The sequence below is a fragment of the Homalodisca vitripennis genome, chromosome 7, assembly GCF_021130785.1.
Source record: "Homalodisca vitripennis isolate AUS2020 chromosome 7, UT_GWSS_2.1, whole genome shotgun sequence".
Taxonomy (NCBI): Eukaryota; Metazoa; Arthropoda; class Insecta; order Hemiptera; family Cicadellidae; genus Homalodisca; species Homalodisca vitripennis.
Genome location: NC_060213.1, coordinates 87,171,776 through 87,234,410, shown reverse-complemented (window position 1 = coordinate 87,234,410; position 62,635 = coordinate 87,171,776). Strand labels below are relative to the sequence as shown.

The 62,635-nt window shown below is 31.9% G+C and overlaps 1 protein-coding gene across 4 annotated transcripts; it reads right to left on the bottom strand.

The window, feature by feature from the left end:
* Positions 1 to 3,649: 3,649 nt before the first annotated feature.
* On the bottom strand, positions 3,650 to 58,971 carry LOC124366017 (keratin-associated protein 5-1-like). 4 transcript variants are annotated; one of them, XM_046822212.1, is made up of 3 exons: positions 58,864 to 58,971; positions 4,223 to 4,472; positions 3,650 to 4,165 (listed from the first exon to the last, which is right to left on the bottom strand). In XM_046822212.1, exons 1-3 carry the CDS (start codon positions 58,903 to 58,905, stop codon positions 3,765 to 3,767), a joined length of 693 nt encoding a protein of 230 aa, XP_046678168.1. In that variant the 5' UTR covers positions 58,906 to 58,971; the 3' UTR covers positions 3,650 to 3,764. The 4 variants fall into 4 exon arrangements, with proteins under 4 accessions (XP_046678168.1, XP_046678167.1, XP_046678166.1 ...); XM_046822211.1 differs by having other exon boundaries at positions 3,650 to 4,472; XM_046822210.1 differs by lacking the exons at positions 3,650 to 4,165; positions 4,223 to 4,472 and adding an exon at positions 11,351 to 12,253 and having other exon boundaries at positions 58,864 to 58,958.
* Positions 58,972 to 62,635: the final 3,664 nt, after the last annotated feature.

Here is a 62,635-nt window from a genome sequence, read left to right as displayed (position 1 = left end):
TGATCACAAAATAATTAATAGAGCAACAATAACGATAGTTATAGTACAATTTAGCTTTTATACTTATAAAATTGTTAACTTCTACTTAAAAATAATCATAACTTCCAGTTTTTATATCTTTTAACAACAACAAAATACCGGATTTTGGCGATTTTAGACCAAACTCCATCCAACTTTGAAATTTCATAACTCAGAAACTTGCGATCCGAATATGACAAAATAACTTAATATACGCGTGTAGGCCTGCTATATTGTAATAGGTTAGGCAAATTTAAAAATTGTATGAACAAAATGTATCAATATATTACCGTATACACTTTTATTCTCGACCGTGTGGTTTACAACATTTTGCATTGATCACATTATGAAGCTTGGTCTTACCTTGAGCTTGTAGTTTTGTAAATTAGTAATTTAAGGTTGTAAGGTTTTGCACAAGTTAATTTGAGCAAGTTTTGTTAATTCACCGTCATCGGTAACTGTCTGTTTTAATGTGCAATCGCAAGACAATGCAATACATAGGGCGGTGATGCCTCGTAATGATAACGAATGACAACAAACTAACATAGTAGAGAACTGCTTAGAGCTTGGCAAACTCACTACTGTGACAACTGATCAAGTTGGGACCACTGCAAAAGATACTTTTTGAACCGGTTACTCGTCTGTACAGAGAGTAAAAGTTACATCAAAGCGAAAGTGAAATTAAATAATGAAATACTGATTTATTCCAATATTCCAATAATTGTACATAAATGATTAACAAAAACTTAAAAAACTCTGGAATGACTGACCACTTTTACAAGTAATGTGGTCAGTTAAAACACAAATATGAAAAAAATTACTTCTTGAGTCCAGGTCTAATGTTCATGTTGCTTGTTGAGCCGCACTCTGTGGCGTCTGTCAGACTTAGCGGATTCTATTCCACTAGATGAGATGTGATACAAATCATAGTTGTTTGATAACTAAAACTACAGTATACAAATTATGTATTACTCAGAGTACAAAATATGAAGGCACAGCTAATTATGATAAAAACAAACAAGTTTTTAAAATATTTCATTTAACAATAAAAAGAAAAAAATATAATAGTTAAGCATATATAAAGTAATATAATATAGCATAATAAGCATATATAATTATGTTAAGCCTAAATCTGTTCTTAAACCTCTATATCGTAATGACCAAACAGCCAATATTTTATTTTCAGACAAAATTGCTTTATATTATTGTATTTAACATGAAATGAAATGAAATGAAAAATGTCGTTATAAGAGGCGAAGTTAGGACTATAAAGTCCTCTCTACCACTTAACCTCGTAAAAAATTAAACTAACATACATATACATGTATAACTAAAAATAAATCTATTTATTTACCTTATACATTAAAAGAATCTTAGCTTTAAAATAATAAAAAAACAACATCTATAATTAATGTAACTTTATAAATATTTACAAAACTATAATAAGACATACACGCATGCATTCATTCAACCTGCATTCAGTTGCCCTAAGTAACATGTTGAGGTAATCTATTAAAAAAGATGGTCTATTATATATACATACATATATATATATATATATATATATATATATATATAGTAGACGGAAAAAATTTCAGAATTCATAAAGTTAATAAATAATTGTTTTAAATTATTTTATATATATATATATATAATAATATAAAATATATAATTATTTTATATATATATATATATATATAATTATTTTGTGTATATATAATTATTTATATATATATATATAATTATTTTATATAAACATATGTATAAAATAATTTAAAACAATTATTTATTAACTTTATGAATTCTGAAATTTCTTCGTTCCAGTATTCCCAATCCGTAAAAAAACCTTAGAACCTTAAATACGCAAAGATGTTCATGTTGAGATTTTAAGTCTTTTACCAAGTCAAATCCCTTAAAGTCGAAATTGACATACTTTGTCTTATTAACATTAATGGATATTTTAATATTATTGGACACCATTTTATAAGTGACTTCAAATGTTCTGTCACATCATTAGATAAAGTTTCGATATTTTTATTAGAATAGAAAATAGCCACGTCGTCTGCAAAAACACTGGGGGTGCCCTTAAAATTTATCTCTTACATGTCATTTATAAAGATTAAAAACAGTTTAGCAGATATTACGGATTCTTCGGGGACTCCGGCTGTGACGGGTAGCGGCTCACTGAGACACTCGACTCGGACTCAGCCCGTGAGAAAACAAGGGAACCAGCTGAGAGCCACTCCCCTCACAACTGCGGCATCCATTTTGGTTAATAAGATTTCATGATTTACCAAATCAAAAGCTTTCCTAAAATCAATATATAAACTGGTTGATTTATTACTAGAATTTAAACTACTATAAATTAAATCCGTTACATTAACAAGAGCGTCTTCCGTTGATTTACCTTTTCTGTAACCGTATTGATTCGGGATAAAAACTGTTTTTAATTCTTGGTTTGGCTTCAGTTTCTACGTTTTTATTAATTCAGTGTGTTTCTGATGAAGGGTTGTGAGAACTCGAAAATTAAAACATGAGTACTGGATTAAACTACTTAGAAGAGTATATAACCAATGTATAGTACACAGGTAACTCTTTTTCTGGGAATCTAAAGTATAATATTAATACTTGTACATAAGAAGAGGAGAATAACTATGACAATTATAGATCTATCTCCATTTTGCCTACAGTATCAAAAATCTTGGAGAGTCTTGGCCATACCCAATCAGCTGATTACTTGGAAAATATTAATTTCTTGTCTAAGAAACAGTTTAGTTTTAGACCAACCTTAGTACTATTGAAGCAGCACTATCCTTGTTGAAAGATCTCTTACATTGTCTTGAATTGAAGAGCAGTGTTCTCTTTAGATCCTAAGTCATCTATAGAGCTTTTGGCACTGTGGCGTATAATTTAATACTGCAGAAATTGATATTTTACTTCTTTAAGAGCCTGGTTGTAAAGTTCCTTAGATATTACCTATGTAATCGATGGTAGTCTGTATTTTCCGATGGCTCATTTCCTACTGCTAAGCTGGTAAAACATGGTGTGCCCCAGGGCTCTATACTGGGACCAGCTCTATTTATTTTATACATAAATGATATGCCCTCTACCCTTAACTTATAGCAAATAGTTCAAGTGATGAATGTTGTTTTATTGTGGATGACTTTGGGCTTTTTATACAGTAAAACTCTTTGGTCTTGGAGTCGGATCTCTTATGTGAAAAACACAAATGGTAATTGATTGGTATAATGCTAATAAGGTAAAGTTAATAAAGTTAAGGATGCATCTTTTAGTATTATCCTACGCTCAGTTTATTATAATTACACACATGAATAATATTTTACTGTGAATAAACAACTTTAATTTTACACTAATTATCACAAAGAAAAATTTTCTATAATTTAGTGTTACACGAAAGGAAAATGGGAAACTATATGGGGGCACAGTGACTCGGGTGTTGCCGCAGCGGTTATTGTTTACCTTGTTATTTGTTTGTGCTCCTAATTTAAGTAAATAACTATATTTGGATCACAATAATATAAAATCATATCATGTGATATGGAAAATCAAATTCAACGAATAGTCCCAAAATTGTGAGACCGAGGTAAACAAACAAAAGAACTAAAACTAATTCATAAGTAAGTCATAGATTTATTGAATACACCATATTTTATAAATATACGAAAAGTTAATCCTACGACAACTTATGTGTAGAAGTGAAAGTTAAAGTTTCGATGCAGCAATATCTAGTGCAAGAATTTTCTACATCGACAGCATGTGTTCCCACAGGAGCATCCTCGCCTACATTTATTTTGACTCGCAATCGCTTTTATAATAGTGAACAAATTATTGATCACCGCGTCCTTATCACAATCCGCGTTTAGTGCATCAACTGTAACTCCTTTATCGTTATGTGATAACATATTAGTTAACGCCAGAAAATTATGGTTATTGATATTATTTTTTAATAATGCCGCCAAACCAGCGGCGTTTCCATTAATCATCTTCAACAGGTCCCAGTATGAGTATGGTGCACAGTTGTCCTCGCAGCTAGCGCATCCACAGGAACTGTCTGTGTTGGAGTTGCCACATCCGTCATTACACGAGCAAGAAGGTCTACAGGTACAGTCTGCGTAGGAGTCACCACATCCGTCATTACACGAGCAAGAAGGACTACCGGACTTGTCTTTGTTGTAGCCGCCACATCCGTCATTACACGAGCAAGAAGGACTACAGGTACAGTCTGCGTTGGAGTCACCACATCCGTCATTACACGAGCAAGAAGGACTACCGGACCTGTCTTTGTTGTAGCCGCCACATCCGTCATTACACGAGCAAGAAGGACTACAGGAACTGTCTGTGTCGTAGTCGTCATATTCTTCATTACAACGCGAGCAAGAAGAACTACAGGAACCGTATCCAGGAACTGGAATAGGGCCTGAGCGGCAGATACCCTGTAAAACGAAAAGTAATGTTAGAACTCTGCTCACTGAGGTATATTATCAAAAGTAGAGTACACTGTAGCAATGCTCCACAGTTATGACCTCCACCGTCGTGAAGGGGTAAGGGTTACAAACCGAGAGGTAACCGGTTCGATTTTCGGGCTGGTCAATAAAACTGGGTCTTTTTCTTAAAAAAACATAGAAGTTCATGCTTGATAAATACATGGAAAACGTGTAGCATGATGAAAACTTTCTAATTTCAAACATGAATTACTACAATAAACCCCAGGTTATAATGTTTTCCCCAAAGTTATAATGTTGTATACAAAATTATCTACAGCCATCATGTGTTGAACAATGAATTGGCTTGAGCGGAAATATGGAAATAGAGGAAACAATTAAAAATGTTTTATAGGTATTACTTACGGAAATTGAGAAACACTCAGGCACCTTTCATTACTTATCCTCATTTGTATACCACTTCTTCACATACATTCGATATTATTAACTACTATTATTGTTCTTAATTGGTATCCTGCACACAGTCGACTCCTTAAAATGTTAAAAATTTAACTTGAACGGGTTACGTTGGTCACTTGTTCAGAAGAACTTTCTTACTCTAGACGATAGTATTCAGCATTCAAGTATTTTATTTTTTCATGATTTTTATTTGTAACTACAATAATGTAAGTATAATAATAACAATAATGTAGTTATATAAATTAATACATTGCAGACATTGCATCTTACATCCTTAAAAATATTTAAACGATAAGTTTGCGGATGAAATTGTGTTTCTGTTTCTATTCTGGTGTTAATTTTGATTCTGAATATATGAGAAAAATTAAAAGTTTTCTGCTGTTTTTCATGTCCACTTTCAATAGGTCTTGGTAAAAAAACTTTGATCTCATAATTTATGGCAATAAACTTAATTTTTATATATATATATATATATATATATATAAAATACATATATATATATATATCAAGTATATATATATACACTGCAATAGAATTCGGAAGTAAAATTCAAACAAAAATTGGTTTAAACGTTACAAGATAGAATTACGCCAAACCTCGTGTCACTTTACAGGATTTGCTAAAATTTCATGTCTGTAGCAAATTTCAAGATGTTATTTGTCCAAATAGACAAACAATTAATAGAGGAAAGAAATATTTACATTCTATAGACAGATAAAAAACTACTGCTTGATAGGCTTCAATTACGCTCAGCCAAATTCCATGGCTGGTCATGCACTGTCATACAACTTATTCTTTATATAGAATTATATACTGACTCTTAGAATACTTACTTTGAATTGTATACTTACTCTATATAGAATTAAAATTCCAGTGAGTTAAGGAGGGTAATGCAATGTAAGAGTGCGGTAAAAATCAGATCTTGTCACTAACTTTTAACATTGACTTTCACTTCAATTTTATTTCGTTTTGCTGTATGAGTAATCTACATATGTTAATATGTCACATGTTAAAATCTCATCTCCTTATGCTCATCTTGTTTACAAATGCATTTATTCAGATATCTTCCGTTGCCATCATGGTAACCCTAAAGACCAATTTGGAAATATTAGCTGACGCTCAGCCAACCGTGGAGTGAAATGTACTTTATTAGCATCGAACTCAGTGTTGAAGCTTGATGCAAAATTTCAAATCTAATCTAAAGTTCGTCACATTTCGAGTGAGTTTCGAGATATCGTGCATGCAAACAGACAGACATAAATTCAATATCTTAGGTCCCACGAGTGCTTTGCCAACCCTCAGCAATTAAAACTGAATTTCTATTTAGAATATTTAAAGTTAAAGATTGAAAGTCTGATATTGCCTTACAAGACATACAAAAATATGGTGACTAAGAAGTTTATTTTTAAAAAGTGGTTGGGTAGGTTTCTAAATAATTTATTGTTTATAAAATTATTTAGAAAAAATAAAATATTTGAACTTTGAACCTTTTTACTCTTACTTTTTTATAGTCCATTAAATAGTTTATAAATGCGCATTTTAAATGCTTTCATTTTTCTATGAGATATTTATAAGAGTTTGCTCTATAAAATATACTAATTTTCAGGCTTTATGATGACTATAATTCGTAAAATTCCATCTACTTTAATTACTCAGTTCGTTTTGGCTTTCAAGACTAAGTTTTGTTTTATTACTTATTAACGCTGTATGATTTGTTTATGGAACACCATTTTAGCATTAATGTACTGTTTTATACTTATTGGTGAAGTTTTCAATCCTTTTTTGCATGCGCCTTTGTTAATGTAATTCATCATCATCATCATCATCCGACGTTTCCGTTATCACGGGTCTTAATGTAATTATTTAATTAAAATGCTACAATCAGAACAAAATACAAATTTGTATGTATGAATATATTTCAGAAACTAGAAAATAAGTCTTAGTGATTTATTTTTTACTTTGTTATTTACACTGCAATGAATAATCTATACCGGGGGATTTGCTAGTGTTGCTAGTGCACAGTGATAGCAAATTACATAATATTTAAAGTTACTAGTACATAAACTTCATGCCCAGACTCCATAAAGGGAAATGTACCGTTAACGAACACGGCTTTGGCACGACCAGACGAGTAACTTATGATTATGACTTACCTAAATGATGCTAGAGACTTGTTCACGCTGAAGTTCTTAGTAACTTCCCTGTTGGCGTTTAGTAGTCTGTACTAGAGGATATGATAGAGAGGAGGGATTGGATTTCCTTAGTAATTACTTATTACAAAGATGCTATGGGAAACTTGACAGGATTCTAGTTGGCTATTCTAGGAGGTATTTCAATCAAGTCATAAAGCAATGAAACAGAATAGATTATTGAGATTGAGGTTTATTGCAATATACATCACCTACCTTAGGATTTATGGCAACTATTTTGCGGTTTGTGCTCGAATGACGTTTTTGTGGATGCAATATGGAACTTGTCTTGCCGCAGAGTTCCTGAATAACGTTGACTTTCCGAAAATTAATTCTATAGCCTTTACTGACTTTAGGATACTTTTCGTCATTCGTGTACTTATTTCTTGATACAGCTTTTAGGAAACCGCATATAACCGATTGGAGTAAAGTAAGATAGAGTTTTATGAAAATACGGGCATTCTGGAATGGGTACTTGGAATGGTAGGTCAGGATAGAATTCATAAATGTAATTTCTTCAAATGACCTCAAATATTGGCCAAGAAGTTTTCAGGAGATGGCTCACTACGAAGAAAAATCTCTCCTAGAGTATCGATATGAATTGCAGATATTAATAAAATTACAATAGCAAATATCAATGATCCAACTTGTTTCGATTTGACTGAGCAAATTGAGTTTATTCAAAGCCGACACAACAAAAATATATGAATTGACAAAAAATATGAACCAAACTTAGAAGTAAGAGTATTAAACCCACAAAATGTGAAATAAAATTCAAAGGCAAATGGTTATTATATATAAGTGACAAAATTATACTCATAATATGGGAAGAATCAGTCCACCTTGGCCACTAACGGTAGCGTTATAGCAAATGAAGATACAAACTTCGATTTGATTAACCCCTCTTCCTTACTTTGAGGCAACAAATTGTGATAAAATTATCAATGGTGAAAAATTGTGGTGGCAAGATTTTTAAATATAGTATAGGTGGATCCTTATTTTAGAGGTTTCTTGGCACATTATAAAGAGTGTTTAATTTATATTGCTATGGAATATACAGGGTATTATACATTCTAAAAAAAAGTTTTTACGGTATTGTGAATTATTACTTTATCGGAAAACGTATATGGCTGCAATTTTTATACAAAACAGCTAAGATCATACTTTTCCAAAAAAGCCAAAAAGGTTCAGTTCAAAAAGACTTTGGCATTTAAAAATTATTTTAATCTTAACCATTTTATAAGTAAAAATATTAAATACAATAATATAGTTTCTTTACACCAAATTAAAGTAGAAAAAAGTTTTATTAAAATATTTTTGCTCTATCTCTACCACTTCCGATTCTATATTCGAAAAAACAGTTAAAATCGATTTTTACATTTTATTTTCGTATAATATAATATTAGAATAATCAAAATACTAGAATTAATTAAAAACCCTCATTAAATTTATTAATTACGAGTAGTTCAGGTAAAATTCTTATCATCGTTTAATTCAAAGTTTTCTCACCTATTTTTAACTTTTATCCAAATGAGCCAGGCAATTTTCTATATCTTGATCTTCTCACAATTTTAGTTTCTTTGGTATTTGACAGTCAACCTTTGAACCCTAACTAGTACTCAAGAAAGTCAGCTGATAAGATGTAAATTGTTCTTGTTGTAAATCATAACAATAATTTAGGTTTAGTCATGGTTATACAACTAAGCCTAGTTTATTAATTTTGAAGCTTAGCTGATAGTGTTTAAGAAACTAGTGTGCATTGTAATCATATCAAAGGTAAGAAGATTCTGAGACCAATTAGAAGCGAAAAAAAACTTGGTATAGTCAGTTTGGAGAACCCTCAAGATGCATATATCGTTAAACCAAGAGCTTATTAGCGAACTGCCTTTTGATTTTGAGCTCAAGAGTGAATGAATGAAGACCCTGGTTTTTAAAATTATATCCATTGATGGGATGAGAAGACATTTATAAGTAACGGGGAGGTCACTCGCCTAAAAATGTTATTGGCACATAGGGTGCGCGTGGTAAACAATTAAAGTTATGGACGTTGAACACGTGGAGAGCATAGTTGGGAACAGAATAATATTGCTCCTCACGTATTTGAAGGGAATTTAGTAATAGAGATATGTAAAATTGTTTCCTTATCAAATGCCTTACATAACCTACTGATAGGTCTTCCAAACGAAGTCAGGCTAAGAATGTGACTGCAGTCACATGGTAGGCCTCGAAATATGCTCGCTATTCATAACAGACTTAATGAACGGTTTTCTGAGAAATGGAATAAAAGGATGATATACAAATTTCGGTTATCCCACACGTTTTCCAGACCTATCATATTTCGAACATTATCTCTGGGGGAGGTTGAAGTATATGGTTTAAGCTAAAAGACCAACCAATAGATAGGTTATGATGGAAAGAATTTGAAACGCAGTAGCTTCGATACCCCCTGCGTTCATTACGAAACTTTAGTAGGTGGGTGAAGCTTTGTAATGCCAAGGATGGTAAACAGTTTGAGCAAATTTGATGTTTTTGTGATCCTGATGAGGAACATTTCAAGGTTGTAGTAGTGTTAGACTGCCCTATCCCAAATTTGTAAATGAATAATGTTTTAGATTTAATTAAATTGGTATTTTCTCTACAGAATCGTTACCGACAGATATAAAGCCAAAATTTAAATACGAATGATTTTATACCACCTTAAATTTGATGCAAACCAAACCATACTGTTTTATTTTGTACTCTGTAGTTATGAAATTTTCAAATTTTCCAATCAACTTCGCCTCTAATAAAGACATTTTTCATTTACTTGGTTTTTTTTTTGTAAAGTTTGGAATTGCTTACGTTTTTCAATACAGTAACATTTAAAAGAACCTGTAAAAACTCTTTTGTATATTTTTAACGCCCTGTAAATTACTCAGCAATATGAATTGAAAAATATTTGTTTAAAATCGTTTGTGTAAAGAGGCCCTTAAAATAAGGTACCGTACGTCCCATCTCTACACTTGAAAACAATCCGCCATACTCAACAACACTCTTTACAGTTTTGTTTGGGATAAAATGATTTTATCGTATTCTTTGGCCATATAGAAAGGATGGCTTAAAGTTGGGGAGGAGGTTTATGTCCACTTATTGTACCACTAGAATCATTGGCCCAGAGGGTTAGATGCACTCTGTATTTCAGATCTGGGATTATGTCTGCAGTACAGCCACAGACAATTCGCTTGTAAGGCAGATTAAATCTACTTATAATTCATAGCCTCAAAGAAAATTCAACCTTTTTTATATATAAAATTGAGGAATACATTCCACCTAGTGGTTAAACCACAATCAATTTCGTTATAACTATTTATGCAGGGTGTCTCAGACCATCCGTCCACTATTTATATAAAGAGAATGGGATAGAGAATAGGAGCTAGATCCACGAAATAAGTTGCAAACCCACTAAATGAGAGATCGGCTATGTGATAAAATTATTATTAACAGTTTCAATTTATATAATGTTCCTAAAAAGAAGGTCATGGGTTGGAATCTTGAACAATTCAAATACAAATAGGTCAAGAGATAAGAGATAGATAATTTTAAATCTGGTTTAAGCCAAAAATTCTATTAATAGTGTTGAGTCTTTATTTCCATCTGCTTACAACTTTCGGCCAATCATATAACAAATTAGGAATTAGTTTTTATTATATAATTTTTAGGTTTCATTTATTTATCTACATCAAAATCCTTTAAAAAGATCCCTCAAAAGGCAGGATTATTACGTTTTAATTATAATCCCTCGATATTTCAAAATTTGGATTCTTTAAACAATTTCAAATGAAAATTTTATCTGCTTGATATCGTATTTTCAAGCCAAGCAATTTTTACATTTAACGTTTTACATATAACCAATTATTTCAAAATTGCAACCTAACCTTGTTTTTAGGTTGTTTAAAGAATAAAAGTATCGTTTAGACTTGTTGCCACTGCAATAGCAACAAATAGTGTTAAAAAGTGGAAAACAAAATTCATTGTAAATTATGTACAGAAAATAATAAAATTACCATTATTAGCTGCCATTTTGTATAGTTCAGTATATTGATAATAATTTTTATTATAAAATTATTTACTGATGTACGCTGGAGTATTTGTGAATCCCAAAAAATAATTAATTATTTAAATTATACTTAAATATGATGTTTCCTTAACCAGATATACTCAGAATTACGTGAACGAAATGCGTAGATAGTTTAAATCCTTTAATGATTGCACAATACGAGTATGAGTTTACATGAACAATTAGTACAGACTACCGAAGGTTAATCTTAGAACACAATACATCTTGGCATAGCAGCAGCTGGGAGTGTTTTCGTTAGACGTGCTTCAATGCAGAAACTATTTGCAGGCTTTGCACGTGCAGTAATTTGCGCAGGGGGAGCATTTGCATCCACATGAGTTTTGTCCATCGGAGTCACTTCCGTCGGAGTCACTTCCGTCGGAGTCACTTCCGTCAGAGTTACTTCCGTCAGAGTCGTATCCCATTCCCCATATGTTAAATATATTACCCAAAATATTGAACACCTTATTTGTACTGTTACTTTCCACCGACAGATATTGTGTGAAATTGTTCATAATACTTATAATGTCTATAATGTTGATTTGATCAATTTCACTAATCGGCGTACCTTGGCCGTCCTTGGTGTTTTCTGGTACCAACGCATTGGGAAATCTAAGTACATCGAGTAAGAACTGATTAAAAAATTGAAGGTCACCGCTCAACGCTTTAACTGTATTCAGCGCTACCTCCACCACACTGAGGATAATTGTTTCTATTGTAATTTTCACTGTTTCACAAATTTCTGATCCCGTTATTACTGATATCAGCTTCACTATAGTGTTGATTAATTCACGTAACTCATCAATTATGTTTCTCAACAGGTTATCGTACAAGTTGGAGGTGCCTTCTACATTGTTCACTAGGCTATCCGTGTTTGAATTTATAGTTTGAGGCGTGGAGCTCTCGGGATTCCAAATACCGGATCCCAAGGTACCTATGCTCCTTGCGCCGGCTGCTGGACCTTGAACGCCGCCAATTCCTCCAACAGGTTGATTGAGATCTATGGTAGGCCTCGACTCGCTGATCCCCTGCAACACGTAACATTACAATAGAAAGTTGTTCAAAGAAATGTAGTCTCACTAGAGAATATTAGAAATGATTAATCAATGTGTTGTATACAGGCAAGAACATGTTCAATCTCGCAACATGACTTACTTATCAAGTTTTAGTCCAAATGTACATGAATAGTTTCAAAATTGTATACAATTAAATTGTAAAGAAAATGAAATTGCATGTGCGGAAAGCAACATTATAACTAAACATTAGTTGTGTATTTATAGTACCTATAAAATGATGAAGAGAAGTTTAGTAAATTAAGGGATCACACTGAGTCTATACGGTTCTTCCCGACATATAATTTATCATACCAATGACCTTTTAAGAAAAAGTTTTTTTCAATTAAGTATATTATGCAAAGTGAATTTCTTCATATTTTAAATTAGTTATATCATACTTTACAGAGTTTAAAATTAAGCGTTTGTTCATAGAGCGAAGTAAAGAGGTCTTATTTTGCCAAGACAGGAAAAATATTAAAACACGTTTTTTGCTTACTTCGGGAGTGGTGGTAGGGAATGGAAGCAAAATTTAGAGATGTTAATTTATGAGGCCCAAAGCAACATATCTGGATACTTATGAGTTTTGCAGCATTTATGTAAAAGATGATTGAAGAGATAATATATGTTTTTATTTGTAAAAAATAAATTTTTAAAACATACTTAATGTAAATATTTATCATTTTCCTAAATAATATTTTATTAAGAAATGTAGTTTCCTCAAGCCATAACAATACTGCAAACCGCTTCCATGTAACTAATGTGCATACTGTAAAAACTCAAATTTTTATTTTGTGCAACTTTATTGTGTTTGGTTTAATGTTCCATAACTCCCCTAATGTCAACAATTGTTTTCGTCTTTTTTATTTTCGGGACGTTATCTTAAAGGACCGGAACTAAAAAATTAAATCATTATCCAAACCAAAATAGTGCTTTAAACAAAAATTATATAATTATTTAGTCATTATTCTTGTAGGTGGCGTTGAAAAAAAAATGAAAATATTAAAATTTCTTACAGATTTTATATTTTGTTATTGACATTTTTAGGACACTTGTTTGGCTTGGATTTCCTTTTCTCGTATTTGAAATTAACTAAACAGTTTGGTGAGAAGTTGGTAAAGGATGACATTATTAAATTCGGAGGTAATTATTTCGCTTAATTGGTTCCAAATGTAGGATACAAACTATAGAGTAGATATTAACCCTTGATAGTTGATAGTGATAGTAGTGTTAACCCTTGATGTGGTTGTTTTATGGATTACTGCCAAAAGTACGTTTTCAATCAAATATAGCCAAAAGGCCTACGAAGAGAGCAGTGAACCAATTAATTAATCGTGACCTCTCATTTTCATACAGAACCAGTAAAATCTTGGCACATATTGATACTAAACATGTTTGAAACAAAACAATTAGAATTTTAACAATATTTTTATTTGTAACAACTTCTTACTTTTAGAGGGTATATTGATTGATTAGTCTGATACGGAATTGTTGTGATAAGTGTTGATATAACGTCAGTCTATGATGGTAAGTTTGAAAGTGAGTCCCTCCTTGTTTCTAGTTTAATATCGATAAATGTCACCAACGCAAATTATGGCACGTCTAGATCTATAGTACACGATTATCTTACGAATACACAGACAAAAAGCCATAAATCCCAACTGTCTGAATGATTCCTTACGATTGTTCTAACAACATTTTTCTGGAGCCTGTACACTCTCTCCTCTTTTAGGTAAAACTTCCTCAAATTTTCACTCCATACAAAATTTGAATGGATTACACCATAGCAGACCATTCATAAAACTCCTGTAGAACAGAACTTTGTTAGATGCCTGAGGTAACCTAATACGATCAGTATTAACGTGCTCGTTCCAGGTAAGCTTAGGTAAGATAAGAATAAGGCTATTCCTGGAATAGTTTCTAAATAGTTCCCGAAATTTTTGAAATTAGTCTCTTCTAAAAGAAATTCATCCACAAACAGTCGGTCGAATGGCTCAGTTCATGTTTACAAAGGCAAGCATTTGAAGCATTTGATTTAGAGGGATTCGTTTTCAAATCAATTTCGGTGAAGTATTAAATGCGTAAGTTTAGTTCCATCTATGAAGTAATTTACAGTGGTTGTGTTGATTTTCTTCTAAATAGAATCTTGAGCATAGTGAATTGATTGACCATCCTGAATTTCTGACTTTAATCAACTGACATAGATCAGAAATAATATAAGTCAAAGGATAAATATTCAGGGGAAACCGTGGGAAATTCAATTTTGTTTAAAACAACTGTCGATATTCCCACACACTGATGTCAATCCTTATTAACGGCAGGATTGTGCTATCAACCTGGCAGGCCTCGCTGTCAAACACCTTTCATTCACTAGAAACATTGTGTATACTAGACTATGAACAATTTTTAATAATCAGTTTGTTAATAAAATAATATTTTATATTTTAGTTGCAATTTAAATAAATTGTTATAATTTTACTATATCATTTCTTTCATTAGAACAATTTTGTATTTGAATGGTATTGATTAGTAAATATATTTGTTCGGTCATTGTTCTGGTTTTATTTTGGTCTACATGTATTATTCTATTTACATCGGTTAGTAACTCTAATATTTATAATTGTTTTAATATAATTGCAAAGTTGTTCAGTATTATGAATTGTATTGCTATCAATAAATTTCGATAATTCGTAAATTACGAGTACTGATTAAATAGTGAATTAATCAGATAACAACAACTAAAATGACACTCTAAGTTGAATAAGTCAAATAAATATACACAGTGCGGACATTATGGTGGGGTAGGCAGGCACTATGGTAGAGGATGGCATGTTTAAGGAATGGGTAGTTTGAGCAATTCGCTTGAATTTACCCCGCTCCCAACTTCCTATCGTTACACCACACGTGAGCTTCCTAAAGTACGACAGACTCCATACGCCGCATTTGACTAACTGGTGAAACATCTCATGGTGCCCACAGGCAAACATTTTGGACATTTCGAAAAATATCCTAAGAGCTTGTTCTTGTATTTTCCACTGACAAATTTTCTTAAAGCATCAGTTTGGATTGAGTTTTTTTTCTAAATAGAATTTTTTATAAATTCATAATTGTATTATTATTATTATTATTATAGAAGATTTTTGAAAGATTTGGAATCATTGGAAGAATTAAGATTGGGCGATAGTTGTTTGTGAGGCAAGGATTGTCATTTTGAAAACTGGGATTGGGATTGTAATTTTCCGTTTTGCTCTTGTCAGAAGAAACGCTAAATAGCATTTAAAAGTGATTCCTTTTAATATATGCTTGAAGTAGCTTTGCCTAGCCTCACTGAAATCGCATTGACATTTTAAAACCATTCATCTGTCCTCTACACAGACTTACAATTTACTCGGGAACTCGAGAAGTGGCTGTACTCATCTGCGCTCTCTAAGGATTCGCAAATCGCTTACCAGCCCACATCGGTGCCAAAGATTTGTCCAACGGCCTGATCATACAATTTTTTACCGTGCGAGGCTATAGAATATTGCTAATTTTCACATTACTAGTGCAAATGGATTAATCACACTAAACATTGCCATATATTTCCAGAATTAGTCAAAAATAGTTGGAATATATTTTCTAAAAAAATTAGAGTATGGTTGATAGGTCAAAATGATATTGAGTATATGTTTAAGATAACAAATTAGTGTATGGTTAGTCTTGTCTGATAAGTTATAAAACTATTTAAATAGACACGGTAGAGCATTATAAAATAATTATTTATAATATAATATTTAATGTTACATGTATAAAGCCTAACATTTAAATTGTAAATCATGCATAAATCCTTTTTATTTAATACAGCACAATAGTTATACTAAATTTAAACTTTGAAACATAATAGTACATTATTTACTACATAAGCTACAATAACTAATTTTTATAATTTCATTCTTGCTCGTTTCCGCTATTTTTATTTTTTTACCCTTTTTGTATATAGTATCCCCAACACAGGCACAGCCTTATGGGGTACCTAAATTTCCCTTATTGTATAAATTTATTGGCCTAATTATTAGTTTAAAAAAAGAAAGAAAAACCTAAAAGGATGTCACCTACTTTTTATATTTTACTACTGTAAGTACATAAATTAGAAATAAAATAAGTAGAAAACATTTTTTTTTATTTGTTATTTACTACTATTGTAAATACGTTATGTAATTGTATTATTCATTACTAAGCACTGGCAATAATGTTTGTTTGTAATATCCAGTTTGTTATTTTGGAGAAATAAATTATTTATTATTATTAGATTTGAATTTAACTTAATTGCACTCAAAGTGTTTAACTGTAGTATGTTTTGCTAACTTAGTGAATCTAGTTGCCAAATTTGAGTTAATAAATTCCTATAGAACATATAATTGGCGACAGTATTTATACCCTTTTAGTTTTTGTCGGAAGGACACCATGTTTCTCCATGTGGTGTTCCTCTCTAACAGATCCACGCTTTGGGCCTGACCTCATTCATCTGGGCTCACCTGTCCCTCGCGTGTTTCAGCTGTCAAGCGAGAGTACCATTTTAGAGCCAAGGTGATCCCTTTCAGTTAAGTGACCTCTTGAAATCAAAGAGAAGGACCAGGAACTTTTAGATTATGAACAAGGAAAGATAATTTTTTACTAATAACTCTGCCCTAGATTATTTTAGCACTGTAAGTTCTAATTAAAGCCCCTCCTCTAACCAGTCCGTCTAAACCTATCTCTAAAACTCCCGTAAACCCATGAAGTCCCACGAGTAGTGACCTGGTTATCTCCAAGAGGTTATCCGAGAAGATGGCCATCTAGCAGCAAGAATAGGACCAGTCCGTGACTGGCCAAATAATGTACAGGTGGACTTCGGTGAGAGATTTTGATGGAACTACTGGCTTGAACTATATCTTTTCATGGCTCCGTTGCTTTCGACTGACAGGGCTTTCGTACTCAAGCTCATGGATTTTGGTTTGATTCAGTTTTACCCTGTGGTGAAGCTAAGTATTCTCCTGGGCAAATTTTGTTTGAGTACTAATAATGAAGTCGTGAAGAGAACCGTATCCACTTTGTGCCCTTGACTGGCCGTGCCCTGTGACTCACATTCTATAATGGGTGCGAGTGTTCTAGGAACTTTTAAACAAAAGTTCATGTCGCGAAGGTGTATAAAGCCTCGAAGGTAGGAGGAATTCTAATGTTTTAACTCGAATCTGATGCTTAGGTAATACTGAGAGGCGTCGTTAGAATGGTAGTCGCCGAAACAGGATAAATCCCACGGTTTGTAACTGCTTCAACTGAGGCAGGTGTAAAAGGAACGCTTTTAGTTTATAAAAATGTATAGAAATTCATGATTAAATGTTTAAACACGTATAACCTAATAACATTACATGTGTTACTTAAAAGAAGAAATATTCTCTAGTGTTGGGTGCTAACTCGTATAAAATTTAACTGTATGTTAGTATAGTTTGTATTTTAATTCAAATCTAAATACAGTTATTGTCGTATGGCAACTAAAAACTGTACGACAATGGCAAAATCTTACAATTGCTGTAGCAAAGTTAATAGTTAAAAACAACAAGTGTCTTAGATTTGTCCAACAATTAAAAAAATAAGCCTAAACAGATGAATCCAAATTAAGACATTCAGCTTGTTATGTTTCAGATTCGCGTTAGGCAATCAGGAAGTCTCCAAAAACAACTGGTGACATTAAGAGGTAAACCTGTAGCAAAATCCGACCAATACGGTGTCTCGGAGCACTTGATCGGGTGTTGTACCTGTGTACAGCGGATCTGTCAATACCAGATGTACTATTAAAAACTGCAAAAATAACAGTTTTCGAAAATCTATAGTGGTGGTAGCGTTAACAAATTTAATCATTTGAAAGCATTATTACTCACGGACTTTCCCTTCGCGTGGCCAAAGCTATAGCTCGCTTTCACACACACTCAGACACAGTTTAGAAGATCACACACGGCAGTAGCATGTGTGAATTTAAATTAATTACTGACTGTATCAGTGTAAAGGCCAGGCCTAGCCACCCGCAACCATCTTACCCACTGCGAACCGGCAATTCAAACATGCAAACAACAGCTTCAAGCGTAATTTTAAGATATAGGTGAAATAAACTGAACAAAGAGACCCTGCCTCTTTCATTGAGCATATCAACAGCCTAATAATATAAAATCCCTCACGATCAGTTTCTAAAAGCATAATCGGAACTATTTAAGGGAAACGCTCTTTTCTGGTACCGAACTAATAAGTCAAACCATAATAATTCAACAAATAATAATTTTGAATAAACTATGAAGACTTTATAACCAAAAACTTTTGGGAGATCTACACAACTGATATTTTTCCCGTAGTGGACAGAGAGTAAAGCCCCATTTTGTTACTTAAAAAGTTATTGACTCGTTTCTTTGTTCAGAACGATCTTTAAGCAGTATAAGTCAGTAATATTGAATTAGTTAAATAATAATCGCTTACAAAGAAGTAATTGAACAAATTGTAAATTTAAGGGGGCTCCGGTCCTTTTGGAACCCTTCGCTGGCTACGTCCTTGAACGTAAGGAGGAGATAGGCGAGGAAATAACTCGAAGAACTGAGGGCGAGAGTAAGCAAATGCGGAAATTATTGTAGCCTTTACAATTTTAAATCGATGCCGTGGTGGCTTCTCTGTGAATCAAAAACTAAACCGAATATATTCAAACATGAGGCCAGAATACAAAATTAAGGCAAAGTTTTCGCTTGATTTGCTCGTCTTGCCAAGGGTAACGAAAGTTACTAGAGAAAAATAGCTACTGACCTCCAAATTCAGCTCAACCAGAAGTACCTGAGAAAGTATGCCTTTGAAAGTAAATGTTAGTTATAATATGTTAATAGCTCCAATAGTCGAATATCTCAAGCCTTCAAATGCAACTGCGAAATAGCCAATACGAGGACAAATATCCGAGCGCTTTGTCTTACAGGCTCAACTACTCCAATGATTTTGGGCATGGACGTCCTAACGCCTTTAAAACTGATCAATATCTCATCTCATGAAAGTACTGCGGAAAAAGCCACAAGATACGAAAATCCAAAGACTATTCTGATGCCATAACACTAACAAAAGGAGAAAGTAAAAAACTGAAAGAATGTATTATAATTATCTACTTTAACTGTCAGATAATTTTTTTCGATTGTATTATTGGTCACACGAAACTAATAAGACATCAAATTCGCCTTAAAACTGATACGCCCATTAAAACACGGTATTATTATCGCAAACCGGCAATGCAAACTGCTGGCTGGCATCAGTCATTATCGAACCCTCATCTAGTCCTTGGAGCTCTCCACTAGTACTGGCCAAGAAATCTAATGGAAAGATAAGTTGTTGCATTGAATTAAGGTGAGTAAAAGAGATCAGTGAGAAAGATATTTATGCTCTTACAAAAATATGTGTGATACTCGACAAACCGAGAAATGCATACAATATACTATATCCACGATCGTCTTAAAGGACGGCTATTGTCAGGTACCACTTGGACAGCAGACCAATTACGGCTTTTGCTGTTCCCGGAATAGAGTTATTTTAATTCAAGGTAAAACAAAACCTGTGACGATTTGGTTTTAACTTTTCCCCGCAATCTTTCAGAGATTGCTTGGCTGAGAGATAAAACCCGAGTTTAATTAATTAATTTAATTGCGTTTGTCAATTTAGACGATTTTGTGTTGGTATCCCGAACTTTCGAAGAACGTTTAAAACTACTCGAGGAAGTGTTTAAACGTTTTAGAAACGCAGAATTACTATCAAACATGGAAAAATAACCACGTAATAAACGAGGAAGGATTGAGCGGGAAATAAAACAGGTTGTAGGCTAAGCGCTAGTTATAGAAGAAAACAGTTTAGCAGCATAAGTACCTTGCGCTGGATATTCATTGAATTTGCTAAAAGCTGCAGCCGATTGTTGTCTTAATGCTTTCTAGATTTTTTGGAAGAGATGTTGGATGCTCGAAACTAGCGAGAATAGGATAAAAACGCTCTTGTACCAAAAATGACGACAACACGATGGTCATGTTGACCTGATGATACCAAAGCTCTTTTTCGGGGATGACATTAAACAGGTACTAGTGAAAATATCAGAAGACATGTGATATTCAGGAAAATCAAGAGCGGCTGCTCTGGGTTTCGTTCGAAAAATTAACATGTTGGAGTCAGGCCGTCTTTTAGGACGATATTTTGGATTAAGTAAACATAACTAGTGAAACGTTAAAAACCAGTAGAATTGAAGTGAACACAACCACATAATTGTTGAAATCTTTGAGAAGTCTGATTCAAGGAACGTTTCTAGGAATAGGAACAGAAAGCTAACAAATTGGAAAGCTAACATCTAGATTATGACGTTGAAGTTGAATTAAAACCCTAAACACAAAACAAATGTACGTTTAGCACTTCTTGACTGTTTATAAACTCCGAAAGTTGACCTAACCATATATGACAGATTTCGGACCCAAAGCTTTATTACAAACATAGATGAACTTGAAGGTGCATTGAAAAAGAGGCTTCAAGCATAACGGAGTTATCGATAAGAGGTTTGGGTTCCTTAACAGATTGGACATAATGAGGTGTTAGCAATATGAGAAAAAGGAAAAGCAAATTAGTAAAGAAAGGTGGGTTTAACAAATTGCGTTAGAAAACAACGTAAAAGATTGCTTTCCTGTTTAGCAGTGGCGGTAAGTATGTACCTTTCCTGGATATGGACTTATTCCTCTGCAGAAAGATCATTTTCCAAGCTGAAGCTGATCAAGAACAAGACTCCAGAGCTCTATGTCAGAAGACAGGATTATCGTTTGGCCTTTCTTAATATAGTCAACCATGAGGACATCATAAACCACTTAATTGCGGAGAACCTTAGACGGAAACCAATTATTAAGAGTGACTGTAGTGAACATTATTTACATTTGCATTCATAAGTATTTAATATTTACTTTTACTTTTCTTGTTGACTTACCATTTTACATTTAAGTATTAAAGATATGTTTATTTTTGTGGCTTATCTTTACCTAAAATAACCTGAGTTATGAATTAACGATATTACAGTTGTGTAATGTCTTACATTTTTCATCCATATGGGTACAATCATTATGTTATAACTGACGAAGCATGAATATTTTCAGGCCAGACAATACAACATATTTAGCGCAAGTTTCCTTAAAAAATACCATTTTGCAAATAATTTTTTAATTTTCCCGGGGGGAGGGCAACCAGATACCCCTTTTATTAGGATGTATTCTAAATGAACCCAGGGCTCACACCATAGGTGGAACCAAAGTATTTCAACCATAAATAATTTATTCAAATTTTTATTTGAAATAGACTTTAATATTTTATTTGAAATTTAAGAGAATTAAATGATTTGAAATATACTGTTAATATGTTGTTTGTTAATAATAATATTAACAGACTTAATAAGTTTAAATAAAATCAAGTTTAATTGTCTCAACTTAAGACTTTAATTACTCTATCTAACTTAGATAATGAACTCCAATTAAATATATTATTTTGCGTCGCTTCGATTAAATCTTAAATAAACCGTGTTCAAATTTTCCTTCTAAATTTTTCAAGACCATTTTTACTATTTTCTTTTTCCTTCCTGGCAATTGTCCTGACACCTCATCATTAAAGAGTTTTCTTTTACGAGTATCTATTTCCTGTCATATATCTCCTACCCGAAAAACGTCGTAAGTTTACAATTGGCTAAGTACATGGTTAGTATTTCATTTATAAGACTGCACATATCCTATTGGTGTCATTTAAATATTGCCTTTGTTTGTTCTAGTTACACTACTGCTATTTACTTTTTCTGCTCTGATTTTTTATTCTGCTTGTATTAACTATCATTATTTAACTTAATAGGCATTCCGACCTGAGATCTAACAATTATTACTGCACACGTCTCCTCGACCAGGATATTAGTGGAGACTACACTATCACGATTTGTGTACGATGTTATCTGTACACACACACACACACACACACACACACACACACACACACACACACACACACACACACACACACACACACACACACACACACACACACACACACACACACACACACACACACACACACACACACACACACACACACACACACACACACACACACACACACACACACACACACACACACACACACACACACACACACACACACACACACACACACACACACACACTGACCTACTTATTAAGAAATACTACAGTATACTGGTTAAATTGTGGAAATTATAAGATAAAATTTGTAATCTACATTCGAAATCACTGGACCAATAACTTTCCTGAACAAGATAATTTGTATTATTTCAACATTTTATTGGAGTTGGCGTGATGAAGTTGGAGTTATTTTTGGAAGTATCGGTTTCTTTCACAGGGCTATCTGATTCGACTCCTAACAATAATTCATAAATAATAGTTAGACTAAATTCTCGAACCCTAGCAGTTCTAACCCACCTCGAATAGTTATCTGGCAAATTACGAATATTTTCACTTGCCACCAAAATAACTTCGCACAATTAACGAGTATGCAGGACAAGGATAGCATATAGATTGCTAACAAAAATCGTAAAATTAAGTAGTCCCGGTTATGCCGAGACACGTATAATAGGTTAGTGAGTACACGAGCTGCAATTGTGCAAAGAGCACAAGTTACTGTGAGCCTATTGGCGATCTGCACGCTTCCACGTGTACAGGAGCTGTGATTGTGTGAAGAGGGAACAAGCCACCATTGTGCCTATTGTCGATTTGCATTTCCGCGTGTGCACGAGCTGCAGTTGTGCAAAGAGCACAAGTTACTGTGAGTTTATTGGCGACCTGCACGCTTCCACGTGTACAGGAGCTGTGATTATGTGAAGAGGGAAAAGGCCACCATTGTGCCTATTGTCGATTTCCATTTCCGCGTGTACACGAGCTGTAGTTGTACAAAGAGCATATGTTACTACGGGCCTATTTGCGATCTCATGTTTAAGCGTGCTAGTGAGTTACAATATTGTGTAAAATAACATCAAAACTAAAGTATAACATTTACATTAATCTCAATAAAATATATGGCAAAATTAATTTATGTGACAATTACCAATGTAATAAAATTTAAGTTATACGTAAATATATATGACCATCAGGAGAGATGCCACGGAGAACACGTATGCCGACTGTATATGTATACATTGATTTCTGCATATCTGTTAATAATTTCAGTGAGCTATTGTTGTTCAATAGTGGACATATTACGGCTAAATAATATAAATTGTGGTACGAAATTCCATAATTTATTGAATTATCTATATTCTCTAACACAACCTCACTTTCAGTTAGCATACAACCTATATACAACTTGAAATGTCTACATATTGTAGGAAATGCTTAGACTCTTAAAAACATTAAGCGAAAAATCGAATGCCATGATTGCAAGTAATTATTTCACAGTAAATTTGTAAATATGTCAGCCGATGACATTGTGTACTTAAATAATAAGGTCAAGTTTCTTGAGCTTAAAAAAAGCTTAAGAGTTGAAACTACTTAAAATGTCAAGCAGTAACGTTGCCAGGAAATCCTTTGGGGGTCCAGAGACTTGATATTTTCCTGTAGTGGACATAGAGTAAGGCCCCATTTTGTTCCTTTAAAAGTTCTTGATACGTTTATTTGTAGAGAACGATCTTTCAGCAGTGCATGTTAGCAATACTAAATTATTTAAATAATAATAATCATTGAAAATTGGGAGGGGGCCGGATCCGAACGACGTCCTTGTTGACTTTCTTGACGTCCTTGAATTCAAGAATATCAAGATAGTTGTAAGTGGTTCATCGAATTAAAAGGTAAATTTGATGAAGCTGAAAACAATTTGGGGCGTTCTCTAAATCTTTGCCATGAAATATGGAAAAAGACTAATATATATTTAGTTTGACAAAAAGATGAAACTGCATCCAAGCAGGCCTCTTTAGACAAAGCTTTAAAAAAATACTGTTCTGCGAAGTAATGTGAACAAACTGGAAACACATATTGTGGAATTATAACAATATTCCTGCAGAAATACATTTGAAGTATACGGTGTGCCTCAAAACGACAATGAAAATGTAGTTAATGTTGTGACAAAGGTTAGAGGGGCGCGAGAAGTACTTATTGAGGAGTATCAGATAGATGATTGTCACCGACTGAGAACGCCAGATTCACATATAGGTGCGAAACGGGAAGATCCTGCTCTGGAAGAACGACGGCCATAATGTTGGTATTCAAACTATGGCTGATATGAACTGTAGGATGTCTAATAATTTTAAAATAACTTCATCACCTATACCTTAAATATAAACTAGATTATTTTGAATTACTCACTATTATTAAGTATATAAATTATTACTGCTGTTATTTACTGTTATTATTAGGGATACTTTTAAATATTTGATTAGTCAGTTTGGTAAATGTTTACTTCATTCTTTATGTATAATGTGTGTGTATTTGCTTCTATGTAGAAACATCCTATTTCACATGCAGCGTATATTTTATGAATTTAATTATTACATTTGCTACAATTAAGTATCAAAATTATCACTGGAATTATTTACATGTATTTAATGGAGATACCCTCAAAGTATTTGAGTAATTAGCTTGTTGGATATTGAATTTATTTCTTTGTATTAAGTGGAAAACAACTAAATCTGTATATTTCATCTGTGATCTGTTGGTTTGATATGTAGGCGTGTCCTGTTTCATAAATAAATTAATGTATGCGCCATTCCTAATCATAGAAATTAGCGTGGAAATTATTTACTTTTACTCATTAGGGATACTTTCAAATATTTTATCAGTTTCTTCCTTTACACGACCTCACAATTTATTATATAGACTGACTAACAATTGCGCGCGGATTTTCACGCAATTTACAATTGAATACTAGGTAGACTACGTCATAGGCACGTCTTTTTTAAATGACATGATAAACACTCCAGAAAATGAATGATGATCACTGAAAGATATTCAAATCTACTAATCCACCTCAGAATAACTGCATTAAGAGCAATACAAAGATACAAAGAGCAATGTTTTGTGGCCTTAAGTCTGAGAGTTAAACATATTTTATGAGTACCCTTTTCTATTAAACATATAGTAAATATTTCAATGAATAGCTCCACAATTTCAGCAACAGTTGAATAATTTTGAGTGGGATGTAGATATGTTTAAGGTACATATTATTTAAGTATTCATCGTTGAGAGGTTCAAAAGTTAAACAAAATTGTTACTAGCTCTTATTTTGGGATTTGAGTCCAGTTCACCTTCCTTTTAGTGCAGTGCCCGAAATCTGACGATTTCACAGACATCTCTCCTGAAATATAGAGTTATGATCGTGTGAAATGATCCAAAAAGAGACAGCAGTGAAAAAAAATCAAAACGACTCGTGTAATAACCTTCAGAGGGATTGAGTGGGCGATTAACTCGTATAGTCATTTACAAGCTCCTGGTGGAGATGTATTAAGACCGTTTTGTTTGCACCGGGGTTTGGATTCCTCCTTCCCCAAGTATGAAGGCTGATTAGGGTCTCTGTGGCCCTCAGATATATTCTTCTTCCCTGAAGAGTATCCAGGGTAGCTTTTATACCGAAGCAGGAGTTGTCTAGCTTTGATGAGCCTAAGTCTTTCAGGCCAATATGTATATCCTCCTTTCCTTCCAAAATCATGTAAAAGATGATTACTAGGTTAGTTTAGGAGTGATCTCTCTTGGAACACACTCTACATTGAAACCAGCACTCCAGGAAGATCATGCGATTCAGACCGTCAATTGGTATGTAGGATTGAGAAGGTACTAGCAGCGAAAGAAATAGCCTTTCTGGATATCGAAGGAGTTATTGATAATACAGGCACTCAGGCGGTCTTGTCAATACAGTTTCGAGATGTGGTATTTTGATGGTTAAATACGTGACTGAAGGAAGGTCCTATCGCGGATAAGATGGTTACTATCCCTACCCAAGAAGTGTCAGTGCAAGGACTACTACGGGCTGTTCCCAGGGTTGCATCCTTTCCCCCATTTTCTTTGCTCACTTGTATGAAGATGGCGTTATGATTCTTGTGAGTGGCAAGTTCAACGCAGCAGCCACAGAACTGACCTATGCTGCTTTGAACATGATGGGAAACTGGTATGATGAGATGGACCTTAGCGTAAATCTCCAAAGGCTGCCTTGGTTGCCTTTACAAGAGGGCGTCAGTTGAAGGGTATTGGTCTTTTCTAATTGAGAGGCTCTTCCATTAAGATAAAGTCTAAGGTCAAGAACCTGGGCGTCATCCTTGATAGGGTCGCCAGACACTCTAGAAGGACCTGATCGGTTGTTTTCGGAGGTTTGTAGAACTGATCAACCCAAACCGTAAACTGGTTGGCCTCATGATATACTTCCGTGGTGTGCAAACGGCTCTTTAGGCTTAAGTGCATGTTAATAGACTGCCTTTAGAAATAGAAGAACCCAAAACGAACTCTTTACATTGGAGACACTTACACTCAATATAGAGTAATCGAGGTGAAGAGGTATTTTCATTCTCTCATCAGGTGTACAACTGAGTGAACCACGGTGTTTTAGTCAAAACCCCAAATCACGGACGGGCAATCAATATTTCTACAAATAATATAGCTATTGTGACAAGAATTGATTCAATTTCTAGTGGCATTTGCATAGTTGCCCTGATTGAGAAAATATATGAATACACAGGTTTTAAAAGTCTCCTTCGATGAAAAATCGTCTAATGCCGTTAATTGTCTTATACTTCTGGTCTAAGGAATTACTAGCGCGACAGTAACGTCCCTATCAAGAAAGTAAGTACATACGTTGAACTGAAAAGTCTACTTCGGTCAAAAAGTAACCACTTCCGAATATTGTAATCTACTTTCGGTTAAATTAATTATAGTGCCGGTAGTCTGCTCAGTGCGCAATAAACATGTATGTCAAATTTATCTCTTTAGGGCAGCGGGAAGTTAAAAAAAAAAAAAAAAAAAAAAAAAAAAAAAACTATAGTTCTTATAGGGTTGCCAATATATTTCAGTCTCTATGTGTAGTTGAGTTTATCTTCATAAACAAATTTTCTTTTTCTGTTGAGAGCGTGAGAATCGTGTAAGTAAATTTTGTCATTGTACGGCATTGGGAAGTTGAAAAACAAATATATAGTTCTTCTAGGGCTTCAACCCTTTTTCAACCCCAATAGGTGTTAAATATTCATGTAAATGCTTTAGTTGTTCAGTTTGTACTGTGTCGTAGGACACTAGACACCATAGTTTAATATCTACTTTCAACGAAATCTGTAATCACTTTTTATTGTGGTTGGTTCATAAATTAACTATTTAAACTATAAGCTCTTCTCGAGATTCCATAGAACCTTAGCTTATCAACAAGAATTATAAAATATACAGTATAAAACGCCCTAGGTAAGCCTGAAATCTTATATTTTAATTAATAACTTACAATTTAACGGTACTATAGGTGTATTTAATTAAATATAATATTATAATAAGAAGATGTAGTACTACGTACTATTATTTTTTTTACAAGCGTTTAAAATCTAGACAGATCGTTAGCCTATTTCAAAAACACAGTTTTTAGTGTCAGTTGTAATAATCACTTGTTAGGATTCCGTAATTATTGTCACATCTGGCGTTTCTTCTATCAATGAACATCTAAAATGTTAAACGTAGTTCATACAGATGCTACAATTAACTTTTAATCTAATAGTAAAGAACTAATTGCAACTTCAGTCCATCCAATTCGAGTTTACACTAAGATAATAGTTCAGAGAATAGGAGGTCTCAAAAATGGAGAGGGCAAGAAACAGGGGTAAGGAACAGAGAAATGAAAAAGAACTAGTACTGAAAACCCCATAGTAAAATATTGTGGAAGAGTCGTGGAAACCATGAAGTCAGAATGACCACAAGGTCAGACAAGTATTTTGGAATTGTTTCCATATTAATGTTATTACTCTTTCAAAACATTTGTTTAGTATTTATTCTTTGAAACATTTCTTTAATCATCACAAATATAAATTGCTCAACTACGAGCCCCGACTCTGATACTAAACTACATTTTCATGAATATATTGCCCTTTCATGTGTTTATTTATCCAATTTAATTTGACGAAAACTAATCTAAATTTGTAAATCCATCTTGGTCAAAAAAGGTCTACGTAAAACATGTTTCGTTATACACAAGTCTCATTTATATTCAAATGTATTGTAATACAATTTTTATTTATTTTATTATTTTAAAATGTGTATAAATTATATACGTTTGAAAACCAATTATACTCGTACGTTATAAAATTGTAACAAAGTATTTACAGTTTGAGAACACATTTGTTCTGTGCAAATAGATATTATGTTTTTTTGCATGTAAGGGTTGAATCTAATACATATTTATCCTTAATTTAGAGGATTTTAAATTTAAATTTACAATTACTTTTATGTTAGATTATATAGGTCTCTGTTGCAGACAGGATTGAATTTTTAGGCACAGGGAATCTGATTTTTTAGGTGAAGGGAATGTAATACCAACTGTAATTATACAGATTTATTTGATTACTTTAGTTGTTTCAGATAAACCAAAAAAAGTTTTCTTGGAAAACTATATTATAAACCAACTTGAGTTTTAAATAATAAATATCTTTTTAGCATTTTGCTACATAGGAAATTTTAAATTTATTTACTAAATGAAGCGTTCAGAGACCAAACTGACTAACTCAATTTTTTAAAGTTTTTGATTAATAACATGGTTCGACTGAAATACTTTTCAGTGTCCAAAACGATTATTTCCATAGTTCAGTGGTTTGCCAACAGAATGCGCTATTCACTCAGGCAACTGAGCATTTTACCAGTTGTGTCAGAGACCACAGTGATTACCTCCCTGGCTTCATGACAGCTGATATTTCTTGTTGAACTATCTTTTGTAAAAGGTTATGTTAGTGCTACAGTATCTGAAGTATCTCATATGTAGCCTATTACCTAATTTTATCCGAGAAATCGCTTAAATTGAGTGAGCTCAATAGTGAAAGTGACAATTTTGTTGAAGACATGGATTCAGATCCAGACTTTATAGCAGGTTCATGTGTATGTGCAAGTTCCAATAATACTTTATTCCAATCACGTAGAGGCCTGAATAGTAATAACAACTTTGGCTTTAATAAAAATGATAATGATGTCTTGTTCGAGGAAAACAGTGACTCCGCTCTTTCAGATAATAAGGTTACGGCTATACCTGAGCCTATTAGAGGCCGTAAACATTAGATAAGTCTATGTATTTGGAAGAGGGCCTATAATAAAAAAGGAGACTTTCTGGTAGAGACTATAAAACAAGATCAGAACACACAGTCGCTACAAAAGTCTTTCGTGGCAATCAGTGTAAATGTGCAAGAAAGTGCAATGAAAACATATCAGCAGATGAGAGAAAAACTTATTTGAAATCGTTGTAATGTTTAACTAATCAGACCCAGCAAAATATCTCAATGGTGTTATCACATCAAGTAGTATTATGAGACGTTACCCTACTGATCGTTCTAAACCTCCAAGAATGCACAGTTTTTAATTTTTGTTAGTCAAGAACAATGATACTCGGGTTTGTAAAACATATTTCAGATAAATCTTTCAAATATCTGATGGCCGAATTCATAATTGTTACAATCATTGAGGATGATGTAAGCTGTATTATAGATGGAAGGGAGAAGTCAACCCCGTGAAATAAAGTAGACATTACGTATGTTGTTAATTATATCAAATCATTTCCTACTTACTGAACTGGGTGAACCCACTACACAAGATCACACAATGCGAACTGAAATACTTAAACCCTGACTTAATCATTAGAAAAGTACGATTTATATGTCTTGTGGTGTGCCGAAAACCATAAATCTCCAGTTTAAGAAAATATTTACTATCACGTATTTTCAACTAACTTCAAGTTAGTTACTTGTACCAAGTCATAGCCAGGACCGTATTAAGCTTTGGTGGGACCGGGAAAAGATATTTGGCCGAGCCCCGTCTTGTCCCGCTACCGTTCGTTGACAGGGTCCCTTCAAATAGATGTGTGGCAAGGCCCGGTGGGCCCCGGTAAAATTGTTCGTAAAAACCAGTCTGAGTATGGGCCTGATCATAGCTACCTCCTGAACGATTCGGATTTTTCTTGTATTACAAAACAGCAAAATTAATATTAGTAGCACCATCTTTTCAGCAAGAGATTGGTATGATAATAACTTGGCTGCAGAAGAACAAAAAAATATATTCATCAGGAAAAAATGTCGGGGTAAACCGGTTAATTGATTAAACATTAGATGGATTAGTATTGACAAGGAAGAGCCATTTGATATTAAATATAAAACTACTTTCTTACCAGACATGCCATTATAACAAAACAGTCAAGAGATAGAAAATGGACATCCGTTGGAAAGCCTGGCTAATGTTCTGCAAAACCTCTTTATCGTTCATCTACTGCAATCACCATCGCTAAGAAGAAGGGCATGAAATTTATACCTTCAGGTTATCATCAGTGTTAAAACAACTTGCAAACTGAAACAAGTACCCTGCAGGGTGAACTTGAAAGTGATGACGACTGCATCACTTATGCAGGCAAGAGGTGTTTAACAGATCTTTATTTTTATTTCATGTGTAAGTTAAGTTTTTTGTTTCTATTTTTAATGAATAAATAAGTTTATTCCTTATATAAATAAGTTATAAGGTTCTTTCTGACCTTATGACTGGATATTCAAAGGCCAATCAAAGGCGTCAGTTTTAGTCAGCTAGGTAGGTGAAAGCGGTCGGTATAAAAACCTCCGGCGTCTTTTGACTATCTTTTTGTGGTTAATTGTTAGTGGTTACTTTTTACCCTACCAGTCTGCGCGGGAAATTGCGTAAGTAAAGTCTTCAACTTTAATTTTATTTGAAAGTTACATGTAATAATTATTTAGTATACTACAGTCAGAATATTTTTTGTAAGTCAAGATATACAGTTTTTAATACATATTTTTGGATGACGTCACCTACCTGCTGACATCAAACAATATGAAGAATATATATATATATATATATATAAATATATATATATATATATATATATATATATATATATATATATATATACAAATGTTTAAAAATCCAAATAATATTTCTGAAAAATTTTCCGTCAATATCACCCCACTTTGATGCTTAAGAGGACTTATAAAGCTTATTAAGATAACAATAAAGAAGTTACATTAAATATTAGTACCAAGCATTATAAAAATCTCTATCCAATCGTTACAGAAACAAATCATTCTAGGAGAAGAGGTAAAGGAGTAAGTGTTATGCCAAAACAGTAAATATTTATTTCCTGGCATAGCTTGAAATTGACAGACAGTTTGGGCAACCTAGTATTTTCACTGAAAGCACCAACGACAGGAAATGTGGATGAGGTACTGTTCTACATGTTTTTGTAAGGACATATCAAACCAAGTCGCATGTATCGTATCGAGAAACTCAAGTTGGACAGTAAGATGTCCCCACTGTTCATAATGAGTATATAAGACCAATTATGGGTATAAGCCACTGTACGGGTGGATGCAAATGTACTGCCCACTACCATAAAGTGTGGAGGAGGCGGAACGCGGAAGAATGTCGAATGTAGTGTGATGGATAACGGTAGTCGAGCATGTAAAATCAGGTGACATAAGATACGGGAGGAGAGAGAGAAGCGGTTGATGTGGAGAACAAAAGGAAATGGGACAAATATTATGGAATTTGTCCGTTACCTAAGTGTGCTCTTGGTGTTCTGATTTGGCCGTCGCATCTTTTAAGGGGAGAAAACGCAAGGCTGTTAGTTTTGGGATCAAATTATTAGATTAAGGATATGTGAGGAATTAATGTCTTAGCTAGATTAAGTTTAAGTAAGAGTCTGATTTGGCCGTCGCATCTTTTAAGGGGAGAAAACGCAAGGCTGTTAGTTTTGGAATCAAATTATTAGATTAAGGATATGTGAGGAATTAATGTCTTAGTTAGATTAAGTTTAAGTAAGAGTCAGAAACACCTTATTAGATAGCAGTTAATCGGGTTGCTTTAAAATTAAATTATACATTCCCTGCGAATATTCTTAATTAGGACTAATAAGAGCTGCGATACCACTGTGAAGATAGGCAAGTGATTCTGAAGTAAGTGATAATATCTTATAAATACAAATGTACAGCTAAATGTGTTGCTAAGCGCTTCCTTACACTTCAATTAATATTAATTGAATTCTAAGGAAGGTCTTGATGAATATTAATATTGAATTTTCATTGAACAAGTTTCCCGGAGTATTTAGGGATTTAGGAGGATTTTACGTAATGTCGTTTAAAGTCAACGGACACTAAACAGCTGCTAACACTTTCAGCTGAAGTTGAAACATTTATTTACATTTAAATTTAGAAAATATAATATATATATATATATTTATTTATTTATTTTTATTTAGAATATTATGTATCATATGTAAACGATTATCTCCAAAATTAATATTACATTAAATTAATTCGTTTGGTTCATAAAAACTCTCTTTGCTAACGTTTTTACTCCTGCTCTCTCAATATGATTTGAATGCGTTTAATGATCCACCATGTATTTACAAAAATAATTGAAAATTATTTGAAATGATTTTTACTTTTAAAAGTAGGCTTCGTATAAATTTTCTTTGATAAATAACAATTTAGAAAGGAAAGATATATTTTTTAATAATATAATACATACTGTTAAATTATAAATATTCCATTTATTATTGATCAGCTTAATCATATTCAGAAATTTATTGCATACACTAATAAACATTTAGCCTGTACAGAATATGTTCCATAAATTATTTTACTTCTTGACTGTTTGCATAATATTTTATGCTTACAATTTACAATTTTTTTGTTCAAATTTCACACGATATATAAAAGCCATTAATAAAAAAATTAATAGAGTCTTTATATATTAAGTCTATTATTCATATTTTCAAAACTTTTACTTAAACCGTCTTTAAATTTATTGAGATTTTCTTCTAGCTCATTTAAATTAAATTGCCATTAAATGTATAAAAATCTTGCTCAAACTAAATTTCTCCTTATTTCCATCATACTTAACTACTAATCTTATAATTACATCTTTATATATTTCTTACATTTCCTCAACTAATTCAGCAATGTGTAAGTTTATAAGAATTATAATTAAATTATAGTTCTCTTCAAATCTTTAAACTCTTCCAGAAAGTTTGGACTTTCAATTTATATAATATTACCTTCAGCAAAATCAGATAATAAATTTTGGTATTTTACAATGTTATACCAATTAAATTTATTAATGTATAATCTCATCACAACTTTAGATGATACATACTTTTATAATATTTCAGTGTTATGTTTTTAAAAGTGGAATTTTAAAAAGATTGAAATCGGTATAATATTTAGACATTTGATCAATTATGAAGAAATTTTAAATCAAGTTTTAATGTATCGACTATTACAAATATTACATTAATTAAGATTTCCAGAAATTCTTTAAACTCCAATTACTGTTTACATAATATTTTATATAAAGGGTTTCAGATTTGTGTTTACATCTTACACAATATATGAGAGCGCACATCAAAAGGTAATTGAAGAATAAGAGGATAAAAATAATCAAACGAACCAAAATATGTTTTAAAAAATTTAATTATTATTAGTATACACAAATGACTTACATTTATATAAAAATGCTCAAAAGGGTTACAGTCTTCAGTAATGCATGCATGAGGTCCTTTTTTCATTTTTGCTGTAATTAATGCTCACAGATTTATTTAATTTAAACTAAACATTTTCTTCAATACCTATTCCTATTTTTCTTTTTAAAAATATTGCTCCTGCAGTTGGAGATACAAAGAATATTTCCCTTAATTTAGCATATTTTATACAAACATACCCATTGTTTGATCTTGTACAATTTTACCTGCAATGTGACTAGTATTTATGACCCTTTACCTTTGTATGTCATATTAAAAATAACGTGTTTCATTGTATATTTATATAAAATCTTTTATACCAGGATCTCTTCTTTTCATTCTTTTTCGAGCATTTTTCCAGGTTTCTAATAAATACGTACAATTCCAATGGTAAATTTTTAAAATAATATTATTTAAAATTCCAATCCCTTCCATAAAAATTAGCGAACTTATTGCAAGTGCAATTACCTTTAAATACGTTGAATTCCGTTTGTACATTCAATAAGTTCATCAAGTTTATTCAAAATAATATCCTTCATTAAATTCTTTTGGTTTGAAAAGTTGTTGTTTCTAACCTTTTCTTGAGCATAAATATAATTATAATACTATCAAGTTTTGTTAAATAATCAATGAATCTTTATTGAATTTTATAATTCAAATGTTTTCTTTATCGAGATCCTTCGATTTAATCTTAATTATCCCAGATATGTTTCATTAAGTTCGTATATTTTGTACCTCTGCTTGATTTTGGTTTTCTAGCTGTTAGATCATTATTTGTATAGGTTTAATCAGATTTCCATGAAATTTAAATATATAATTTCTTAAATGTACTTGAAAATATAAATGATCTTTTGGTACATCGTTGTCTGTTAATCGACACAAACATTTCCTTCATAACTTATATATTTAAAATTCATTGATAAATATTCAATCAGAAAAAAATCACCTATTATTATATCTATTGTTTCAGGGATTGTTTTTCGAATTATATATTAAAACATGTATTCCTATACCTACCATTTTTAGGTTTCAAGCTTGAATTAATAATAAAATATTGATAATCCTTTTTCCAAATCTTATCACACAATTCATTAAATTGATCAAATACAATATCACAACCAGTCTAATTATTATGTTTTTCTTAATTAGTGGTCATATTGCTTTACAATACGTGACATTAAAATTATTTCTTGTAACACGTTTCACAATTTTAGATCAACATTTTGAAAGAAAAATATATGATATATGTTTGTTTAGGCATTACGCAATATTCTTTAACAAAAATCTTGATTTTCCTAACACGATTTCCTTTGAAAACAATTAGGAGTTTGGTGTACAGTCATTCAAAGTAACACTATCTTTTGAAGAATTATAGAAATGTGATACCTTATTGCTCAAATGTTTCTAAATATTTTAAAATATTTCTGAAGATCATTCTAAAAATGTAAAAAAATGTCAATTTTTAAAATACATAAATCTGTTGGAGGCAAATTTAATAATACATTTGTTTCTCCACATCTACTTGAAGAAACAATTAACAATATAACTTTTTTTAAATTCGCTCTTTTCTTTTTTTAAGTCTGTAGTTTTATTTCATATTTTGTTTTAAAAGTTTCTCCAGTTAAATAGAAAGATTTTCATTTTTGAGGATCGCTTAGTAAAAGTAACATTTCCCAAATTAACTTTTGAAAATTCAAAGTTAGTTTTAAATTTAGAAAATCATATTCTTGCTAAAGAAAAGAAATTATCTAATCTGATCTAGAGGTTTTTATACTGATAATTTTTTAATGAATTTTGTTAAAGTTACATTTAGTAGATTTTTAAATAATAATAAAAATATCATACATTTTTTATATTAAAAAAGAATATTACAAATTTGATAAACTTCAATATACGGTTTCAAGATATTAAAATAGTTAGACAAAACTTTAATATTTAATGAAAATAGCTTTGAGATAACAACAGGTTTTAATAATATTCAACTAAAAATACCCAAGTTGTACTTAATTGTTCATTGATTTTGATTGATTCGGTTTGCAAGGAAATTTTAGAACCGAGCAAAATACATTTAGAAATGTTAAAACTTAGACTTGTTGGTGTTATTAAAATTCATTGTAATCTTATAGATACTATTTTTTAAATCATTTTAAATATTATCATTCACATAAAGCATCTAATGAATCTGAATGTTGCTTTTGGTTTAAAAATTAGAGAAAATGAAATAGATTTAATTCCGGAAAAAATGTTCAAGAATATCAAAATATTGTTGTAAATATTCTAAACATTATTTTCAATGAAGTTTTTAAATAACAAAAGTGAACAACTGTTAATTTAAGATTATATAAGGATGAAAGTAACTGTGGGTCATTAAATTAAAATTTATCCATTAAAACTTGCCCAAAGATAGTATCTTTATCAAAGAATTTAAATCATATTGTTCTCTCAATTTAAGATCGAGTGGTTGATGATGATGATAAGTCATGTATTTTATGAAATTATCAGGATGTCTATAAATAAATAATTTTCAAATATCCCTGAATACGCTGTTTTTATCCATCAATCTGGAACTTATAATATGGTTTAAAGATCAAATAAAAAGCAATCAAAAGTGGTTCAGAATAATAAAACGTGTTAATATTTTAATAAAAATAATTGTGGGTCATTAAATTGTACAGAAAATATATTTATATAGTCACTATATTTATCAATGAAACAGGTGTTTTCTATAATATTGAAATCAAATAAAAAGATGGTATGTATTAATATTTATATAAGTGTAGTGGTATGTGTAAACTCTCAAAAATATCAAAACAAGTACCTAAATAAAAGCATGAACGAATCGTTCAACACTTTAAACTTTCATTTCCATACAAATTTTATTATTGAATCATTTCATTCATTTCAAAAGATTTTATTTCACAGTATTAAAATACTTTACAAGAGATTGATACAAAACAAACCCATCAAATAATATAAAACAATCGATCATGAAATATTTTTAAACTTAAAATTAATAATATACTATTCAAACAAACTAAATGTAAACTTAACAATACAAAAACAATTACGACAAAAACAAAACTCAGTAATTGTGAAATAAAATGGAAAATCCAATAGCCAAAGTCTGATGCAGGATGCATATCAGATTAAACTAACAAAGTAAAAGAAAACTCAAAGAAGGAACTGCTATATAAATAATATATTAATAATAAATCCATACAAAATCTATATAACAAGTCATACACGTTAAAAACAGCTTAATTGGAATTAACTATAAAAGGTAATAAAACACTAACTAAAATATATACATTATTCATTATTTCATTCAATAATTCTTAGAAATCAGTCTTAACTATACAACGAAAATAAAAAAACCATTTTTAAACTAAAAAAACGATACATGGTGCTAGATGATCTATTTCAATGGCAATAAAATTAAACAATCTTAGATTATTCAAAGTAAAAAAATGTTTAAAAACAGTTAGATTAGGCTGTGGAACCGGAGCAAGCAAACTTCTGAAATTATAAAATTTATAATTTATAAAAACATATTAAAGCAAAATATAAAATGGATAGTCAAAAAAAACATATATAATTGACAAATGGAAACAATTTTACAACTTACAGGTGATATGCTTGAAGATTATCTAGAACATCCAAGAAATTTCCTCGAATTTCATAAAGATTTACCACTTGCCACAAATGCAAATTGATAATAAAGTTGAAAAGTTATATATGGATATAAAAATGCATAAGGATCTGATATTGAAGCAGACGTAAATGAAATAGGTACGTTTTAAAATTAAATAAATTAATTACATTACATGGAAGGTGATTTTATACATTGCCACTATGAATATGCACTGACAAAGTCAAATCTATAAGATTGGTAAAAGAATATTTCTAAATAAATTGAGACTGGAAAGAAATATTGAAGGCGTAAAGAATTGATAAAGTAGAAAAAAAGACAATTCATATAGTTACTAGCACATACCCACGGCTTCGCCCGCAATTTCTAAGTGACATTCCGTGTATTTGTTTGAACAGCTCCCACGATTTCAGTAACACTTTAACTATTTTATATTAATGTAGATGAACTCCAATGTCTAATTTCATAGCTTAGTAAAATCCCATGTGAATGTAATACGATACGGTCCTATGACTTTTTAAAAATGGAATCAGTCATATATCATGCATTAGGCACCCTTTTCCAGGGTTTATTATTATGAGGACCAGAAATTAAACAAAATTGCGAGTAATTCTTACTTCAGGTTTTGCACGCCTTGTTCAAATTAATGATATTTCCAACTCCAAATTGAGAGTTGCAAGTTTTTCCTGAGAAAAAATATAAACAAACCTATACATAATTTTGTAATGAGGTTGGATTTAAAGCAGTATAGGTTTCTAAAATATATGGATATATATATACATAATATATATATATATATATATATATATATATATATATATATATATATTGTTATTCAAAATTATAAATTAAAATCAAAATCAGTAATACTCATTACCGGGGTATTTCAATACTTACATTACGAACAGTTGTCATCCATACGTACAGATGATACATGATACAGTAAAGTATATGTTCTTTCTTCCCCATATCATACCATTGTTCGCAAAATCATTCTATTTCCTTGGTCCAGGGTAGGAATTATATCAGTATTTATATACCTGATCAGTGTGGTATAGCTCATCAGTAAGCTCCCCTCGACGATTTTCTGTCACAAAAATTGCATTTATTGTCTCGTGTATTGCTACTTGTTAAATCACGGACTTACCGCGCTCGCTTTTATCCTTAAATAATTGTAGTCACGGAGCGGATGGTTTGTTTAATCCAGCTTTCATCAGTCCTTAATTAGTACGTTTTTGGTTCCTCAGCTACTGTACATATGCGTCCCACAACGTATGAGGTAACCAAATTCAATACCCTACACAAATTAATTGTTTACCTAGTTGCTACCATGTTTATTTAAGAAGAGTTGCTAGTTTTGTTATGTTTTCATTCTATAGATGTAAACAAATGGAAAACATTGGTTAAATTACCTAAACGTATTATTACGCTGTCATAATGCAATATTTACCCAGAACATTTTATTACATTTAAAGGCACCTTCAATTTATATTAGACATCTTTAGAGACTAAGATGGGATATTTGCTGCCTTAGAGACCAGTGGAGCACCTTAGAGACCTTAGTCGGCAGGGTTTGTGGAATTGTAATAAGCCTATATTCATCTCAGGGGCCTTAAGAATGTCCATGTAAAATTTCAGTACAATCGTTTGAATAGTTTTTGCGTGAAATAAAACAATATTATTAGGATTGTACAGATGGTTTAAATACATTAAAGAGAATTTTAAGGTAAAATTGAAAAATAAATTTCGTAGCTCTGGGAATGAAAGAATGTTTCATGTTAAACATATTAAAAATATTTCGCATATTTATAATTGGCATTATAGCAAAGATAAAAAATTAAGGATATTATAATGATTGTTCCAGAAATATTCATCGTAAAAATCCAGTTTTATTATTCAGTTTCATAATTGTATAATATTAACAGAAAAATTATTGTAATAAAAGAGTTTGTCCTAAGATATATTTATATTTTAACACTTTATTGATAACTTTTTAAGCTGATCATCATATATATCAGTTTTTAAATTATTAAAACATAATTTCTAAGATTAATTAAGATCCTCAATTCATTCTAATACTTCCAAATTTACATATTTTTCTCTAATTCATGATTTTCAGTTTATTTTGTATATTCTTAGAACATAACAAACATATAATGATATTATCTTCCCGATCACAAGAACTTTTGTGACTTAGTTTTGTCAAATTTCTTACAAATAAAACATTTTCTATTTGATAATGTGGATTTTAAATTTTGATTTTTAAATATTAGATTTTGTTTTACAAGTGTTACCGAAAAGAGTTATTTTCGTTTTTAAGTTAATAGTTTTCGAATTTCCAAAGGCAAAACCTTTTTGAAGGCCATTTTGGTAAGCCATTTTTTGTATAGACCTTTTGTTTCTCCTTTCGTTTAAAACCAAACTAGTTAAGAAAAGCCAGATTTGTTTAAATACAATGCTTTTTTAATAGTATGATATTTTATAGGGCTTCCTTTAGCCTCCTAAATATTTACAACAAAATACATATTTTATTAACATCAAATGTTCAAATATAATTGTTTCTCTCGTATCTTGATATTCAAGGATTTCACAAACATATTTAGCTTTAAACTAAATTTAATAATTTGTCATCAACAAACATCAAAATGTTTGTGTATTGAATATAAGTTGTTTTTTAGGTCTACAACTGAATCCATTTATATACAAATATTTAACTAGTAATTATTACTTCTAATATAGACTAGTTTCTTATACGTATAAGGTATTAAAACTATTTTTAATAAGAAGCTCAAACCCGCCCTTCACATGTAATATTAATATAAAATAGTTAAAGTGTTACTGAAATCGTGGGAGCTGTTCAAACAAATACACGGAATGTCACCTAGAAATTGCGAGCGAAGCCGTGGGTATGTGCTAGTAACTATATGAATTGTCTTTTTTTTCTACTTTGATCACTTCTTTACGCCTTGAATATTTCTTTTGAGTCTCAATTTATTTAGAAATATTCTTTTACCAATCTTATAGATTTGACTTTGTCAGTGCATATTCATAGTGGCAATGTATAAAATCACCTTCCATGTAATGTAATTAATTTATTTAATTTTAAAACGTACCTATTTCATTTACGTCTTCCTCAATATCAGATCTTTATGCATTTTTATATCCATATATAACTTTTCAACTTTATTATCAATTTGCATTTGTGGCAAGTGGTAAATCTTTATGAAATTCGAGGAAATTTCTTGGATGTTCTAGATAATCTTCAAGCATATCACCTGTAAGTTGTAAAATTGTTTCCATTTGTCAATTATATACGTTTTTTGGTTATCCATTTTATATTTTGCTTTTTCATATGTTTTTATAAATTCCCCGTCTGATCCCCTTTTTAATAATTAAATGCATACTGTAATCATGAACCAATTGTAATTCAAATTTTGGTTGGTTTTAAAATTGCAGCCCAAAATAGACTTGTATCAATTCAGTTATGTGTGGGATTGATTGGCATGTTCAACATATAATATACATATAACAGAATATATAACCTGTTGAATATGTAATAAATCTAAATAATTTCCTAGATTTTTAACTTTTAATTTGTTCCTCACAATCAATAATAATGCAGTAATTTTTTTATAACGTTCTCATATGTTTAAATTGAATAAAAATCTTAAATTTGTAGTAAATTAGTATGTTTAATATTTCGGTACTATTAATACATTAATAAGAAAATACGTCTGAAAGAATTTTAAAGATTTTCTGTTCATAATTTAGTTGTTTTTATAACATTTCGTTCAAAATTTTACCATTTCTTATATAACTATAGTATGTCTTATATTATCGTGTTTCAAATTTCTTGCTATCATTGATGCAGATAAAGCCATTAATCTAAAAATATCAATAAATGAAAATTTTATAGACTTCACGGTTTATCATCGTCAAATTCACGCCCATACTCAATAATTTACATACGGTATATCTCATCACTGTTTGCAATTAAAACCTTTTTATACTGTTTGGATAATTCTTTTATATAAAATTAAGTAACATAGTTTGACATATTAGGACAGGAAACAGGAATATTTTGAAGAAATTTAAGTTTTAAATAAGAAGTTTAATGATCAGCACCTTTAAATAATCCAACTGTACCAACCTAAAAATGAAGGAATTTTAAATTTTCCACATATTTGTTAAATCGTAATTCATAAAACAAAACTCCTTCTTCAGCATACTAATCCATCTGTGATTCTTCATAGTTGGCTAAAGGGGTGTTCCCAAAAATGCGTAACGTAGAACAGTACCATAAAAGCCAAAACAACCCCTACCAACACTGAAGGTTGTGATTTTTATTTCGTACATCATAATCTTTGAACTCTATTCATTCTCGCTACTCCAGAACATATCCGTAATTGCCTCAAATAGGAACATCAAAGTGTTTCTAGGCAATTCTGAAGTTCTTTGTAATTTCTATGGACATTAATAGAAAACTCCACCTCAACAATCTATTCCACTACTAGAGGATTTAAATTGAATAATTTCCTATTATATCTGGGATAAGTTATGACTTTTTGAAAAACTTTTTACCTTTGCCTCATATTTTGTCGATCTGCTATATTATATATTAAATTACCTGCACGAACGACAATTTGAAATCTTAGCACGGAAAGCGAAAGATCCCAATGATCCATGAGATCGAAGATCCATGAGCAAGTTACGGTCACTGAAAAAATACATCTTGGCAACTTATTCCATTTCTTTGCAACATGTCATGTTTCAAAGGACTCATAAAGGAGTATTATCTGGAATCCTGATATAAATAATACTGGCTAATCAATTTAAAATAGTACTTGAGAGGTAAGATACTTTTATATTGAAAATCCTAATATCTACACTCTATCCTATCTTGGTGCTTTATTGCAGATTTCCCATTGGCTCCAATAGAACCATTATTGGAACCAAAACACCAAATTTTCCTTAGCATCCGTGAGGTTTTTAAGATTGTTACATCCACATCAACACCTTGGCAAACTATTTTGTTTATTTTCTCTGTAATGCTTCAACAGACTCCTAGAGGAGTGTCACCAACAGTTAAAATTCCAATGGTCCTTATTCATATTTCTAAGGTGTGCAATGTTTATTATAATAATACGGTCTGTTCTAACTCACTGCTCTAGCATTGGTTCCAGATTGCCTGTGCATCATCCAAACAGTATTGTCACTCGTAACTCTAACAAAATCAACAGAATGTTCCTTGGCATTCATTAGATAAGTGAGGGAAAGAAAACTAAATTATAACTCAAGTACTTTGGTTAGTTAAGATCATACAGAAATGACAATTCTTACCATTTTCTGTAACTCTCCAATATAACAAGTCTGCTAAATCCGATTGTTATTATATTATAATGTACCAATGACTTCACAGTTGTAAGTTATAGTGATACAACACATGGCAAATACTCCGTAAAATTCTGCTGTCTTTACAATCCTTCCATCGTCAAAAACAAACTTCAAACAAAGAATTTTAGTGTTAGGTATTTTTATGTCGGTTCGAATTATTCGGATAGTTACACCTCGTAGACTTTAATAAGTACAATAGTAAACTTTTGTCGATACTTACTGAAGTTGGTCTGTTTTCAATCAGTAACAGAGATAACTAGTTTAACTCTTTTCGTGCCAGTACATATGTAGGGAGAATAGGCACAGGCAGGATCATGTATGTAACTGGGTTTATATTTTATATCCGTTATATACCGGATTCGGTACAACGTTTTCTCATATAAGTAAAAAATTAAGTTTATTATTAAAACCAATCGGGCTAGGAAGCATTGCTCTATGATACCCTATTTTAAGTGTTGTCAAATAATAAATTTTATGTAGAACGATTTTAAATAAATTTGGCATAGGCTGTAGGCTGGTCCTAATTTCCGATGGAGACTGATCTCAATCAATTATGACCAAGTGATTAGTTTGGTTCTCCTATAATTGGGTATATTGGAGAGTATAGCATGAATATTCTATGCATTGTGCTATTTGTGGTGGTGCAATCGTTTTGGGTTTGGAAAATATTCTTATGCTAAATTTTGAGCTCTTAAAGTAACTTTTCTAAATGGAGAAAAATCAACAGGAATGTTTTGATCACTCATCATGAAATAACAGGTAATTACAGTTGGAAATGTAAACCATTTTTATTCAGGCGCAAATAAAAACGGTTAAAAATATGTATGTAAATGTGTTTGAGCTACAGAGGGTTACATATATTTTTTTTAATTCAATACTTAAATTAATTTTCAATTAATTATAATTAAAAAATTGATTAATAATAATATCTTATTTTTAGTTTTATTTTTAGCAAAATAATAAGATTTTAAAACATTTAAGCGAACAAAATTTTTATGATATATGAATTTCACCTTGAGTTACCAAGAACAAATTTTCATATTTCTGTATTTAAGGAAGTTATTTTACAGAACTATGAATTTAACACAAAAAGATATTTTATAACCCCAAAATCGATTGCACCATCTTTAAAAAAATGCAACAAAGAGGGCGGAGCTCTAAGACGAAAAAATGATCTACAGTACTGCGCTGGAAGAAAGAGTTCTTATAAAAATTAATATCTAACTTTTTGATCACAGAGTCAAGGCCCGCCAGATTTCAATCAAATATGGGCATAAGTGGGGATTACTTAGATAAAAGAGATGCATCTAGTAAGGCGATTTTAGTTTTACTTGAAACAAACTTCTGTAAAAATCTAATTGTAAGCTGTTATTTGAAGCCCAATTACACCAAAATAGATATTTTAGATAGTATTAAAGGACCATTTATATTACAAGTTTTACGATCTATAATACAGACTAAATGATATTTTGCTACATCTCTTAAGTTTACACCACACATATTTTGTTAGTTAATTCATCACATAATTTTGTTTTTTTTTTTTTTATTTTAATCAAACCAACAGTTGGGCTGTACAACTTATGATATATTAATGACAGAGCACAAAAATTGTAATGTTCTTAAATTGCATGATAAATGATTTATAATGAAGATATTTATGCATTTGACCATTTATATTACGTCTAACAGTTACTCGCGGCATTCCATGCGGTTACCTATAAATAGCAGGTACTTCGTAGGCATATCCTATATAATGGCATGATAAACACTCCTGAAAATGACTAATTATGAATGGAAAATATTAAAATCTCCTGATAAATTTCAGAATTAGTTGAATTTAAGTTTAAAGAGCAATAATTTGAGGCACTGAAGTTGGAAAATGAAGCAGTTCTAAAAGGTACTAATGAAATATCCAAATTTATCTCTATGTCATTTTAATGAATAGCCCCAACAATTTTATTACCACTTTAATTATTTAAGTCCAGAGTGGAGGAATAATAAGTACGTAGTAATCTTAGTGGAAGTACTTATGTTGTAGTATGATCAAAATACAAATACAAAATACATAATGTAAAATAAACATATATCAAATTTCATTGTATCAGCGAGTTATAAAACTAAACATTGTTCTTCTAGTGGTTGCAACCCAATTTAAAACTACAGAGGTTGATTTGTTATATGTTTCATTTTTATAATCTTTTGGTTTTCTATGTAAGTCATGAGGCATGCATATGTCAAAATTCATCTCTCTAGGATATTGAGAGGTGGAAAACAAAAATACAGTTCTTATAAGGGTTACAACCTCATTTTAACCCTAATGCGTGGTTAATTGTTATTGAATTGGTTTGATTCTTTATTTAGGTGATGAAATGTGAGTCATTGAGATGTTGAGAAACGAAATATTGCTGATCTATGGTCTGCAACCCCATTTCAATCCCTACAGATGTTTTATCTTTATGAAATGCCTTTTGATTTTCTATGCAAGTTTGAATCATGTGTTAGTCAGATTCCATATTTCTAGGACATCGATAATGCAAGAAATTAAAAATACTCAAAAATAATGTTCCAGGGATTGCCCAGAGACCCCATTTACGCACTATGAATGTTTAATTTTTTTGTTAAAATTCTTTATATTTTCTATTTCCCATGAGGCATACGTTTGCCACATTTCAACTTTCTGGGAGAATCAATAATGAGTGATTGAGGCATTTTCCTTTTATATACAGAGATTAAATTATTAATTATCTGTCAATTTAAAGTTGGTTGATCGGTATATCATTTGGTAGAATTTAATAAAAACTTATAGCCGATAAGCGACGAAAACATTTTATTTATTTCTCTGCCTCTCTCTATATGTCAATCTATCTGAAATTAAGAGCTAGCATTTAACCTAACATTCGATGTGAAGTAAAAAATATGAAAGTATGCCCAACCGTCTGTTTATGATTTCGTTTCTAATTTTACACAACATTTTCTCTTGTAAAACAGTTGAATTTCGCTATTCAAACTAATTGGATCCAAAGTAGCATGATGCAGTATAAATTTTTCTCGGCAATATAATTATTATAAATGTTATTAACAACCTCCAAATTATCTCAATATCAAGGTTCCATTTTATTGGAGTAGGACCAGTTGAAACATAATCACTGATAGAATTAGTAATTCAAGCGTCTGGTCTTGATACCTACTTTTATAGATCTCATCATAAAGTTTAATGGATATGGTATGACTTATGGTTCACCAAGAATTTGTAGTAAACACATTCGGAGCAGGGCCTGAGGATTACACACCACAACAGTCTTTTTGGCATATGTCTAGAGTTAAGCTCAAAAAGGTTTTCATAACAAGACACCGGGAACATAGTTGAACATAGTTGGTTGGACATAGTCCATGTGTTTTTAAAAGCACTCTTTACTCTTTAGGTTATTAATATCTCTTCTCAGAGTTGATACTAATTGCAACGCATTGCTTGAATATGTATTGTTGGATGGATTTTGACTTTGTCATTACAACAGTTACTGTAATTTAGGGTTTAGTTTTAAACAACTGTGGTGAAACGTAACCAAACTTTTTCTCAGTTGATTAGAAATTCACAGAGAGCACGCTAATTAAATGATGTTGAATTAATTTTTAAGTGTTAAAGTATTTTCTAAAGTACTTATGCAAACGTATTAGTCTTCAATGTTCAATCTATTTTAACATAAGATTGATAGTAAATATATGCACTTCAGTTGTTGCTAAAAACCTATAAAAATCGTTAGAACCTTGTGAATGTTGGGTTTAGCTCCATTTTCTTTGGGATAGTGTCAGAAACACTGTTAGTGCACTCAATTGCGCACCTGACGAGACAATGAGAGTACCAATTCACCTAGATTACACTATATCTATATATTTTGTAACCTAGGTGTCTCTGATGTCAAAAAGATGTAAATTGTTCGTTTTGAGTTGTTAGCCATAGATTTCATTTGGATCCCTTCAGACGAACATGACTCCAGATACTAGGAGTCACGTCGTGACAGCGTCAGATTTAAAACGCAGCGCTAAGAGGAAGGTAAACTGCAGCTAAACTCAACATTCAAATTGTTTTCCTACAAATGTTATACAATTTTTAATTTTTTACAGGCAATAGGTATTGATATTACATATATTAATTAAGCTCTTTAATATTTTTTTAGTATCTTGGGAGATCGTTGATGACGTAATTTTTTTCTATAACTAAATAATATACCAGTTAAATATTTTATGTTTTTGGGAGACACCATAATTACAATGGTTAAGTTAATAGTCATAACTGTGTCATATTTGTACTCGTAATTCCAAATTTATTAATTTCGGACCATACACACTAAAGTAATTCACGTTTCGACTCTTACTACTCACTTTAACAATACTTTTCATATAAATTGCTTAGACATTATAAAGTTTAATTATGAGACACTTACCCTCTGCTTGGTTCTCATCTGGGGCTTTAGATCTTCTGCTTATTCTTGGTAACTAGAAAACATTTTGGTCATCGCATTAAGTAGAAAAAGGTTAGGAGTGCCTGCACCAGACCACGTGTCAACTGACAGGCTTTGCTAAATTAGCCATGCGCGTTTTCTCGACGACATCCTGGTGGGATACGGTCTACCCACTGTCCGAAAGCTGGCTTGACCAATTTCTGCCACGAAATATTAAACTTTTCCCTGCATCCATGCAAGGGGGGTTACAACCCCCGCAGTTGCAAAACATGGTTGTATCCTTGATTGCAGCGACGTCCCTTAGATTAAACTATACCATCATCGAACTCTACTTCAACTATTCAGAAACGACCTGTTCATACCTGTCAATTATAGGTTTGTTTGTTCTTGGGATATCCTGTGGACAGTCAGACAGACAAAAGATCAAATTTTCCCCTCTTCTGAGTGGTGGATTTCGCTGACGATCAGCCAAGAAGATGTGATAATAATATAGCTATTTTAATTTTGAAATATTTGGAACCAAAAATCATTTAAACGATAACATTTGAGCTTTGAAGTTACTGCCTTTCGCTATGGGATATTACCATAAGATAAGGATATCTAAGCCATATACGTAGACGGAAAAGTACACAGACATTGTTACGCAACTGAATAAACTCGTATTTATAAATGTGCAACTTGTAGGGGATATAACTCTCCTTCCTTGTTCTTAAGATCTTTAGTTTAAGCTCAATAATTTTTCATTTAAAATATCATGGTCAAGTTTAAATTAAATTATAAACAAAATAATAATTTTAATCATAAATAGTAATAATCATAATTTTAATTGCTGCAGTACTTTGTACATAGGAGGCAGAACTGTTTGACCATAAGCTTTCAAGACTCGTAGGCAAAGATATGCCTGTTCAGGTACACAGATGTTGTAGACTCTGAGGTTGCTTGTCAACAACATAGATGTAGGTCGATGATTACAGAGCGTGTTTTGATTTCAAGCAACTCAGTAAAACACAATTATGTCATCTTTTCTTATTTGTAGCTTCTTTAAATTTATTTAGAGATTTTTAGCATGACAAGAATGGCGTTTTAAAACTGTTACGGTTTGAAAGATCAGGTTTATCATAGATTTGTGTCTTTATATCTGTAAATATTATTAGAAAGTTAACAATTAAATTCCAAACAAATATAACAAATTGGTAGTTTTAAAACAGAAAATTTTAGTAAATCTTTTGATATGTTAGGTATTTTTTTTTATGGTGTAAGTGGATTGACAGAAAATGTTGTTCTTTCTAAATAATTATAAAGTTCAAGGACGTAGCCAGTGACGAGTCGAAGGGGTCCGACCCCCCAAATTTTCAATATTTTCAATTACTTTTATTTAGTAAACGATTATTGTTATTTAAATACTTCAGTATTACTGACATGTACTGCTGAAAGGTCGTTGACAACAAAGAGACGGGTCAAGAACGTCTTAAGGAACAAAATGGGGTTTTACTCTCTGTCCACTAGGGGGAAAACATCAGTTGTCTGGACCCCTCCCCCAAAATATTTCCTGGCTACGTTCTCTATAAAATTCAGCTTTGTTTTAATAGAATCCGAACACGGTATTATTAGATTTTATTTTTAATATGCATTGGTAAAACCCTAATAAATAAACATTTACTGAAACATTTTTGTAATGCCTGACAATGAAGTTCGTAAATATAAATTACAGCATTTATTTACAAAATTATTATATCAAAATAGGTCAGTGGTTGTTTATAGGGAGCAGACTGGAATCTCTAGAACCTTCAGTAAGACGTCCAGACAAAAGGGAATCTGAATGTCCATAAAATGTAGACGTTCCCTTAGGCAAGGTGTTATAGGTCGAGGAAAATAAATGTTATAGGTCAAATAATTCTTGATATTCGAGATTCAATCAGAGCGGATTCTCTAAATATAAATTGAGCGTTCTAATAATTCTAGAATAAAAAACCTTCAGAAAATCATAAACCCTCACAATTCGAGCCAAATTCTGAGCTTTCAAAGACTAAAAACTCGCATAGACCAAATTCTCTCAGAGGCCAAGAACTCATATAGCTTGGATAGTTGCATAGGCCAACAATTAAATAGGAAACTAGTTGAACCATGAATCTTTATTCTTGCCTTCTATTCTTGTACTGCTCTGAAAAATATATATAGGCTTACTGTTAACGAAGACAATCTGTCAATGGAAGTTTCTAAATTACGTTCTAAAAACCAGATCGAAAATTTAGTGGTATAAAATGGTATTTAGTGCTCACATAAAATGTTCCGCTTGTTTCTCGGAGAAACTGTTAAATTTTGCTTAGATATATGTTACTCACTAAGGTTTGACGTTCTCTATTTACTATACAGAAGAATTACATAAGAATCAACCAACGACATTTTTGTTAGCTTGGACGTATTATCCAAGTGAATGTTATACATAGTATGTGCAAATACAATAATTAATTGTAAATGTATACATTTGGTGACCTAAAAGACGTAAGCGATCGCCTAGACAACTTTTAAGTAAATATATGAACTAAGCCAGTTTAACTGAACTATACTGAAACCTATTAATAAACAATGAGTAACATTGTAATAAAAAATTTAAATTTTAAAATTTAAATTTAAATTTGAATTTTACTGTTTAGTTTCCGCCAGTGTTAATACGTTATTATGTCAGTCTAGGCCATTGTGATACCAAATCATATGAAATTTATATAATCAAAAATATTGTAAGTTAATTATTTTATACTTTTTTAATGCTTGGCTTTAAGTCATAAAATTTCCTCAATTTAAACGTTTTAATTATTAAAATCTGTACAGTGTTGATACCTTTATTAAAGTATAATATCTAGTTATAAAACACTTACCGCTTTATGGTCTCTGCTTTGGGATTCAGATCTTCATTTTAAACTTAATACAGGAAACTGATGTATCAACTTTACAAATTTCGCGTTTATTGCCTTGTTCAGCATGTCCCGGGGCCTATAGTGTCTGTTCCTTGTTCGGCATGCCCCAGAGCCTATAGTGCCTTGCTCAGCATGCCCCAGAGCCTATTGTGCCTGTGCCTTTTTCACCATGCACCAGAGCCTATAGTGCCTTGTTCAGCATGCCCCCAGAACCTATTGTACCTGTGCCTCTTTCAGCATGCACCAAAGACTATAGTGCCTGTGCCTTGCTCAGCATGCCCCAGAGCCTATAGTGCCTTGCTCAGCATGCCCCAGAGCCTATTGTGCCTGTGCCTCTTTCAGCATGCACTAGAGCCTATAGTGCATGTGCCTTGCTCAGCATGCTCCAGAGCCTATAGTGTCTGAAATACGCTTAGATCCGAAGCTAGGAGATACGTAGCTCCAGAAGAGCGCGGTAACAGATAATTGGTCATCAGGATACAAGATATCCTAAATATTGTAGGTCTCAACAGCCAGGGTGGAGCAACATCTAATATATCTATTCTAAATTAGGCTGATTCTAATAACCAACAGGTAGTATGAACCGTAGACCTGCTACATGCCATTTAATTTTTGTACTATTTTTAAATCATAAACAAGTTATTAAGGACAATTAACTACGCCTGAGATGTAGTTTATTAAACAAAATAAACTAATTTCATTAGGGAAACAAATTTGATTAAAATTATGTTTCTTACTTTTAGAGAATATAACATGATTCGTAGTAAATCCTGTTTTGATATGTGAATTTAAGTTTCGATAGTGACGATAATATGATTTAGTTACAACGTTATTTTACCGTTTATATTTATACTGGATATACAAATAAACCGTTACAATGTAGTATTGAAGGATCTAAAAGAACGCAGTGAAAGAGTTGTCACACATATTGACCAACGGTGGGAGTACTTCATTGCGCCAAAATCAAAAGGGCTCTTCTTTGGGTCAAAATGAACCAATACACCGAGTTGTAAGTCTATAGGACCTTTATGCCAAGAATTATATCCCAGATAGTCAAACAGATGGACGGACTGGTCTTTACATTTTTACAAAAAAATCGATAGGGTCATTCTTTTACGAAGAAAAACCAAGTTTCAAATGTCTATGACCTTTCTATCAAGGGTTATCGGACATACTAACAGACGGACTGACCTTTGAAAGTTTTGCCCTAAAATGATGCGAGGTTCCTCCTTGGACCAAAGTTATGCACCAAATTTACGTTTCTAGGACCTTTCAATCGCGAGTTATCGCACAGATGGACAGAAGGACAGCCTTTTGATCCCAATCAATAGCGTTATTCCTTTGATCAAGATGAACCTATGTGCCGTGTTTCATATCTCTATGCCATATTCTATCAAGAAGTCTCGTACAGTCGGTCAGACGGACAGGTAGAAAGACAGACGGACTGCACTGAGATATCTTAACCTTACATCAATAAGGTACTCCTTTGGATCAAGATGAACCTATCCATGTGTTTAAAACCTCTATGACATTTATATCAAGAGTAATTGCACAGATGGACATATACAAAGACGGACGGACTTCTCTCTGATCTTATGACCTCAGTACAATAGGGTTCTTCTTTGGATCAAGATGAACCTATCCATGTGTTTAGAACCTCTATGACATTTATATCAAGAGTTATTGCACAGATGGACATATAGAAAGACGGACGGACTTCTCTCTGATCTTATGACCTCAGTACAATAGGGTTCTTCTTTGGATCAAGATGAACCTATCCATGTGTTTAAAACCTCTATGACATTTATATCAAGAGTTATTGCACAGATGGACATATAGAAAGACGGACGGACTTCTCTCTGATCTTATGACCTCAGTACAATAGGGTTCTTCTTTGAATCAAGATGAAACTATTACCAAGTTTAAAATCTCTAAGACATTTGTATTCAGAGTTATCACACAGACGGACTGCATTTTGATCTCTTGAACATGATTCAATAGGGTTCTTCCTTGGATCAAGACGAAACTATACAAATACCCAGGACCTTTATGTTCAGAGTTATCACACAGACGGACTGCACTGTGATCTCTTGAACAATTCAATAGGGTTCTTCCTTGGATCAAGACGAAACTATACAAATACCCAGGACCTTTATGTTCAGAGTTATCACACAGACGGACTGCACTTTGATCTCTTGAACAATTCAATAGGGTTCTTCCTTGGATCAAGACGAAACTATACAAATACCCCGGACCTTTATATTCAGAGTTATCACACAGACGGACTGCACTTTGATCTCTTGTATGACCTCAATTCAATAGGGTTCTTCCTTGGATCAAGACGAACCTATATATACAAATACAGGACCTTTATATTCAAGAGTTATCACTCAGACGGACTGCACTTTGATCTTTTTGAACAATTCAATAGGGTTCTTCCTTGGATCAAGACGAAACTATACAAATACCCCGGACCTTTATATTCAGAGTTATCACACAGACGGACTGCACTGTGATCTTTTGAACAATTCAATAGGGTTCTTCCTTGGATCAAGACGAAACTATACAAATACCCCGGACCTTTATGTTCAGAGTTATCACACAGACGGACTGCACTGTGATCTCTTGAACAATTCAATAGGGTTCTTCGTTGGTTCAAGACGAAACTATACAAATACCCCGGACCTTTATATTCAGAGTTATCACACAGACGGACTGCACTTTGATCTTTTGAACAATTCAATAGGGTTCTTCCTTGGATCAAGACGAAACTATACAAATACCCCGGACCTTTATATTCAGAGTTATCACTCAGACGGACTGCACTTTTGATCTTTTGGACATGATTCAATAGGGTTCTTCCTTGGATCAAGACGAAACTATACAAATACCCCGGACCTTTATATTCAGAGTTATCACACAGACGGACTGCATTTTGATCTTTTGGAACAATTCAATAGGGTTCTTCCTTGGATCAAGACGAAACTATACAAATACCCAGGACCTTTATGTTCAGAGTTATCACACAGACGGACTGCACTTTGATCTCTTGAACAATTCAATAGGGTTCTTCCTTGGATCAAGACGAAACTATACAAATACCCCGGACCTTTATATTCAGAGTTATCACACAGACGGACTGCACTTTGATCTTTTGAACAATTCAATAGAGTTCTTCCATGGTTCAAGACGAAACTATACAAATACCACAAAAATTAAGACTTTTAAATACATTATTAAAAGATTGGGTTATTTTTGTTACTTACCAGTTTTATTATTCTTATCTTGAATTCATATCTTCTGTTTAAGGGCATTAGCTGTATACTAATTTATCAACTTAATATCTATTGCGGACGATGATTTCTTCTTTATTAGCTTTATAAACATCTTCACATTATGTGATTAACATATTATGAAAAAAATTTTAAGGTATTTAATTATAGTTCATAGTTTATACGACTGTATATTAGTTCCAGAATTATATAAAAAAATTTATGAAGTAATACATTTATTGAATAAATCATACAATGTGGTGTTGTAGTTTATTGTTAATATTTGAGTATGTTATTTAAAAAGCTTTATGGAACACTTTTTACTTACCAACGTTCGGATTTATTTACTATTACCTCCTATTTTAAGTTATGTTTAAAGTACCGATGTTACGTAACGGTGCAGGACTAAAATGAACTTAATTATATTGTTTAATCTTCATGATTACTATACATTTTGCTGCTGGGTAAATTTACGTTTACAAAAAAAAGAAAACTTCAAGTCCAAAAAACCATAGATATTATCAATTGAAATGAATTTGAATAGTAGGCCATTTTAAAATTTTTTATATTTTTGAGTTGTTTTACAAGAGTTAAAAAAAAACAAAATATACAAATATATAAAACTGTTATTGCAATGCATGCTTTTTGGATTAAGTTTGAGCTTTGAAAGCATTATTTAAAATAATGTCTTGAATTAGTATTCTATATATTTAAATTAGCACTAACAAAATTTAATGTTAAAGCAAAGTGATTAGTTTTAAAACTTCATTTGCTTGTTTTAACTATCGGCAAATTAACTTGATTAGGTGTTAAAAATGTTTTAGCAGTACAAAATATTATTGCTTGTTTAAATAACTAAAACGAAACTTTAATACATTTATTTGAGTACAATAATCCTGGAACAAAATTTAATGAATTAATCTTAAAGATTACTTTTAATGAACTATGACTATGTAAAATAGTTAATACAATACCATGCATTAATTTTTAATGTAATTTTTACATAACATAGATTTTAGTGATTAAACATTTATTATACTATTGAATGTTTAATGGATACATTTCCACTACACATCATTGAATATTTATTTCATTATAATGCTATTACTACTACAATTCGTACACACGTTCTAACTTAAGCTTTCAATTATAAACTAACGTCATTGAGATAATATTTAAATACCATGTTACATAAGAAACATTTAATCGTCCAGTATTTAAATTAACTAATTTACACCGTATAATTATATATAAGCTAAACCAAATGTTTTAAATTTAAACAGAAAGTTAATTTACATTTGGCTTTTATGCTTGAAAATTGTAATAACGTTTCTTCTCAGAAGACTGTTTATTTCATACCTAAGTAGTACATATTTATATTTAATAAAATTTAATATTTTAATATTAACATATGAATAGGTTAAGGCGATATTGTTTTTATTAGACGTTTAATTTTGAAATAGAGAGTACATTTAATTTTAACCTTATGAAATATTTAATTAAATGTTTATGTCTTAACCGCGGTATATGTACGGTCTAGCGAAGCTGGCAATTTGGGGCAGGCATGTTTGGACGCAGCAACCGCAGCCGCAGGTGTCACACCCACAGCAATCGCTGCCGCCTCCGCTACCATCACCTCCATCGCCTCCATCGCCTCCATCACCTCCACCACCACCCATCATGGCAGCCATGCCACCACCCAGCAACGCTGCCAGTAAGTTCTGCAGGAGAGTACTAAGGCCAGTCAACAGGTCATTGACGGCACCCTGAGGGAAAGCTTTGGCAAGTGCTTCTGGTAAAGCGTAGGGAAAGGCTTTAGGGTCGGCCTTGGCCGCAGGCTCTGAGAGACATATTCCCTGTAACATTATAGGTTAGTTAGGACTGGTCAGGTTTATTGGTTGCAAAATCGAGGAATGTTTTAGTTTTAAAGTGCAAAGTTAAAAAGTTTTCACTTTTAGTTGTCATTTTTTATTACTTAAATTAAAATTCTTTATGTTTAGGAAAGAAACTTATCTGAATTATACGATTACAGACCAGCCACATGAAAAGTATCGCAACACTGATTATATGGTTATATTTGTATGGTTATAGTTGTTTTATATGGTTATAGCTGTATGAAAGTCAATTCCACACCTTAATTCGAATACATTACACATATTTAAAAAAAATTACACGTGCGTTTCACATTAGTTGCCAGTTTCATTAACTAAAACTAATTCAATACAACCAAAAGCGACATATATACATATATATTGAATGGTTATTCATTGACAATATATTACAGTTACATTACATACGTCTATCTCAGAATCTTTTTAGCTACAATGTGTATTTGTCAAAAACGTGATGTGTTATGAAATATAGAAGCGATTTATGTTGATTTAGGTGATGCGTATATGTCATGTTGTAACAAGTTTTATTCCTAAGAATATACTAAAGGAAATATTTTGTGACAAAATTAAAAAAGGAGTGGATCAACGACAATGGGGTGGATAGTATGGAAGGGTGCAGACAGGTAGTACGTCTAACAGACACCCTAGGCCAAGTCAATATCCGAATTTGAATTTGAATCGAATGGGATTTATTGACAACGGTCAAATTACTTAAAGTAATTAATTTACTTCCAAGATAATATTTATAAACATTGATTGTACGAAGGGGAATAGGTTAACGAATTACGTTTCCATTAAGTTGAATACAATTGATTTCTCAGGTTGGCCGCTAGTACATTTCGTAAATGTGACCGGTAATTTTTACACGTCTAATTAGCCAATTAGGCTTAGTTAGTGATGATTATTACTGATACGCATGTAACTATTAAGTTTTGTACTTTCAATCTACTTTAGAGTTATTTCTTCTTATAGTTTATCTCATTTTAACATTATTAAAGTTATATAATACATATTATATAACTTTTTAATTAAATTTTTGTGTGCATATTATGAGAAGTTATATTTTACTATCTATAATACGTTTTTAATTTTAGTTTCTTTACTTAAAACAAAATAATTATTATTTATTTATAAATGTATGCTAAGGACTGAGAATGCCGTGGGCTATTCCAGATAACAGGTATAAAACTCCGGTGATAACGCTTCCTAGCAAATCTGCAATACCACATAAAAGCGGCTTTAAGATGTCTAAGACACTATCTACGAGGCCGGATAATCCTTGAGGTGAAGGTTCAGGTGATGCTTCGGCTTTTGGCCTGGGATTGGAGGAGCTAAGTCCCTGCAACAAAGATGTCGGCTTTGTAGCAAAAACCTGGCTGTGGTGATGGAGGGAAGGAGAATGATAAAAAGGATGTGTTTTTGGTTCGCATTGGGTATTACATACAGAATGTTAGTATATATTAAAGATTATATATTATACCCTATTGGTGTGATTCATAACAGAATTTGTGAGCCTAAAGTTACATGAGAGTAATTAAATTATTAACTTACAAGGTGTAACAAGTCAATCATTATAATTTGGTTATTCCTAACATCATTGTTGGCTGTTTTGATCGTTTAATCAAAGCATTTTGTTATGTAGCCTATTTAACGTATTTACCAGATGTTATGTATCAACAGGGTCACAATAAAAAAAATCGCTTATTATCCACGATTTATCAGATTTAATGAGTTTTCAGTCATTGTATTTCAAAAAAGGTCCTTAAACACCAAGTCCTTAAATAGACCTCTGCATAAACCACTCCAGAAGCTTATCCCTTTGCCAACTATCCCCCCTCTTGAGAAGATAGAGTAGGAAGGTTCTGGTTCGGGATGGGGATACGCTTCAGCGGAGGGAACGGCTTCTGGTCGGGGCATGGAGTTGATAACTCCCTGGAACATACAGGGACTTGACTTGACTTAAGAGGAAATGACATAAAACTCATCCAAACAGTAACCACTTTTTCAATGAATAGTATCTCCAGGTACTTTACTGACTGGTAAATTGCATTAAACCAAGTAAAAAAATGTCACTGAGGAACATTGGATTTTTTTGCATTAAAACAATATAAAGATTTATTCAATCGTGTTATTAAGAGAATTATATAGTGCTGATGCATATTGCTTATGACTGCAAACAATTAAAAAAATATAGAAAAGGAAGTAAATTAAGAAAATTAGAGGTTAATGATAAAAACTTTGTAGGGTTTCAAAATAATTCCTATTATGAACATAAACTATTTATTTATCATCAAGCTGTAGTAAGCTGCAGTAATGTATACAATAATTGTTCCTTTCTTTATTTAAATGCTTGAAAATTGGATATATCTAAACAACTATATGTAGTTACGTGATTAAAATTAAGACTATTTAGTATTAGGTACACATCTTATTTGACATAATCTGTTCTTATTTGAGGCAACGTTTTCAAGTTTGAAATTTGTACTGTATATGTTATTTAATATGTAAAACGGATTTTTAATTTTTATATGCATTGTATTTTAGTTCGATATCTTTCAAAATTAAAATTAATGTAAACCATCTCTTTTTAAAATAAATATTATTTTTCCATTTCCATGAGTTAACCAAAAATAAAATATGAGGTCCATTTGGTTGTCAAAATGATATAATTCGTCAAGTTAGGCTAACAAAAAATATATAAAAAATTATTAAAGGCTGCTTGTCTTTTTCCATTATATTAATTATAAATATTCTATACAGTATATTACTAATATACCAATAGTATCGGAATTTTCAGAATTTATTTATTAATTTAAAGTTATTTGTATTTGAACTAATAATGGTTTGATAAAATCAGAAATAATAAAAATCTTAAGTCAATCCGAATTAGAAATTTTACTCTCTATTATTTATATTTTATTTACTTTATATATATATATATATATATATATATATATTTAATATTTTTTGCTACATAGGCAACTGAGGCAACTCTAGTGGAAAAATCCAACAACCATCTTGGAACTTTTTTCAAACATCACCCTCGAAGACGTTGGGTGGACTGTGAAATTCTCGGCCATGTTTCTTGTAACTGTAGTGAATAGAATAACTTGATAATTGAAGTTTCAGCTTTTCAATGCGTCCATTACAATTCATCCATCAATTTCTCATGTAAAAGTGTCCAAAACCGTTACACCAGGTCTTCTTTTCAACTTTTCTCGTCCGTGTATTGTGGTTTTCAACAATTGAAAAAGTGAAAATGAACTTACCAGTAAACACGTGGCGACAACCGCTGCCAACACTAGCTTCATGGTGACTGTCTTGCTACGTCTGCAATCGAACGCTATCTCTCACACGTTTTAAACGTCCAATAAAACAAACAAACAAGTACGACATATATATGATCAAATATGCAAAGAGCGCTATTGGAACTCGTATAAATTACATGAATAAAAGTAACCGTCACTTAGCAGATAAAACTGTATCATATTACAATTATAGCTACCGAGGCGCCATTTCGTTCTAGAAAAGAAACCAGCAGTTTTATTTCAATTTTCCTTCAAATTGTTTCATAAATGTTAGTGATTATTTATTTATTTTAGTTAAACTTACTGTAATAAATACATTTGAACAGCTTCCTTCTCTTGAAACCTACTATGGAATTTACTCATTGCACTAGTATTATTTTCACCCTTTTCTTGAAAAGAGTAGAATGAAGACAAGATTTGTTCCCAACTTTTTAAATACGCTCTTTTCACATAAGACACATCCATTCCCACTACCATAACAGGCCATTGGGAACAACCGCAAATTTAGATTGTTTTTATGGTAATATCACTTATTTTATAATTCTATACTTATAACTCTGATTGTATTAGCTACACAGGAGATAATTAATTCTTACGAATGCGAGTTTTCCTGAGTTTCAGATGATTATTTAGGTTAATTCTGTGGTCTGATGTTAGGGTCGCGCCTCGTAACTTTGTTGCATTTCAAACTCTGCCAGAGGGCAGGCTGGGCGCTTTCTTTTACCATATCTCAGTTTAAAACACTGTTTGAACATTCTCTTGTGTAACTAATACAATCAAAGTAAATACACTGCACTAGTATAACTCTTACCTAGATTCAGTATTAGTTTTAAGGAGATTTAGTGCTTCACGAAGAACACTAAACCATGTCACGTTATTGTTATGACATATTAATAGCAACTTTCCTTAATGTTCGACTGTCTCACACCTAGTTTGAATGTGCCGGCGACAAAAGGTACTTAATACTTGTTAAATACTGTATTGCACTATGTTATTTACACATATAGTATTTAAATTCATCAAAGTAGGAGTCATTTCAATTAAGAGTAGAATTAATTGTGTCATTTAAATGCATAATACTCTCAAGTAGAGTATTAGGTTTATACTATCTTGGAAAAATATTCTAATGCTGTCATTCCAAGTTGATCACTTCAAATATTGTCTCTACCTTGGACCAGCTGGCATGTCAGTAGATTGTACTGAACAACCTCATTTGCAAGGGTGCGCAAAACAAGAATGCGTGAAGCAATCTTGGAGAAGACGCTGTCGATGTAATCGTCTCATGTCAGGTCTCGATTGGAATAAGTTTCGAGGAACCTAACGGATTCAGCTTCTTCCATTGAACTTGGTCGTGCACCACCACTACACGATAATCTTGTTCTTGTTGTTGTCGAAGGCATCACATTTGATTTCTTGCCGTTTCTGATTCTTGAAAAATACTAAATACATGAATCAAACTCAATAAACTGCTTGTTAAAAATCACATTTTGATTTTCATCGAATACAGAAAATAATGTCGTCAGAATATTTTTTTTAATCAACTACTGGACTGAGCAATTCAATCTTTTGATGTTGAGGAAGAATAGTGGCCCTAATATTGATCACTGAGGGCATTTTCACCGGATCCTACATATAATTTGTTCTTTGATATTTATATCTCTTGTAGTTGTTTGGATATACCCAATTTTCAAGCATGAAATTACAATTATTGTATACATTACTACAGCTTGAAGATAAATAAATATTTTCTGCTCATATTAGGAGGTCCTACAAAGTTTTTATCATTATCATCTGCTTTTCTTCATTTAATTCCTCTTCTACATTTTAATTGTTTGCACTTTGCAGATGTAAACACTGTGCATCAGCACCATATAAAATGACAGGTTACATAGATAAATTTAATATGTCATTATAAACTTATTATTGAGTATTCAAATTAGGAATGAAATAAGAATCATCGTTGCCAAAGAATGTTATTATGTAAATTACATTTATGGCCATGCCCGAATTCCAAATGCCCTTAGCTGAGAATATACCCTACATTTAACAATATTTCAAATTCAGTACTTTACTACACAAGTTCCATATGTTACTGTATCTTTATCAATATTTATGGTATTTAGTTTTTTAACTTTATTTTTGAAAATTAAATAAATGTTTCCAAATATCTTGAAAATGCAAAATTATACTCTTTTATCATTTAACCAGCCCGTTTTCATAAGGAATATTTACATAAACAATCTGATATATAGAAAATTTTTGCCTGATTATCTTTTGCTTACAGTAAAAAAGAGTTCATTAATTTACTATTTAATAAAAAGTAAAAGCATTTTTAAAATCTAGTATTATAACAATATTTTTCCTACATTATAAACATTTAAGCGATATGTGATAAAGGTGGCCACGCGTACAGCGACTGCCGTGTATCTTAGACTAAATGTCACCTACTGATAGATTACCTGTAACACTTTTTAATTAAAAAATTAGTCTGTATTTCAATCCAGTTGCGAGATACACATCTCTCACGGTTTTGGGTTTCTGAACAGAGCATAACCTCCGCTTATGCTTTTTTGAGATGAGTTTGTACATTATAAGTCACCCTCCCTTTTGACCCTACGGTTTTCGCACATTAAACAGTGGTTGAAATACACTCTCAGCCATAAAACTGAGAAGTAGGCGTACCTATTCCGAAAATCTGCGTAGCTTTGTTTCCGACTTAAATTATTTATAAATCACACCCGTTCCCTTCGATCCTCATCCCCATTCATACAACCCATCCCTCGCGGACCTCAACATGCTTGTCATTACAGCATCTTAATTTGAACAAAATTCGTTCCCTAGGAATTTCTTTGTCGGATTTGTTTAGATAGTTGTTACAATCAAGCACACAATAAAACCGCCCTTTCAGTAGGCAGCCCTTTCAGGTTTTCAAATGGGCCTAAAGTTATGTTAAAGTACAAATATTACGTAATCACTAAACATTTTCTCTAAATCTAGGAAATGATAATTTTCTTTTCATTAAATCTATTTTCCAGATGGAACACTTACATGCGATTGTATAAAGTAAAATTTGCATAATGAGAAATAAATATACATTAGATTCCGTACTAAACAGATATTTACATCTAGAAGAAACGTGTGTAGATAAAAGAGTATGTGCCCTAGATCTCAGCTGTCCAAGGCATGCGAGATAGGTCAGTTTTAGGTGACGATGTAGTCTAGACAAACAATGCCCCCGTATCTATTTTAAAAGAAAATATATTCTACCTCTTTGCTTTGAAACTATATAATCAATAAAAATGAAACAAATTATGAGTTCAAGAATAAATTACTTTTATAATTAGTATTTTAGTAGAATACTATACCAAGTAAAACTATGGTAGCGTTTATGTTGCTAAAGGGTAAACAAAATCTGAAATTTAATCAGTGTTTCAAATTATCCAAGAAACCTGACGTTAAAATTAAAACATGCCTTATTTTTTTCTTTTGTTTTCTTACGACAAGAAGCTTATAAATTGCACCTAGTCTTATAAAGACCTTGGGCTGCTTCCGGAGTGACAGGATATTCACCTGGATGGGTAAGGTTGGGGGTAGAGGCTACCTCCTATCGAGATCCATGAGGAAAAGTTCAGGGTACTAATCTCAAAGTCATGTCCCACGAAAGAAGAGGAGGCCGGCTCTGAACCGGCCTCTCCAGTCAAAGCAGGCAGGGGATGGCACACCCTTGTTGAGG

What these genes read in the sequence shown, in the direction of transcription:
- LOC124366017 (XM_046822210.1), bottom strand. Translation starts at nt 58,905, where the DNA reads ATGAAGCTAGTGTTGGCAGCGGTTGTCGCCACGTGTTTACTG. An exon ending in TTGTCGCCACGTGTTTACTG is followed by an intron (nt 12,254 to 58,863) that starts GTAAGTTCATTT and finishes TACGTGTTGCAG; the next exon opens with GGGATCAGCGAGTCGAGGCC.